The sequence below is a fragment of the Pecten maximus genome, chromosome 6 (assembly GCF_902652985.1).
Source record: "Pecten maximus chromosome 6, xPecMax1.1, whole genome shotgun sequence".
Taxonomy (NCBI): Eukaryota; Metazoa; Mollusca; class Bivalvia; order Pectinida; family Pectinidae; genus Pecten; species Pecten maximus.
Genome location: NC_047020.1, coordinates 25,793,207 through 25,854,154, shown reverse-complemented (window position 1 = coordinate 25,854,154; position 60,948 = coordinate 25,793,207). Strand labels below are relative to the sequence as shown.

General features: G+C 35.2%; 5 protein-coding genes and 1 long non-coding RNA gene across 6 annotated transcripts; 3 read left to right on the top strand and 3 right to left on the bottom strand.

Annotated features, from left to right (window-relative positions):
* Positions 1 to 512: 512 nt before the first annotated feature.
* LOC117329369 (mucin-5AC-like) lies at positions 513 to 8,292 on the top strand. The gene is made up of 3 exons (XM_033887292.1): positions 513 to 626; positions 4,559 to 4,738; positions 6,114 to 8,292. Exons 1-3 carry the CDS (start codon positions 542 to 544, stop codon positions 7,292 to 7,294), a joined length of 1,446 nt encoding a protein of 481 aa, XP_033743183.1. The 5' UTR covers positions 513 to 541; the 3' UTR covers positions 7,295 to 8,292.
* A 4,836-nt stretch (positions 8,293 to 13,128) lies between these two features.
* On the top strand, positions 13,129 to 14,955 carry LOC117330117 (mucin-2-like). The gene is made up of 2 exons (XM_033888334.1): positions 13,129 to 13,150; positions 13,889 to 14,955. Exons 1-2 carry the CDS (start codon positions 13,129 to 13,131, stop codon positions 14,953 to 14,955), a joined length of 1,089 nt encoding a protein of 362 aa, XP_033744225.1.
* A 4,019-nt stretch (positions 14,956 to 18,974) lies between these two features.
* LOC117329368 lies at positions 18,975 to 28,749 on the top strand. The gene is made up of 3 exons (XM_033887291.1): positions 18,975 to 19,077; positions 19,437 to 19,598; positions 26,372 to 28,749. The coding sequence occupies exons 1-3, from the start codon at positions 19,014 to 19,016 to the stop codon at positions 26,761 to 26,763; spliced, it is 618 nt and encodes a 205-aa protein (XP_033743182.1). The 5' UTR covers positions 18,975 to 19,013; the 3' UTR covers positions 26,764 to 28,749.
* Positions 28,750 to 29,057: 308 nt separating this feature from the next.
* LOC117329367 lies at positions 29,058 to 36,963 on the bottom strand. The gene is made up of 9 exons (XM_033887289.1): positions 36,787 to 36,963; positions 35,199 to 35,414; positions 33,920 to 34,103; positions 33,487 to 33,596; positions 32,144 to 32,331; positions 31,676 to 31,791; positions 31,234 to 31,326; positions 30,918 to 30,996; positions 29,058 to 29,513 (listed from the first exon to the last, which is right to left on the bottom strand). Exons 4-9 carry the CDS (start codon positions 33,547 to 33,549, stop codon positions 29,414 to 29,416), a joined length of 639 nt encoding a protein of 212 aa, XP_033743180.1. The 5' UTR covers positions 33,550 to 33,596; positions 33,920 to 34,103; positions 35,199 to 35,414; positions 36,787 to 36,963; the 3' UTR covers positions 29,058 to 29,413.
* Positions 36,964 to 51,139: 14,176 nt separating this feature from the next.
* LOC117330116 lies at positions 51,140 to 52,947 on the bottom strand. Its single transcript, XM_033888333.1, has 4 exons — positions 52,923 to 52,947; positions 52,369 to 52,644; positions 52,006 to 52,173; positions 51,140 to 51,883 (listed from the first exon to the last, which is right to left on the bottom strand). The coding sequence occupies exons 1-4, from the start codon at positions 52,945 to 52,947 to the stop codon at positions 51,603 to 51,605; spliced, it is 750 nt and encodes a 249-aa protein (XP_033744224.1). The 3' UTR covers positions 51,140 to 51,602.
* Positions 52,948 to 54,491: 1,544 nt separating this feature from the next.
* On the bottom strand, positions 54,492 to 56,291 carry LOC117329929. The gene is made up of 3 exons (XR_004533294.1): positions 56,214 to 56,291; positions 55,569 to 55,745; positions 54,492 to 54,670 (listed from the first exon to the last, which is right to left on the bottom strand). It is a non-coding gene; the product is annotated as an uncharacterized LOC117329929 (long non-coding RNA).
* Positions 56,292 to 60,948: the final 4,657 nt, after the last annotated feature.

The window sequence follows — 60,948 nt, the reverse complement described above, 5'->3', positions numbered from 1 at the left end:
GGTACAGGTAACAATAATTTGGGGTTATATACCGCTGTATGACAGCAATATAGCCGTCTTAAAGTTGCACAAAATATTATCCGTGGTTATCGGGTTTTTAGTAACCAGCCAGTGTCTTTCTCAACTTCATGGGGAGCATACAACCGGAACTGCCATTGGGTCATATCATATGCCGTGCCTTACATATATTATGGTGCGTTTTAAATTTATCATTTACTATGTTTCCTCCTTCTAGGAACCAGCAATGATGATATAGGCAAACAAATGTTATCAAGACTAAAGATTTTCAGTTCAGTCTATTGAGGCAGGCGTTTTAATTAATGTTTGTTTTATGTTTCATTATTTCGTGGTCTATAGATTAGTTCTAGTCTTCTGTAGTCCGAGATCAATTATGTAGACTAATTAGGCTCCTTATCATTGGTAGATTGCCTAAAAATCGACATATGAATAATCGTTGTCGTTATCCTCAGCCATATAACGATAACCATATCTTGTGTTGTTTCAGAGACCATGTTTCAAGTTGGTCTATCTATTATAAAAAATGGTTAAATCACAATATTGTCCATTGCAGGCTTACTTCCTGATTAACGGATTGTGTATTGCCATCATATTATTGCATTCGCAAGGTAAGTACTTTTTATACGTTTTCACATGTAATATGCGTTCATGTTATGTGTACAAATATCGAAGAAATGTAGTAAGTACATAAATGTAAAGATTTATAAAAGACAAATAATATATTATCACCTTTATATACAGAATTCGATATAGAAGAGCAAGAAATGAATTAAAATGCATATGTTTCGTCATTATAGGACTCGCCAGTGATGTATGCTTGAAGTGTCGATTCGTTGGAATTAGCGACTAAAATCGGTCGAAAGAAATTTCAAAATCTAGGTGGGGAGGTGCAATATTCTCATAATATTTGATTTCAAGTACACGTGTGACTAGAGAAAGAAAGCATTGAAAATCTCGGTAAAATACAAGGCTATTATTATTACACTACAATCTGGTTCTTAGCAATAAAACCGAGTTGAATATTTCAATACATTGTCAGACTACAGATACGACCTTTTTACACGTGGTAGAGAAGCTAAGGCCTTTCAGGATATGGAACAGAATCTCAAAATAAGTCTTAACTGCCACTTACGACTTTATGACACTATGAAGGCGATATATATAATGTGTGTTAACCAGGATATGATAGTTAATAGTATTGTCCATATAAAGATACACATAAAAGATGTGAATATGTTCCTCTACAAAGATATAACAATATTTCCTTATACAAATTAATTCATTGAAATTTCATTCTATAGTTTAATTGACATTATACATTTTTACTGTAAAATTGCAATCATTTTCCATGATATAGAGTTTAATCGTTTTCAACTACGAAAATGTATTGATTTTCCATTTCATGGTTTTATTGATATCACTTTGTATGATTTTCTTTATATTCCATTGTATTGTTTTCTTGATACCCATTGTATGGTTTTATTGATATTTAATTGAATGGTCTTATTGATATTTCATTGTATGCAATGCTATATACTCAATATCTATATTGCCGACAATGGCAGGTGTAGTCTGCGATGACGCTAGTGAGGTACGTCAATACATCCGTGCACAAGCTTGACCAGGTGTAGACTACGACGATTGTAGTCACGCACGGCCGACCATCACATTCGGGAGGAGGTGACATAAACACGTTCGCTTAGAGAAGTCAGCTCGTAACGTACATTCACAACACACCTCCCCGTCTTAATGGAATACGCTATAAGCACCAACATCTGCAGTTGGATCGTAACAATAAGTTCAACCCCAATGTCATTGCATGAAAAACTTAAAAAATGTATCAACCTCTCTCGTAGTAGGAACTCAACGGCCGCTCACGAACTGAGCAGAGCGTTGACCCATGTCAGCAACGATGGAGCCAACTGAGCATATCGCCGAACCTCGGATGGCGTCCCCGAACAGTCGGCCCATAACCGACATGTAGCCATGTAGCCGCACAGCACGGGAAACCATCCATCGAATAACTAGTCCTCTGAAGGAATGCAGACCATCCGTCAACTTTCCCCAGCAGGAGTGTTTCTCCCCGATTCACCATAGGACCATGACCAGCACTGGCAAAACGATATCAACATTATGGGTGCCTCACAGGGGCGAACGCTCAACTAAAGGCCAAAAGTGAGGCATTGTCAAGGGAGACATTAGGAAGAAGAAAGTTGTTAAGAAAGAAGAGAAAAGATAAGATCCCAAGTTTAGTCGCCTCTTACGATCATGCAATGGGGGCAGCAGGTACAATTCTTACGCCCTACCTGTAGGGCAGGCCCCCTGTGAAGTCGACACCAGTCCCTATCTATACGAGAACGACCGACAGGACACTGACCCTCATTCAGCAGAAGAAACTATGCTCTCCGTCAATCCGATGTTCCATCATCGATCCCTACACCATAGTAAACAGTGGCACCACGCAAAAACATTCGATTCCAGAAGGAGTCAGGTAACTTTCCGACTATCTGACTTGGTGCAACACCAATCATACATCGGAACACCGTCCAAACATCTTGAGGACGGTCTCGAGAAGGCAGAGACCGTTCACTACACCAAAACAGTCATTGGATGATACATTTAGGATACCCAGAATGTCATACACACAGCATCGCCAAAACCAACCAACCATCCAGTCGACACCATGGAATACTCATATTCTATCATACGACAAGGTAACTGTCATAGCAACAACTGCTGTGATATTGCCTCCTCCCTCCGCCACGTCTTCAGGCAACTTGATCTCCTCAGATGCTCTACGCTGACAGTAAGCAATTAATCATCTTCCAAACAAACCGTTTCCTGATCACCTCACCAGCACTGAAATAGTCGTCAACAATGTCTCACTGACCCATAGGATTTTTGAGCCCGGTAAACACACGGGCACACTTGTCACTGTGAGAAAGCATGGACACTTTATTGTCCTTTGGGCAATCTACTGACTCAGCCACTGCCAATCTAGAGGTTCCAGTATGTTTAAGCATAGCCGTATAATATTCTCTTGGTCCCGGATATGACGCGACAGGTGGCGTTACTGGTCAAGATGAAGTATGTGATTGGTCAATGTAGCGCTAAATGCAAAATGCAGATATGCAATTAAAAACGAAAAAAGGTTAAGATTGAATGCAAGCTGAATCAATAAAATTATGTTCCTGATTCAAATGCAGTCTTATTATCACTAAAAATGATTCAAACTGATATAATTTTGTTATCCGTGCTGAAACGCATTTAATTTAGTTCGTTAATTTATTTCACCAGCAGTCTAACATTATAACCGCCAGCATTAAAACTATGCCGTTTATCTTTTTAAAGATATTTCTTGTTTGTATTTCATTGCGTGGTTTCATTTATATTCCATTGCTTGTTTATTTTTCCAAATTCCATTGTATGGTTTCATTTATATTTCATTGTATGGTTTTATTGATATTCTATTGTATGGTTTCATTTATAGGGAACAACCAACCAATTGAAAAAAAAATATTTTTGAAACAGCCCCTGTGTATAGAAAGTTGAGCCAAGGATAAAATGTCTGGCAGCCACTGATTGGCCAGTATGTTATGAAGTGAGAAAATAGATATGTAGCCTGATAGGTAACTATCAATAAGAAATGTCGATATAAATATCGTAAGTCCGATTGAATTTTCCCAAAAGTTCAGGTAATAATAATTAACAGGTAAACAATTAAGATTTTTGAGAATTTTTAGTGCGAAATTCACCCCTTTTCAAAATGGCTACCCTGGAGAAAATTTGAGCTGAAGGACCCAACTTTTTTTTTGATTATGTGTTATATCAGACCCTAAACTTTTGTTATAAACAGTAATTGTCATATTGAATTCAAGAATTTGAATGAAATACAAAAAAAAAGATAATGTACTCCAAAACGTTAACACTAAAGTCTATGGGAAAACAATTGGTTGGTTGGTCCCTCCCATTTCATGGTCTTATTGATGTTTCATTGTAAGGTTTTATTGACATTACATTGTAAGGTCTTATCGATATTTCATTGTTTCAGTAATATTTAATTATATGGTTTTATTGATATCCAAATGTATGGGGTTTTTTTTATATTCTATTGTATTTCTTTTTATTGAATGTTTTTATTAATATCCCAATGTATGGTTTTATTGATATTTCATTGTGTGGTTTCATTAATATTCTATTTTATGTTTTTTTTTTTAATATATTCCATTGTATGGTTTCTTTGATATTTCATTGCATGGTTTTATTGATATCCCAATGTATAGTTTTATTGATATTTCATTGTATGGTTTTATTCACATCCCAATGTATGGTTTTATTGAATTGTTTTATTGATATCCCATTGTATGATTTTATTGATATCTCATTGTCTGGTTTTGTTGATATTTCATTGTTTGGTTTTATCGCTATTATATCTAATCTGTAATCAAACTCATATTCCATAAAACCGTTGTATTGATATTTCAGCATAACTGAGTTAACATTCTATTGAGATGTATTTTGTCTGTATATTTTGTTTTAGCCAATGGTTGTAGTGGAATCGATTTCCGGTGTGATGTGGATGATCCTCAGAAATATTTCGTGTGCCTCAATGGTGCTTGGTTTAGTAGATCGTGCGCGGGAGGCTTGGTATGGGATACCTCAATTTCTGCATGCAACCGGGAAGATTTCCCTTCCTACGTAGCTTGCCAATCTGATTCAAGTAAGAAAAAAAAGGTTTTCCTTCCTGAAATGTTTATTTTTCTTTTTCTTCTGTATTCTATGAAGTCGGGAGCGAAAACATATGCCTAGATTCTCTCTCGCTTGTTTTACAACTGATAAGGCACGTGATAAAATTCGTGAAAGAGTGTTATTGCCAACACGTCGCGGTAGGTAACCACTTTTAAAGGCTCCGATTGGTAATTTCTGACCTCCAATAATTCTGATTGGTTGACCTCTAGCCTTTGACCACGGACTTCTCTTACTACGTTCGCTCAAGTTCATCAACCTGAGCACGTTTTGTGAATTTACCGGGAAACAACTTTGGCATGACTGGATTGGGGAAGGGTGTCATCATGGAAAGGTCGATTAATCTTGGGTTGGAGTCGAACGAAATAAAATTTGATGATAAAATAGACTAAACGGAAGGAAGATTTGCATTGATCATGGCGAACCAAAACGGACCACGTCCCGCTCTCGTGATTCTCGATATGTATTACATATATATTTATGTATATGCAGTATATGCAGTGGTATCGGTAGTCTTGTATGTATCATCAAAACAAAACATAACAAATGTACAACGAATGGTTCGTAATCGTAATCATTTTAATGAAACGGTAGCAACATCTTATTTCAACAACGTAGGGCTAAGACTCACGCGTTTAATTTCACTGATACAGGATATGTTGGTGTCACTCGGAACGTCAACAACACGGGTGTATCCATTTCCATACAATTCCATTTTGAAAAACCTACGTCGTGACAGTAAAAAAATGTTATAGCAAATTTATCCTATAAATTATACAATTTTGCCGATAAATGTATTTGAAATAGTCATATTTTATGGCACAGGCGAAGAAGAATGTACTGAAGGCACCTATGAATGCCATGACAGTGATCCACATAAATTCTACAGGTGCAACAATGGCGTGAGATATGAAAGAACATGCAGTACTCCTGGTTTTATTTTTAACCTCTCACTAGTCGCTTGTGTCCCTCCAGATTCACATGTAATTTGTGACGTGGATGGATCCAACGGTGAGATTTCAAACACGCCTATAATTTACCTTTTGTAATATGACTATATTATTCTATACCGATCAGACTGGCGCTTTACATTTTGATGAATAACTCGTAAATTTGTAATCTCTACAACGCAATATTAGAAGAATATATCATACAAATTTGGATACAAGTTCATTTACATATATACATATGTATATCTGTTGTATATTGGGCAATAGTTAAATGGAACACTGAACCGGACACACTCATACCATAAATACACATTGTGTAAAAGAAAAACTTGAGTAAATGAAATAATTGCAATCACTTCAAAATATTAAATAGCATATGATCGGTATCATATATTACAGAAGCAACAACGATGTCTGGGACAGGAAAAATAGCATCATCTGACACTGAGTCAACAAAGACATCGAACACGGGATCAACAGTGACATCTGACACTGAGTCAACAAAGACATCGAACACGGGATCAACAGTGACATCTGACACTGAGTCAACAAAGACATCGGACACGGAATCAACAGTGACATCTGACCCTGGAACAAGAATGCCATCTGACCCTACAACAAGAATGACATCTGAACCTGGAACAACAATGACATCTGAACCTGAAACAACAATGCCATCTTACCCTGGATCAATATTGACATCTGACCCTGGATCAACCGTGACATATGACCCTGGATCAACAGTGACATCTGACCCTGGATCAACCGTGACATATGACCCTGGATCAACCGTGACATATGACCCTGGATCAACCGTGACATTTGACACTGGATCAACAGTGACATCTGACCCTGGAACAACAGTGACATCTGACACTGGATCAACAGTGACATCTGACACTGGATCAACAGTGACCTCTGACCCTAGATCAACAGTGACATCTGAAACTAAATCAACAATGCAATCTGACCCTGGAACAACAGCGACCTTTGACACTGAAGCAACAGTGACATCTGATCATGGATCAACAGTGACATCTGACCCTAGATCAACAATGACATTTGACACTGAAACAACAGTCACATCTCTCCCTGGAACAACAGCGACCATTGACACTGAAGCAACAGTGACATCTGACCCTAGATCAACAATGACATTTGACACTGAAACAACAGTCACATCTCTCCCTGGAACAACAGCGACCTTTGACACTGAAGCAACAGTCGCGTCTGATCATGGAACAACAGTAACGGCGATATCTGATAACAGGTCATCTACAGTTACCGTTTCCACACCGAACAATACTGACATAGTTTACATTAGAAATATGTGTTCATGTAACTGCATAGGAACGGGGTATTTCAACGCCAACCATGTGTCATTTCAAATGTTACTGCGTCATATGAGAAACCGATTGATTTTGAATGCGAAATTACTGTCTTCAACACGTCGGAGGCAAGCATGTGCTGACGACTCACGCATGTCTTCACAGACCATTGGTTATGCATTTGTATTGGTTGTCATTTTACCCTTACTTCTTGCTTTGGTCGCTGACCTGACCAGAATACTGACATTTTAAACGAAATACTTTATCAAATCAGATAAAACGGTGACAGAAATGCTAAGAATATAAATTGTATTGGACCGTGTGTTTCGGAAGAATAAGCGTCTTTTGTTTCATCGACGAACTTCATATCAACGATCATCAACTGTGTCTTACTTCATATCTATAATCATCGAACGCATCTTACTTCATATCAAGGAACATCATTGCTTTTGCATGGACTATGTTACCTCTTCTGATAAGTTCTTCAATAAAGTCGTAAGAGAGGGGTACATGTTGTTCACGTATCTATGTCAATAGTCTGTTGGGCGATCTTGTCGAATCAAAATAAGGATGATAATCAAGAAAGTGAATAATTTTTGATAGGAGAGAAGTCTTAAGGAGCACATGTTCATAATTCGTTCAAAAGCTTCGTAAATTCATAAAAAGACATACATTCATTTCATTATACAGTATCACAATAAAGTAAAGATGGTACTTGAAAGTTTTGACAAAGACTTATCTGGATAACGGGCCGAGTCTGCATTGAAACAAGGATCATAAGAATTCTTTAATTTAGAAATCCACTGTAAACGAGGAAGTTAAAAATCCATAATTTATCATTCATCGGTAATTTTAGAAATGTAAAAGGGATTAATAAACAGTCATGTTAATGATATCAACACAATGTCCATGTATGTCACCGAGGAGATGATATGTGCATTTCTCATATTTCAGCCTTGAACATATCCATTAAAAACAATTTCAAATATCTGTGAATATTGTTTTGCGCAGTACCAAAGCTTTGACTCATATTATGATAGAAGTCTTCTTAGGTGACACAAAACAAAAGGTGATGTGCAGTTTTTTTTAACGTATCACATCTCGCTCAATATATTGTCAGAGCTGCACCGTGTTTATTTCGCTATTTACTTCATGTGCTTAATATACATGGACAGAAAAATGAGCTTTATATATTTTGTGATGTGTAAATATTTATATTTTACTGCTGTTGATATTTTTAGATTTTTAGTGACAGAAAATTGGTTGGTTAATTAAAAATGATATTACACTCGAAGCTTTGCTAATACTTTAATTGATTGAAATTATATCGGATTCATTGATCGATTGGCGTGGTGCAATGATTCATGTTTTACATTGGATCAAACAATGTTGTCCTACAACATCAAGCAAATTTCGTGGGGTATAAAAGCACTAGTAATGGTAATTTGAACGGAAGCCTATGATTGGTCAACATTTAGCATTACTTCGAACAATGTTTGTTTAGACGGGAGTTTCAATCGGATGTGAGAAAACTGCTCTATTTAAGATAACTTGTGCTTGCTAAATTGTACCTCTGATCGTTTGAAAGGTTAATAGTTAACATTTGCAGTGCTAATTTTAAACCAATACTTAACAAATACAGTCGCTGTATTATCATCATTACTATAACATCGGAGTATTCGTATCGAATGAAGAAAATCCAAAAGATTTTTCAACCAGACATAACTTCGATATATTGATGAATTGGTTTTTAAAAACCCTATTTAATAGTATTAAGTGGATATTATTAACATTATTAGTTTTACATTCCTATCATGCAATAAGAATGATATGAACACATGTATATATATATCACAAACTATTGCTGAAAAGCTTATGTCTGAATTAAATGCGAATTGCAAAGCTGATTTCAATTAATTAAACTCCGATTTGTAGGGTAAAAATAACTGATACAGATAGGACGCAATGAAAGGTTTCTCATGCATATCAACGTTTCTAGTGGAACTGAGGTAATAACATTGAATTTATGAGTAAAACTAATAAACTGGACGTACGGAATCAACCTTACTTGAATAAGAAGATTACGATGATAATCCCAGCACACAAAGGGCGACTCTCTTTAGAAAACAAGTTTTCCCATCATGATTCCGTCTTTAATCGATAAGATGTAAACTACAAAAGGATGAGCCAGGAAACCTTGGAAGAATAAATTGCTAGAAATTGATTTCCAGATTTGTACATCAATCATAAAGACGAGAAATCCGAAGCTAATTACTTTTATACAGAGGAATTCATGGAGTTGACAACATCTTCGAAAATAATAAGAAGCATTATATGAAAATTATTTCCAAGTGTTTTCCTTTTAACGTATACGGAGATTATATATGACATCAGGAATGAAAATTTCGTCATTATTTGGTTTATGTCAAGCAAAACTTCCATTTTTTTGGTGGAACATGCGCCTATTCTTAATTATTAATTGACTAAACAAAAACAGTGAACGAGTGGGGGCAAAAACGAATACATATAATGGAATTTCAGAAAAAATGACGAATAAGCGAAGAACATATGGAAGGCTTTCCAAAATACAATCGCTTCATATTGATCTGCTTAGCTGGTTGTGCCATCTTTTTGATTGCATCACTTCGAGATTGAGCTGAGCACGAATATATGTTACTCCATTACATTTTATCGTTTTATGTGCCAAAGTATCGGAAAATATCGAAAAGTTTATGCATTTTGTTTTTAGAAACTGAATAAGAGGGTCAACCTATGTATACCCCAACGTTGTACTGTGACATGATCTAAATGTAGGTTGATTAAATCATCTTGGGTAGTAGGAGTATAAGGCTGATTCTTGGACTTTCTAATACACATCACATCTAGGAAGGGACAGATGCAATGGTGAGTACAGCATTCTAATGAGGTGATGCTTTAAATAGACAATTTACTTAAGATACAATTGTTTGACAAATAATTCGCATTTATTTCTTAATCTGCACTACATGACGCGTTTTGGAAGGTCACCTCCAAATTAAATAGAATTGAATTCAGTTAAATATCTTATTTTATTGGCGTTAATAATATATATCTAAAGGTTCCATGAATATGTTGTGGTAATGAACTATGTATGTATTTGAAAGTAAAAAAGCAAAAACGTTAAATTTCCTTCATTCCTTATATCCCAATATTGAGAATTATGAAATGTTATCAATTATGTGACCATTTCACCTCCATATCTAGACTTTTACATTTAGTTCTGTATTTTTAAGTTGTCTCCTAGGTAACAACACTTTAGGCCTTTGGTGTCACTGACGAATCCTAGAAGGACGAATCAGCTGTATGATACAGTCTAATTCATGTTTGCTATAATGTTTCGTTTCTAGCTGTCAATCTGTACTTAAAGATGCCTTGTGTTTCTTTGGTACAACCATTTGAGGCGTATTCATAGCGTTTTTTTTTGTTTTTTTTTCCGTCACAAAAAATAGAGGATATCTAACAGTGTCTTCAGTAGTACCAAATATATTTCACTAGTGGGGCTAATATTTTGATATTTTTCACGAGTGCACAGCACGAGTGAAAAATATCAAAATATTAGCCACACGAGTGAAATATATTTGGTATTACTGAAGACACTGTTAAATTATTCTGTTTATTAAATTTTTTATCAACGAAAAACCTACCCCGTATGCTAACTAGGCCTACAGCGATAATTTGTAAACAAAAAAAGTAGTTTCCCCTGTCCAGGTGCTGACATATGTCGGGCTTTCTGATTGGTCAATTATTTTGGTATTTTCTAATCATTAATTTGATTGGTCAAATCAGCAAAAGTGATATTTTTTCACTAGTGAAAAATATCACTTTTATAGAATGAATAATAATAAATTAATAAGCAGAAAGTGCCATCGAGACAGAAACACATAATTTCAAGATTGCACATGCCGATTAAATTTTTTTAACAGCATTTGCAGTGATTATATAATTTGTTAGCATGAACAATTTGGATATTTTAGTGGTAAGTAGTCGGTACCCCTAGAAGTTTGTTAAATAATTTTCAAACTGACTTTCATTGATAATCTGTTTCCTCTTGTCTGGGAGATTAATTCGACTGCCTCTTTACGACAAAAAAAATTTGATTGAGACGGCAATTTTTAAACCGCTTTGAGCCGGTTACGTTGCTGTGATATAAAGGCATATACAACTCAATCTCAGTAAGAATGTACATTTATTTGTATATACACAACCGTGTGGTTTTCTGTGCTCAGGTAATAATAAAAGAATGAATAATTATCAGTCATCAAAATATTGTTTAAAAGTATTGAAACTTAAATATATATTGCAATCGTTTGAAAGTTCAATGCAGTGCATGCTCTCTCTTTTCATTTAATAAATAGCATTCAACAATTACGGTATGCATCTTAACCGTATGTTTCAGGACTTGTTTTGGATTCTTACCCTGTGCACAAGCATTTGGATGACACAAGGCAAAGTCTCGAGTAAGTTTGATCCCTATACCATGTCTCAAAATCATGTGGCGTGGCTTGTGTATACGGTTTAGTATGTGTATTGAACACAACGTATTTATCACTGCCAGAAACACTCTCTATCTACACGTGGTACTATAATTGATATTTACAGGATGTTACTATAAAAAAAATAACAAGATGCTTACGGCCACGTAACCTTGGTGTCGAAGATCCGAGGTTCGTAGTTCGACGCTCTTAATCTGAAGTGGTTAGTGTTTCTCAAGTTGAGAAACAGGCCGGTTCGTGCTGTCCTGGTTGTATCATTGGGCAAGACACTTCACTTTACCTAAGTGGCATGCGACGGGCCTCCTGTATGTTGTTAAATGAGGTAGTCACCAACTACTACAAAGTTGACCCCGTTTCAAAATGATCCTGGCTGTTGACGGGGCGATACTCCAAGCAAACAAACAAACAATACAAATATACAAAGTAGGTGGTTTAATTAGCTAAATGTCACTGTTCCGTCAATTGCCTTGATGTGCACAAATCCATACGTAACATGTTTTAAAGACAGCATGGATTGTGTGACGTCATCAAAGTTTGTGTATGTTATCATCGGTTGTCTTGTTAGGCTGCCCGTGTCATCTTATATTGTACATTGCAGCATTCGTTATATTAGCTTTGATCCGACATTTTAAAATCTTATTTGTCAAATATGGTCATATGGGGATTAATATTTTAAGACATGGACTTGTTATTTCTTTTTTTAGAAACATCGATTTAATATTGCGTTTATGGCCTAATACGCATTGAGACGTCATAATGCCCCAGTGTGAATTTCATGTCATCAAGATAAATATAGTGCGATTCCACCCTTTCGCAAATAACATCGGGCGACTTCGACCCGGTCGGTATAACGCCATTTTAACTCCACCATAGGTCCATAATTTATAAGTGTCATAGGCTTGGTATGTTATAGTTTATGTATGTCGTCAATCAATGAAAGTGGATCGTGGCTCAATCTCTTATTCGATGAAACGGGGAAAAAAATATCAAAAGAATAAATTATGCAGAGAAACTAAAGACCACAAGGGGATTAAGACTAGTTGTTCCGGAAGGTTGCACGTTTCTGCTTCACCGACGACACCCAACGGATACATTGGATGGAAATCTCTAGCAAGTCACCTTCTAAGATATGAATCAATTTTGAGCTTGCATTTTCAAATAATAAAACGAGGACGGGCAGAAAACATCAATACTTGAGCTCTTCCTCGCCTAAACTCATTGGGTTTAAGTTAGAAAAGTGCATTTTCAAATAATAAAACGAAAGTGAATTCCTAAAGACTTACGAGACGAAAATAAGTTTATTGTAATAACTATCGGAATAATAATCCGAGTCATGTTTTACAGGTGGTACTTCATATATTTCCAATTACATTAGAGAAAATACTATCTTTATGATATTGCGATCATTAATGTTAAATTGGACGTTGATTATTCTAACTACCCAATCAGTAGTTTTTGTTTTTGTTTTTTGTTTTTAGGCGTTTGCGATGCTGGTGATTTTAAATGTAACCCGAGCAATCTTTCGACTTTTTTCCTATGTAACAGTGCTGGCAAATGGTTGACCAAGCCATGTCCTGTAGGTACTAAGTGGAGTCAAAGCATATTATCGTGTGTTATTCCTGGATCTTCATTCAATACGGCGTGTCCTTATGGTAATTAACAGTCGTGTAGGGTAATGTATATCTTAGGTGTGGGAGAAGGAATGTTATACTGAATATGAGCGAGTTGTTAAATTATGAAGAGATACATTTTCATTTCGAAGTACTCGCTCCTTTTTACTTTTCAATTAATCTTCGAATATAGATAAAGGACATTGATATTGACTTGTAAGTGATCCAATTCACGAAGACGAAATGGCAAAAAAAAATGTGAAAACATGATATAATGCCTGTAATGCAATACCTATCAATTAGCAGTATACTTCTCCAATACGGGTAACAGTTCTTAGAATAATACAGAGCTTTTTGTTTGTAGTGACGAAGATAGCTATAACTTCAGGTTAGGGACTGGACTCATTCAAAAATATATTTCTAATTTGTATTTTATATCTATAACTATGTAATAGTTTTGTGGAAAATATATTTGTAACTACACTTAAACATAAATAAATGTCATAAACTGACATTGCTATTTCTTAGCTGCACTGATTATACATATACATATATTGTTAAAATTATTAAAATATTATCAAAACTTCATCAATTTATATAAATCTCAATGTTATATATTCTATGTATTTCTGATTTCCTTGTAAATACATGAAGCTTTTATTTATTTATTTTTCATTAAAACAATCCCTATAATTTTCATCCAGGTTCTGCATCGAGTACTACACCTGGAGCTGCGCCACCAACGTCGGCTGTTAAAAGACATACTACTCTAGATGCTTATCCAGACACTTCACCAGCCACTGCTCCATACACTTATCAATACAATATTTTACGAACTACTAAATTCCCTACTTTAGACACTCCTCTAGATGTTGCTCCTAGTACTTCTCCGGGCACTACTTCAGACACATCTCCAGATACTACTATAGACACTTCCTCGGACACTACTTCAGACACATCTCCAGATACTACTATAGACACTTCCCCGGGCACTACTTCAGACACATCTCCAGATACTACTATAGACACTTCCCCGGACACTACTTCAGACATATCTCCAGATACTACTATTGACACTTCCCCGGACACTTCTTCAGACACATCTCCAGATACTACTATATACACTACACCGAACACTATTCTAGAGACTTCTACAGACAATAATCTAGACACTTCTTCCTACAATACTCTAGATAATTCTCCAGACAGTACTCTTGGCATCACCCTAGACGCTACTCTAGACACTTCTTTAGACACTACAATGAACACCTCCGGCACTGCACTAGACACTTCCCCAGACACTTATCGAACCATTTCTGCAGACACTACACAAGACACTACTCCTGACATATTACGCGACACTACACCAGACATAACCCCAGACACTTCACGAGACATTACACTAGACATTTCTTCGGACGTTACTCTAAACAGTGCCCTAGTGACTACTTCACATTTTTCTATTTTTACCACCAAACCTATGTGTCCATGCCTACCTGTCCATCAGAAGTATGCTAACATCACAAAGGAAGAATTGACCAATATCGTGAAAGCAATTAAAAAAGATCTGTTATTAAACAAGACTTTATTAGCGACACATATTCGTCGGAAACTGTCAGCCAAAGACAATCGTATAACGTCAAAGATAATGGGATACACAGGGGCCACTCTGTTGACCACGCCCATTATCATCATTGTAATGTTTGACTTGGTTGATTTATTCACGTATTTTTTAGCGTTCAGGCGAATTCGAGTTGTTTTCCCATTGTGATATCTGGTGGGTGGTATTTCCTCGAAGCCATTCCTATAGTATGTCATTTCATTCAATTTATATTCTTGTGATGTGTAAAACTGTATTATGTGAATAATTAACGAGAACAGACATAATAATTGCTATCAACATTAGATCGTCAATGTTAAAAAGAAGTGTAAGTGACAACACACGAAAGGTCTCCAGCTAATGGTTGGTGCCCAAACTATTGAGGCAGTGAAAGTGGTGAAGAACCTTGGTGTACATGTACATGTACATTATGATAACGTTTTGAACACGGAGAAAGAGGTAAACGCTATCACAAGTTCCTTTTATTACCAAATCAGAAACATCGGGCGTATCTGGCAGTTCATGACAACTATTGCATGCAAGACATTGGTGCATTCGCGGCTTAATTCTCGATTAGCCTATGGTAATGCTTTGCTTTTTGTTGTATCTGATTCATCGATTAGTTGCTTGTAGAGGGTCCAGAACATTGCAGCACGCCTGGTTTCCCGCACTCGAAAGAGAAAGTACATCATGACAGTGCATTATTTAATGCATTGCCTACCTATGCGCTTCAGGTCACAATACAATATTTTGATGTACACATACAATGCAATAAATGGAACAGCTCCGGTGTATTAACAGGAACTTGTCACTCTCTACCAGCCGTCACGATCACTACTACATGTATTACTACTACTAGCAGAACCCTAGTTACGCGTTCCAAACTCACGTACCATGACTAAAGGTAACCGGTGCTTTGGAAAGGTAGCAGCCACTTTGTGGAACAGCTTAGTATCTGTTATCTTGGACAAAGTCAATAATGAGGCTAAAACTCACTTGTTTATGTGCTTTTTGGAGTCTCTTGATGACGTCATGTACACATGTATTATCTAAATGTTCTAGTCGATATAGGTTATTTATATTCTGTACATTGTTTAACTTATGTATTGTGAATACAAATTAGATAGTGCGCTATATTAATGTTGTATTATTAATATCATTTCTTTACATATAATATTTCGTCTTAAAATAACATATTTAGTAAGATGCGAAGCAAAAAAAAAAAAAAAAAAGAACGAAGGTGTACTTATTTTTGTATTTGAAAATACTTATTGCGCTTTCATTTGTGTGAGGAAAACTAAAAGCATGCCCTTACCTAAAGGGTGATGCGATAAGTCGTTCACTAAAATACTTTCAGCTTGACAAAAATCAAAAATCAAAATAAAGATAAAAAAATAAAAAAATAAAAAATAAAAAATAAACAAACAAACCGAATATCCTTTTTCTAGAGTGACATATGTCAGCACGTGATAGTGATATGCCCACGTAAACCGAAAAATGAAGACAAATGTCACGTTTCACCAGTAAAATCAATATATATCAATTACAATCAATGTACCGACGGTTAATTTACAGAATTTAGCATCGTCGATAAATTATGTATGCATGTTTTACGGCAAAAATCTAGAATACAATAATTGATAATCAGCATATGCTGGTTGTCTGTATGGCTTCCATTTTTTTCATGCATTTTTGTTTTTGATATGCATCCGATCAAGTATATGACTTATCAACCTAGGATATACATATAAAGTCAAATCTAATTCAAATCTAAAATACATTATATACATGTATATTGGAATGATATTTGTACAAATATGCATAAAGGTTTATTTCAAAAGTGGCTAAAGGGTATGATCAACCCCCCCCCCCCCCCCCCCCCCCCCCCCCCCATTTACTTCCCGCTATTTAAAGTTGAAATCATTTTAATTTGCTCTTCTGCCTTTCACCTTTCACACTTATATATTATTTGTTGTCAAAAAGTTATTATTGAAGGATGTATTAATGAAAAATGTCTGCTGTGTATTGATACTGCTTGATGTATATGACTCATCATCATCACCACGGATGTAGAGAATTGTTATGTTCATTTTTAAACACTTCTTCAGCTTAAAATGACACGTTTCGGATGACAATATATATCATTTATATATTGTCATTTTGGCGGACTAATCTATCTTCCGCTCACCTTTGCTGTATAAGGTGTTATTCATACAAAGAATTCAAAGAAATACTATTAATAATCAAAATCTTTTCAATTATCATTATCAACATAAAAGAATGAAAATAAAATAAAATAATTGCGGCCACTCCTAAAAAAGTGAGCCAATTTATCGCCACACATTTGTATTGCTGGTTTTTATTTGGTACACGCGTTTAGAATGAGTCAATGCAGCAAACAGAGCTCTACAACATGGAGGTAACATGTCAAATAACAAATTGATTTGTAAAAGGGAGGGGGATAAGCACTTGCCATAAATTTGAAGAGAGTTTTATTACAGTGGAGGCAAAATGACACGTTTTCGGATTGTATTCATTAAAAATCGCCCGTCGCCATTGTTTTCATTCTAAAGAATAAATGTACAATAAGTCATATCCGTGGGTACTCTCCTTCCTTGTGTTAAGCTACATATGTTTCAACAACACATTGAAGTCCAAATATGTGTGGGTACCTCGTGAACAAATAATATGATAGTATTTCAACATAATTCGCTGTATTTATTTTCATGGTTACTTGTCAACCTAAACACAGCAGATATGTGTATACAACGAACGTGTATCATTCTATGATGATATTCCTATCAATCGGAATACGTTTTAGATAAAGCATTTTATAAAATTTTACGATTTATTACATCCATTGATTGATTAACATCAATACCGTTATATGAAAACGTGAGCAGAACTATCATGTGCTCGATCATAAATATTGCGTAACACAGTATCAGGAAACATAGCACAGCACTATACATAATTTATTGTTACCTGCATTTGAATAATAGGCCAAGCCTGGTGTATAACAATAATTTTTCTCTGTAACATGAGCGAATTGATTAAATTGGTAAGTACCAGGAATATGTATGAGTATAACGCTGACATTCCCGCCACATACTTCACTGGAGGGTAGTGATGGCCATGGTGAGTATTAACATACTTCACTGGAGGGTACTGATGGCCATGGTGAGTATTATAACATTGCTGCTTGTTTTGATGAGTTAAGAGTTGTATTTTGTGTTATCCTTAGTTTGATTGCATTACAAAGTATTTAATCAAACTTATAATGAATAGCTAATTGATTCAACATTATTTTATATTTCACGAGCACTATATTTACGAGTGAACATCAACGGATTAAATGGATATGGTATTTAACTGGAAACAAATGCATTTCGAATTTGTTAATTGTTAATAGAATGCTTAAATGCTATGCTTGACAAACAATCAGAAAACCCAAGTCGTGCTACACCATGCTTCAGGGCCGCGCTAGAGTGCCGGCCCCTTAACCTCAGACGAAGTTCCAGAGTGTGTGGTTCGACATTTCACCTACCCAGGGCGGTTTGTGTTTCTCGGGCAACTTAGAATCGGACCGGTCTGCACTTTCGTGGTTATGTCCTTTGACAAGACATCGTTGTCTGCATATAGGTCCGGGATGACAAAAACATATCGGTCTATCGACCTTAATATTAGCTAAGATATCGAAAGAAATATTGTCTACATTTGCTCTTTCAGGAGTTTGAAAAACGAGGGGATCACTTAGATTAACCTAATATAGATTATGTTTGTGTCAATAATTCGTCAAGATATGACGACACATTATTTTCTGAACGTGTATCGTCCGCCAACTGCTCCACCACAGCCTTCACTCACCACACATTAAGCTGAAGCATGCCTCCAGCGGTCCTATGGTTAGCCTTCCATCTCCCTTAGTTGTGGAAGGTTTATCGTCCGACAGCGTCGAACGCAAATGACAAATATAACCGCTCAGAACGGTCTACGACGCATTAAAAACGAAAATAAAATATAAATAAAGGAACAAAATTAAGTAAAACAAACAAAAAATCGTTTGTAATGTCACAAGTGCTGGAAAAAGCGCGACGGTCCCATTTCGGAAGTGGCTTTTTGTCTGTCACACACCCTTACTCACAAAAAAAACAACGTGTGAATTTGAGTTGTTGTTCTTTATACAAAATTGTAATTATACTTTGAATGTTATTCATTTGTTTCAGGACATGTATTGGATTCTCACACTTGGTACATTCATTTCGGCGGCCTTTAGTTGCATAGATAACAATGGTACGGTTTTCACATTCTGCACTGTGACCTGTATTAGCATATGAAGCGTGAACTATTAAACACGTTTTCATATTGTCTGAAACACACGATTATTAAACAAAAACATAATGTGTATTGCAGTTACACGTTTTAAACAAATGGCCTATTGTTGACTATTGGGTACATCTATTGTCATGACATGTATATTCCTTATAATAAAACATGGTATTGTGTTGTTATCTTACGACATTGTGCTGCGTTGTCATGGTGAATACTATAACGATTGGTAGTAATTATAGTCTTTAATCAAATAAAACTACTTTTTATGTAATTTTCGCCTGGATTGTTTCTAGTCTCAAATCTATTGTCTTTTGTTGCAGATAAATGCATCGGGTATGTTTATAAATACAACCCATGCGACAGTTCAACGTATTACCATTGCGTCCATGGAGGCTGGATTCAGCAGCCTTGTCCTCCAGGTACAGAATGGACTCATCAAGTTAACACATGTGTGACTGGATATAATACATCATGTCCTTTTGGTAAGCTGTATTCAAATTAATGCTAATGAATTCATGATAAAGGAATAAGATGTATCACATATTTGGGAAATATAACTTAACATAGTAGTACACAAGTCAAGCGTTCTGGGCCACCTCCCTTCCTATATAACCCTTACCACCTCCCTGGCACCTCCTTGTGACACCGCCTTCGCATGCATGCATGGTGGAGGGGGATTCTCATCGATGCTCCCCTAAATGAAGTTTTTACCATCTCATTAGTGGCACCCATTTCGAGAGGGGTTAAGGCATCAGTGATATCACCTTTATTAGGGGTATGGTTTCTCATGATCGATGATGTTTTTGGGTTTTAATACAGTCTGATATATTCAGAATACCAAGAAGGGTTTATAGAGTATGCATAATATTATCTATAGAAATAGACGAATCGAGCCAAAAACAAATGGGAGACATTAGATCATTAAAAATAAATATGAATATCCTATAACATGTCTTAGAATATAAATCCTTATGCACGACTTTCAAAAACAAATGAGAGGGCTACCAATATCATTATCAATTCGTAAAACGTTTAAGTGTTGTTGAAATAGAGAAGTTATGTGTAGGTTATCTGGGGATATCACTGTAGAAATAGAGGAGTAATGTGTAGGTTATCTGGGGATATCACTGTAGAAATAGAAGAGTGATATGTAGGTTATCTGGGGATATCACTGTAGAAATAGAGGAGTGATATGTAGGTTATCTGGGGATATCACTGTAGAAATAGAGGAGTAATGTGTAGGTTATCTGGGGATATCATTGTAGAAATAGAGGAGTGATATGTAGGTTATCTGGGGATATCACTGTAGAAATAGAGGAGTAATGTGTAGGTTATCTGGGGATATCATTGTAGAAATAGAGGAGTAATGTGTAGGTTATCTGGGGATATCACTGTAGAAATAGAGGAGTAATGTGAAAGTTATCTGGGGATATCTCTGTAGAAATAGAGGAGTTATGTGAAAGTTATCTGGGGATATCACTGTAGAAATAGAGGAGTGATATGTAGGTTATCTGGGGATATCACTGTAGAAATAGAGGAGTAATGTGTAGGTTATCTGGGGATATCACTGTAGAAATAGAGGAGTAATGTGTAGGTTATCTGGGGATATCACTGTAGAAATAGAGGAGTGATATGTAGGTTATCTGGGGATATCACTGTAGAAATAGAGGAGTAATGTGTAGGTTATCTGGGGATATCACTGTAGAAGTAGAGGGGTAATGTGTAGGTTATCTGGGGATATCACTGTAGAAATAAAGGAGTTATGTGTAGATTATCTGGAATATCACTGTAGAAATAGAGGAGTAATGTGTAGGTTATCTGGGGATATCACTGTAGAAATAGAGGAGTAATGTGTAGGTTATCTGGGGATATCACTGTAGAAATAAAGGAGTTATGTGTAGATTATCTGGGGATATCACTGTAGAAATAGAGGAGTAATGTGTAGGTTATCTGGGGATATCACTGTAGAAATAGAGGAGTAATGTGTAGGTTATCTGGGGATATCACTGTAGAAATAGAGGAGTGATATGTAGGTTATCTGGGGATATCACTGTAGAAATAGAGGAGTGATATGTAGGTTATCTGGGGATATCACTGTAGAAATAGAGGAGTAATGTGTAGGTTATCTGGGGATATCACTGTAGAAATAGAGGAGTTATGTGTAGGTTATCTGGGGATATCACTGTAGAAATAGAGGAGTGATATGTAGGTTATCTGGGGATATCACTGTAGAAATAGAGGAGTGATATGTAGATTATCTTGGGATATCACTGTAGAAATAGAGGAGTTATGTGTAGGTTATCTGGGGATATCACTGTAGAAATAGAGGAGTGATATGTAGGTTATCTGGGGATATCACTGTAGAAATAGAGGAGTGATATGTAGATTATCTGGGGATATCACTGTAGAAATAGAGGAGTAATGTGTAGGTTATCTGGGGATATCACTGTAGAAATAGAGGAGTAATGTGTAGGTTATCTGGGGATATCACTGTAGAAATAGAGGAGTGATATGTAGGTTATCTGGGGATATCACTGTAGAAATAGAGGAGTTATGTGTAGGTTATCTGGGGATATCACTGTAGAAATAGAGGAGTTATGTGTAGGTTATCTGGGGATATCACTGTAGAAATAGAGGAGTTATGTGTAGGTTATCTGGGGATATCACTGTAGAAATAGAGGAGTAATGTGTAGGTTATCTGGGGATATCACTGTAGAAATAGAGGAGTAATGTGTAGGTTATCTGGAATATCACTGTAGAAATAGAGGAGTAATGTGTAGGTTATCTGGGGATATCACTGTAGAAATAGAGGAGTAATGTGTAGGTTATCTGGGGATATCACTGTAGAAATAGAGGAGTGATATGTAGGTTATCTGGGGATATCACTGTAGAAATAGAGGAGTGATATGTAGGTTATCTGGGGATATCACTGTAGAAATAGAGGAGTTATGTGTAGGTTATCTGGGGATATCACTGTAGAAATAGAGGAGTGATATGTAGGTTATCTGGGGATATCACTGTAGAAATAGAGGAGTAATGTGTAGGTTATCTGGGGATATCACTGTAGAAATAGAGGAGTAATGTGTAGGTTATCTGGGGATATCACTGTAGAAATAGAGGAGTTATGTGTAGGTTATCTGGGGATATAACTGTAGAAATAGAGGAGTGATATGTAGGTTATCTGGGGATATCACTGTAGAAATAGAGGAGTGATATGTAGGCTATCTGGGGATATCACTGTAGAAATAGAGGAGTAATGTGTAGGTTATCTGGGAATATCACTGTAGAAATAGAGGAGTAATGTGTAGGTTATCTGGGGATATCACTGTAGAAATAGAGGAGTAATGTGTAGGCTATCTGGGAATATCACTGTAGAAATAGAGGAGTAATGTGTAGGCTATCTGGGGATATCACTGTAGAAGTAGAGGGGTAATGTGTAGGTTATCTGGGGATATCACTGTAGAAATAGAGGAGTAATGTGTAGCTTATCTGGGGATATCACTGTAGAAATAAAGGAGTTATGTGTAGATTATCTGGAATATCACTGTAGAAATAGAGGAGTAATGTGTAGGTTATCTGGGGATATCACTGTAGAAATAGAGGAGTAATGTGTAGGTTATCTGGGGATATCACTGTAGAAATAAAGGAGTTATGTGTAGATTATCTGGAATATCACTGTAGAAATAGAGGAGTAATGTGTAGGTTATCTGGGGATATCACTGTAGAAATAGAGGAGTAATGTGTAGGTTATCTGGGGATATCACTGTAGAAATAGAGGAGTAATGTGTAGGTTATCTGGGGATATCACTGTAGAAATAGAGGAGTAATGTGTAGGTTATCTGGGGATATCACTGTAGAAATAGAGGAGTAATGTGTAGGTTATCTGGGGATATCACTGTAGAAATAGAGGAGTGATATGTAGGTTATCTGGGGATATCACTGTAGAAATAGAGGAGTAATGTGTAGGTTATCTGGGGATATCACTGTAGAAATAGAGGAGTAATGTGTAGGTTATCTGGGGATATCACTGTAGAAATAGAGGAGTGATATGTAGGTTATCTGGGGATATCTCTGTAGAAATAGAGGAGTGATATGTAGGTTATCTGGGGATATCACTGTAGAAATAGAGGAGTGATATGTAGGTTATCTGGGGATATCACTGTAGAAATAGAGGAGTGATATGTAGGTTATCTGGGGATATCACTGTAGAAATAGAGGAGTTATGTGTAGGTTATCTGGGGATATAACTGTAGAAATAGAGGAGTGATATGTAGGTTATCTGGGGATATCACTGTAGAAATAGAGGAGTAATGTGTAGGTTATCTGGGGATATCACTGTAGAAATAGAGGAGTGATATGTAGGCTATCTGGGGATATCACTGTAGAAATAGAGGAGTAATGTGTAGGTTATCTGGGAATATCACTGTAGAAATAGAGGAGTAATGTGTAGGTTATCTGGGGATATCACTGTAGAAATAGAGGAGTAATGTGTAGGTTATCTGGGGATATCACTGTAGAAATAGAGGAGTAATGTGTAGGCTATCTGGGAATATCACTGTAGAAATAGAGGAGTAATGTGTAGGCTATCTGGGGATATCACTGTAGAAATAGAGGAGTAATGTGAAAGTTACCTGGGGATATCACTGTAGAAATAGAGGAGTGATATGTAGGTTATCTGGGGATATCACTGTAAAAATAGAGGAGTGATATGTAGGCTATCTGGGGATATCACTGTAGAAGTAGAGGGGTAATGTGTAGGTTATCTGGGGATATCACTGTAGAAATAGAGGAGTAATGTGTAGATTATCTGGGGATATCACTGTAGAAATAGAGGAGTAATGTGTAGATTATCTGGGGATATCACTGTAGAAATAGAGGAGTGATATGTAGGTTATCTGGGGATATCACTGTAGAAATAGAGGAGTAATGTGTAGGTTATCTGGGGATATCACTGTAGAAATAGAGGAGTTATGTGTCGGTTATCTGGGGATATCACTGTAGAAATAGAGGAGTAATGTGTAGGTTATCTGGGGATATCACTGTAGAAATAGAGGAGTAATGTGAAAGTTACCTGGGGCTATCACTGTAGAAATAGAGGAGTTATGTGTAGGTTATCTGGGGATATCACTGTAGAAATAAAGGAGTTATGTGTAGATTATCTGGAATATCACTGTAGAAATAGAGGAGTAATGTGTAGATTATCTGGGGATATCATTGTAGAAATAGAGGAGTTAGATGGAGGTTATCTGGGGAATCACTGTATAAATAGAGGAGTTATGTGGAGGTAACCAACGAAAATCACCCATATGAATTAAAAGAGGACTAGTTAGGTGTAGATTCCCTCGGGGAATTACTGTTTCGAAAAGTAAGGTGTAGGTTTTTTGAGGAAATCACTGTATTATTGGAGGAGTTAAGTGTAAGTTTCCTGAGGAACTCACTGTATAAATAGAGAAGTTAGGTATAAGTAACCTGAGATAATAATTGTATAAATAAATAGAGGAGTTACAATGTAGATATAGGTGCACTCAGGGAATCAATTTACAGGTGTATATTCCCTTAGGGAATCACCGTAAAAGGGAATTATGTGTAGGGATTCCATTGTAAAACTGTATATAGAATGTTGGTGTTTAGGTTCCCGTAGGGAAGCATTGTATATGTATACAAAATGTATGATATTGGTGTTAATTTCCCGAGAGAATCATCTAATGTATGTATGTGGTATGTATCATTTCTCTTAAAGTATATTACTTTGCAAAAACTGAAAGCTCATAACGTAGGAAATCCAGAAAAAATAGGAAGCATTCAATATAATCTATACGCGACATTTCAATTACATTTAAATAAGCGAGAACACATCTTTATAAAGCGTATCAGCGGCTGTCCTGTTTAATGAACTCATATTTAGATGTAATATAGCCATGTTATGTAATGTATGGTACAAAAACAATCAAACATTGCCCAATACAACTGGTTCAACATGATCGGATATTATTTGTATGCTTTTTATTTTAGCATCATTTTCTTAAGGTCAGCTTGCCAGGTAGACCTACATACCATGTGTATCGTCGATAGTCGTCCGCAGCGCCTTCTCTAAAGTTTTCATAATTCGAATTTCTTCATGTATCATTGGATTCAGCTGTTACTTAGCTGAAATTCTCCTGAAATAGTACTGTTATTTTTCGGGCTAGTCAAAAGCAAAGTTGGTCGCCATGGACAACATACAGTATTGCACAATTGTTGTCAGTACAGCTACTGCTACTGAGTATATACAAATGTACCTTACAAGGGTAATTGAAGGAAGTAAGATGACGGTTAAGGCCCATTGGCCACGAATTTCAACAAAAGTTTTAGGACGTAATTAACACACGTGTGTATATTGTGGTGATATCGATGACTATGCTAAGAAACGATCTTTAACACCTTACAACAATTTTTGAAATCTCTCATTAGAAACATTACACTACTTGTATCTAACTTGTGTCTAATTAAACAATAGAAAATGTAATCAAATATGTCTTTATTTTATCTTTTGTGTGCGCACATATTAGGTGTGTTCACATGCAAGTCGATGACAGTTTCCGGACGCTGACCCAGAAGTCACGTTCTGTCACTGTAATGTGTCCGTATTTTAAAAGTTTAAATATGTACATTCACACGGCATATTTGTTTACTATTACCAATCATGAGAGAGATTGCCCATGGGAAACACAAAACACACACCTACAGCATAATCAATATCAAATATGGCCACTCAAAGTTTGTTATTCAATAAAACGTTACACGCTGATCTGTTGCAACGTCGTCTATAAAACATGTTTGTATTAGTATAATGATACATTATGGCATGTTTATAACCTGATAACAATACATATCTGATATGAATTGCTTTATAATGGTGACAGATGGGAGTTTTACGTATCTACCACCACGCAGCAGTTTACTTAAATCAGTGATCGGAATTATACATGTTTAGTTTAATAAAACATACTAGCTATATCTATAGTATTTTGCCACAAATAATTGTGATATTTTTAAAAGATAAAGATGACATTATGTAGTTGATAATGTTGCATATTCGTGTTTATATTAATAGTTTCATTGACTCATTTCTATTTACTTAATGTAGGTTTCGTCTTTTCGTCATTATTTCTTATCTTTATGCAAATTCAAATTCCAGTATAACATAATTCCTGTCAATGACTTAAGTGTTTTTCTACATGCATCTCTCTGTATATTGTTTTTAATCTTCATCCAGATCCTGCTTCGACAGCTTCATGTATAACTCTGCCTCCGACGACAGCTGTTACCATAAACAATTCGGAACAGTGTCCTAATGTTCCCCCCGGAATATGTATGTGTCCAAAATCTCCCAATCCAAAATATATCAACATCACAAGGGAAGAACTGCAAGAGATATTGGAAGAACTTAAAAGAGAACTGGTACTAAAGAAAAGTTCACTGGCTATGCATATCCGTAAGAAAATATCAGCCAAGGACAACCGTACATCGTCACAGATAATGGGATACACAGGTGCTTTAATGCTTGGCACGCCCATTCTCATCATCGTAATGTCTGACGTGGTCGATTTGTTCAGGTTTCTGTTATCTTATAGACGAAAGAGAACTGTTTCCGTTCTCATAGTTTGATGTCTAGCACACCGGAATATCTTTGTTATGAAATGCAGATAAAAAGTCCATCTGTACGGCTACAAGACATGTATACAAAATACACATCTCAGCACTACAACTTAACCACACGTCATCAGAACATATAGGGACAATTTAAGGCACCTATCGTCATAATATTATACAGATTGTATGGCACAGTGACTCTGATGATTAGGGATGCTGGAACTTGGACTTAAAATATTTGCATTTGCATAATTTCTTGTAAAGTAACAGTGTTATACCAACAAAATGACGTCACACAGTCGTATGGCTATTTCAAACCAGCATAGAATTAACGAAAATTTAATAATATTATTCTGGTTTATTTTGATTTGGGTATACTCAGATCATAGGTTAAATCCATACACTCAATAGCAGTGGAATTCATTACCAGTGAGACAATCACAGTGAGTTTCCCATTGCTATTTAAACCGAATATCCTGGTTACCTCGAACTGCTTATGGTATATGGCAACGCGTGACGCATTGAATACGGCCCACATTACTTGAACAATGGAGGTCTGAAACTTACACCGCCATGGTACGTTCGACTAGTGCAAGTTAAATTACAATCAATAAATCAGCGATTAATTTACCAGATCTTATAATTATTGTACTCTGATATGAATATCAATAATTCAGCAATAAATGCATATTGATTTTAATCTATAAGTATAGCTTGATTGGTGTGTTTTATCAAGTGCTTTTACTATTATTGTTGTTGTAATTTTTTTTAATTATCTTATTTAGTTATTTTTATGAATATGATATCAATATATATGTATATCTCCGTTTCTGTCTCCAGTAATTCTTTCTTGTTAAAGAAAAGGTCTAAGCATGTCCACGCCAAATCGCTTTTCTAACCTATCTATACTGTCACACAACCCACATGTTATGCGGTGAATTTGACCAGGTATTATTTTTTCTGTCCCTAATGTGATATACCTTTTAACCTTTTTTATTGACTGTGCAAGTCAAAAATCCACTGTGACGTCATACATATGACTCGTTTCATAGTATTTTATATGAAATGATAGCTCATTTAAAAGTTTATGCATATAGCGATGACAAATCGTTTATGTGAAACTGGGATTCCTAATGACCCCGACACTAGAAATTGCTACTATTGTTAAGCATGCTCACATCTCAGAAATACAATACACGATTTACAATACATCCAGTCGTGGAAACGTTAGATAATTCGAATAAGATACAAATGTGCTAACCCAAACAGGAACCTCGTTATATATTAATGATTAACAGGAAAAGCAATACCTGTATGCCTGAAAACTAAGTAGATCTGAAGCTTACAGAAATATTATGATGATTGGCATTACATTATTTACACACGTTTTCCTACACTGTTAACACTATAGCAATTGACTGTATATGGATGTTATGTTTCACATATATAATTTGCATAAAGGTATGTACTTGTTGTGAGGACGTGTCATAAGGACAGTGTTTGTAAGCAGATTAATTATTATTTTTAAGGAGATATGATTATTTGAACGGAAGGATATGATTATTTGTATGGGGAGATATAATTATCTGTATTGGGAGATTTAATCAAATTTGTATGGAAAGATGTGATTATTTGTATAGATATATACTGTATGAATACTTGTATAGAGAGATTATTGTATGGGGAGATATGGTAGGTTGTATCGAGATATATACTTATTGGTATAGAGAGATATCATTGTTATGATGCAATATCATTATCTGCCCAGAGATGAAGTTTGCATGGATATCTGTTTGATGGGGAATTGTGCATTGCATGTAGAGATATGGTTTGCATTTGGATGAATTAAGATTTGCATAGAGAGATATCTTGAGAGAAGTTATGTTGATATCGATATGGTTTCAATGTGGTGATTGTACAAGGAACAGCCAGGATCCTGCTTAATTGTAATCATATGTTACTCTAAAAAATAAAAATTAAAAAATTAAGTCGCCGCAAAAATGAGTTGGTTTACTGTATCTCTATTCGACAGGAATATCTATTAATTGCACAAGAGGATTTATATTGATGTCTCGTTTCATTTGAATATGACTAGTCAATCATATTTAAATTTTCCTAATTCTGCTTTCTACATAATAGATAGATATTTTAAGATAGCTCAAATGATGTAAGCACCAAATACCGATTCCTTATTGTCAAATAATGGAATATTATATATTTACTCCATTTAATGGAAACATTCATGTAATTCCTGATGGAATCAATGTGATATATACTTCTGATAGTAAAGTATGTGACAAAAACGGACACATTTATAAATAGGTTTATTTGATCTTAATCTCCGATAGCTTGTTCAATGTAAACAATCCCCCCCCTCTCTCTCTCTCTCTCTCTCTCTCTCTCTCTCTCTCTCTCTCTCTCTCTCTCTCTCCGTTAAGATTATCACAGTTTAGCTTACGAACTACGTTAATAATCCTCCTGTTTAATAACAAAAACAAAAATATGATCTGTCGTCTATTAAGAAATATGTCGTCTACACCACTGAAATCCTCTTTCTTCCACACACGCCGGTCTAGAATTTTTTTTTTATCCATACCGTTAAAACAATTGTTCTTTCTAAGGTTTGTAGACAAGACACATTAATTACAAGTCGTGATCCACTCTATCAAAACTTCTCATCTTCCCTCAGCTCAAGGTACTGCCCACTGTGTAGAGTCTCATTTACTGCATCATCGCCTTCGCTACACAGCTGGGGCTTTGCCATCCTAGTCATGATAAAAAGGGATGTTTACTTATTATTTAAAAACAAATAATCGGGTAAAGTTTCCAAATATTTGTATCATAAAAATCACCCGCAGTTTACAACTTTGAATAGTTTTGTATGTTGGAAGCCTGATTCATGTACCACGGTTGCATAGTAACTCAACATATTATGAATTTTTAGATTAAGCAGATCTCTAAAATATGCCATAACTACCTTCGCTATTTTAGAATATTATGCTTATGCATAAAATCTAACACATAGCAGGCATATATTCATTTGAAATTTTGTGAAATAGAAAAATAAAATGCTTAAGTACGTTATTATACAGAACAGATTAATCGTTTGCGTGTGATAGTTGTCAATTTGGAATTTCGGATGACGCGAACTAACTCTAAAACTTGATAGTACACCACAAAAGGCAACCAGTCGATCTCGGCAATAAGTCATGACATCTTAACTAAATGATAACATGTCCATGGCTTATTCTTTAAACTATGGTTTACACATTCTGTAAAAAAAAACTAGTACTCATTCATCTGTTATGCTGTAATTACATAAACCTATATTTTCAATCGTAAATTCATGTATTTTTCAAAGATGGATTCTTGGTTTTTTACATTCAGTTTTTGTTCCCCGTAAAAATCTTTAATTGTTTTGTATATTTCCTTTATTGTCTAAGTTATGAGCTTTGCGTTAATAGCAAATTTGTACGATAATTCGCTGTATGAGTTGTAAAATATCTCCCAGTAAATAGACAACCACTCCATGTTTCTTTTTAAATCGACTGAGCAGAATGTTTAACAATTTCATATTTCCTCTGCTCTATTTTCATGTATATATCGTGATGGTATTACTGTACCCAGGGTCTTAACTTGGGTTTACATGTTCGTTTACGGCACATCAAACAAAAGGGGGAAATCGGAGTTCGCGAACCCTTATGAATGTCTTACACGTGCCCGATTTTACAACAGTACAAAGTACAAAAGAAAACACAATCTTTCATTGTATCATTCCTAACATTTCATTATTAAGCCTCAGGAATTGCTCTTTGATAATAATAATCTTTGGAGGCAGATTTATGAAAACTTGTGGAGGTTGGAAACACATGACATAGTTTAACTCATTTGACGACTGTTGGATCAGGAAAATGTCTTATGCATTATCCATCCTTTAGACATCCCTTTGTCATGTTATTTTCTATTTAATTCAAAATATAGTGTTTTCTCGACCTGATCAATCGAGTAGGCCAATGAAACCGCTAGTAACAAATTTAATATGAACACAAAAGCTTACAGCTTAGACAATGCAGGAAAAATTGAAATTAATAAATATTTTCAAAAATTGACAGTGAATAAGCGGGAGCCAATCTTAAAATGAAAAACCTACAGTTATTCGATCGACTTACTTTTTCCAGCAGAAAAATAATACTATAGCAGACAGAAACAAAGCCATTGGTATTAGGATAAGACACAGCGCCAATGTATCTGAAAAAAATACACGTATGTCGTCAAACATTGTCTTAAGCTTAAACTGAATGTGTATTATAAAATTATAAAAATCTACAGAAAGGTATTTCTAAAATATAAAATCAAAATCTTGACTTTATTCTGTGGTTGGGTGATTCTTTTAAAAGATTAAGACCACCATAAGTCATTTTATAAGATAACGTTACTCGTTGCAGTTATGTCCCTTTACTAAGTTTTTATTCAAATTGAACATACTGTTGGAAGCTGAAGAGTCGTTTCTGAAATTATCGTCGACAACATGGATACAGGTGCCACTATTATCTTCTGGACATGGTGTAGTGGTTGATTCTGTAGATTTAACAATAACATATTAGTAATACACGAGCTGGTATTATTATGGTTCATACTACCAGCGATTTTAACATGTTTCAATATATTATTTATTTATTAACAGTTTTATCTAAAATCAAACTGTATGATAAACCGGTTTATACTATCAGAAACTCAGTTGATAATAATTCGCGGACACGAAATGAATTATTCAGTATGTGTTTCTTTTATTTGTATGATTCAATGTATGTTTGGTCACAAAATGAAGTTTTATGGTAGTTGTCCGTTAAGCACAATTACAAAAAAAAAGAAATTTTCGACATTTTTCAATATCTAGGTCCTAGTGGGTACTGTGTCTAATACTTACCGTTTCGCTGTAAGGGTTTAACGTACAGAAGTTTCAGCATGGCGCAGTAAGGCGTCCTGATCAACGCACTAAACACTTCATACTGAGTACCGTCCGTCAGCATTCGATAGATATACCTGCATGTAGTTTTGATATATGACTAATGGGAATAAGTCAAACTAAGTAAGTAAATTCAAAGAATACACAACAGTATGAATGCCTTAAGACATGTTTTTACATTAAAAAGCAAGATACACGTGTCAAAATCCATAGTACATGTGCAAATTATTAACTAAAATGAATGCTACATGGAGACATTTTGACAGCCTGTCTCTTGTCATACGAATCAACATCAAAGATGATGCAATGGGAGAAGCCATTCGCTTTCAGATCATAGAAAAGCTGGACATATGTTAGATGATAACATCTATAGTACATTGAGGTTATAATGAGGAATAATACACGTGCATGACTAATCACCGTACTTACGTATCACAATATTGTGATGCTTGACCTTGCTCACAGTAGTTAAGGGCGAAGAAAAGGTGACCATCGACTGCGGCCAGACCCTGGACCGTTTGATTAGGTTTGGTAGATATGGTAAATAGTTGTTCCACTTCATTGTTAGACCTCTTTATCCTCCAAATGACATTTCCTCGTATTGCATATATAGGTGTCTGTAAATATAGCACACGATTAAAAAAATGTCTGATATTTATTTTGAGATTGCTAAATCGTATTTATATCTGGATGTTTGTCGCGACCATAAATGTATATCCTTACTCTATATTTTTATTTTACATTTACCTTTGTTTATGCCAATTTATTTTTTCTAACTACTCTGTTGGATTTCCACACATTTGCCCCCAAGTATCACTGAACCATCTAAAAAGGACTAAATAGCTGTTGTTTTTACTCGTATTTAGGTATTAATAATTTCAGGTCTAAAACTATCCAAAGTTGTTTCCGTTATCGAATCGAATCGTAAAAAGATGTAGGAGTAGGAAGATGGACTGATACCTGTAGTTAATATGCTGTGTCTTGATAATACATACCTAGTGATCCGCTACCAGAGTTGTCATTTTGAGGACATTGCCTATAATATGTTTCCTTTTCCTTTTCATGGGTCTATTATAAACCGATATTTCATAATTTCTTTCTTTATTTCATCGATTTGGATATACAATTGTAAGTTGTTTTACATGTCGGATATTTCGTAATATTTTCCTCATGAATGGTTTTATGTAAGGATTTTCGTAACACAACCAATGGATGTTTTTGCATGACGTTTCGATGACTAGGACGGTATGTTCGCTGTCACCTTCATCAGACAAATGATCAGGGAAGCATGTGTACAGTATAATTTGACATATCAGCGTTCTATCATAGTTTGCCGCTATGCTGAATGCATATCTAAAATTGGCTGTTAAAACACCATTTAAAAAGAAGAAGAAAAAATCATAATGATTTAAGGTTTGATATAAACATTTATAAAGACATAAGGTAGGATAAAATCAATGCCGTTCAGACACTACTTGGGAATTGTTACAATAGCGATAGGCCGTTACTTTATCAATACACCAACGATTCCCATATTTTAGATATTTCATGTATAACCTTTTAATATATTTTAAAATGGAAAGTTAATGAGAGGCTTTTCAACAGAAATCAACATTGGTATATATATTTTACTGTGACACATAAATCACGATGTTCTCGTGAGTAATTCAATGACTGGTGCATCATATATAATTATTTTGCCGATACATTCTAGTCTCTTTAATTGACTGTGAAGTACATGTATCATCCTATTGAACAACAATATGACATACCATCAAATGTGATTCCGTTACTGCTCGCTGTACTGTTGAGAATCCGTACTGATTCTGTCCCATTGTAGTTGCACGTACACACGCCTATGTCTGATCCCATAAATAATGTCCTGTGACGAGGAGATAAAATACAAAAATCACTTATTTGTGAAAAATCCCATTATTCTTTCTTCCTAAAACCGCCTCACGGTTAATATAGATTGCAAGAATGCACTCCGTGTATATAGCGCCATAACGATTAAGATTAAAAAATGGCTGCAATTAACCAAAAACAAAAAGAAGAACGCGCTAATTATGAGATGTTTTAATGTTGTTATTGTTATATTGAAATTCCTTAAAGAGAAATGTGACAAATACATGTGACAAACTATATATTGATCGAGTGACTTTATCTAATCCATTGACCATTAACCTGAATATGTTAAAGTATTACCTCGTTGCCGGGTCAGCAGTCATATGTGTTATATTTTGGTTGGGGTTGTCGAGTACCAGAGTGTACCACTTGGACGGATCAGTCGCATCTAGTTGTACCCGCTTAATACTGGACGACTGACCACTAGAGTATACGAACAGAAACCGCATGATGTCGTCCATTGCCATCGCTTGTGCATACACATCTGGAATTCAGATATTTGAATTTGCAACATTTACAGACACAAAAATATAAATGACTGCCATTTTATTTTATCACAAGATATTTGCCGTGAATGAGTATCAATATTTTCCCTGACTAGCCAAAGAGTCAATCCGTCATATTTACTGTTTCATTAGCCCCATTTCCACATTCATGTATAGATTTAAGCGATACTAAGCATCAGTGATGTAACATAATAATCTGCTGTCTCCTGAAATCATTATCACAATATCAGTTATACATTCAAGATTTCGTATAATTGCATAATAAATGTACATATGTCACAGACAGTTTCTGTATCCCTTTCGAAAATACCACCTATATATGTATAGCAATAAGGTATATATGTGACAGAGCCATAACCGTGACACTTGGCTACATATTGAATCTGATTTGCCCATCATATTACATCGGAACTCTATTCAATTAGTGTCTGACTTGTTTATTCATGATTTGTTCTCCCATCATACTATTTTGTTTACGCAGGGACAAGTGTTATTCAAATATTCAAATTAAAAATGTTTTGCAATACAGTTTTTCCAGCACATGCCATATGTCTTACTCGCCATACAATAGGGGTTGACAGAGAAATCACAACCCTAGTGAGATATCACACACTAAAGGTTCACAGAGAAAATCATACCCAGGGAGTGACAGAGAGATCACACCCTATGAAGTGCAGAGAAATCACAACCTAGGAAGTTGACAGAGAAATCACATCCTAGCGAGTGACCGAGAAATCACGCCCTAAGGCGTGACAGAGAAATCATACTCTTGGTAATGACAGAGAAATCACACCCTAGTGGTTGACAGAGAAATCACACCCTTGGGAGTGACAGAGAAATCACACCCTTGGGAGTGACAGAGAAATTACACCCTTGGGAGTGACAGATAAATCTTGTCAAGTAAGACAGGGGACAAATCTGTGAATGATCGGAGAAAGCATTATCTTGCCCTACGATATTGTCCATTTCACACTGTAGACATACATAATGTATGACTAAGTATGACAGTATATTTCCGTTTATATATTTTAAAACCAGACCGCCTACTTTAAACTGTAGTTATCCTAACTCACCTGAAACAGCTTCCTCTTTTGAATCTGAGCCGTCCATTTTGACACTGTAGACATATTTCTCGTCGACGGTACCAAAGAATATCCGTCCAGTGGTTCTGTCATACTTTACTGATGAAGGTTGCCGGTGTACAATGGGGATGTCGGTGTAAGTCTTTGTCCTTTTGTCCAGTTTGTATATAACATTACTAGGGGGGCCCGACAGCAGGAAAAATGGATCTAGATAAATATAGACATACAAACATATTCAGCAAATCTAAAAGCAAGGCCCAATCAAACTTTTCTTTTTTATATATAAAATAAAGTAAATTACTGTTTTAATAGATAAGTGACAGTAGGGCAAAAAAGGAACTATTCGAGCAACTGGAATAAAATAGTGATATGGATCGATTATAAGTTAACTTAAATGGGTATTTTAAACATAAAGGCAATGACTACTAGGTTTATAGTGTCTCGGAGATCGTAGTGAGGCATTTAACACAAAGAATACGAAATACAGTCTTACAGTTTTAGCTGGTCGATAAAATCTTCTAAATGATCCATACATATATTACAATTAGAATGTTATTAAGAAGATGTGTAATAACAACATTCTTTATAAATAAAAACCGTTTTAAACGGTCAAAGACACCGACAGTACATATAGTCTATACCACAATCTCTGTTGATATCTATTTTACTAGATATTCTTGATAATGTTATATCATATATTCATCTTAAAATATTACTTGCATTTATTTTATAAAATATCAGTAACTATTTGGTCTTTTATATACAACCAATGTAACTTATAGTCATAGAAATAGGGACTCAACGTTAACATTACCAGTGACGTGTAGGTAGGAAGTTAAAATGGAAGCTCAATACATGTATGATTTAAAAAGAGGTATAAACATATAGAACTACTTTTTGGTACCATATAACTGTGTTCATGTGGCCTAACATATTGCTGTAACGTAAGACAGTTAACAAACGAAATTGAAGATATATATATATATTACACATCCAAATAGGTACTACTTTTTACATATACAACTAAAAAGAAGAGAGTATTGGTCGCCTTACAAGCTCAGACTAGGCTTAGTGGTAGGATGATTGCCTTGAGAGCGAAAGGTCGCTATTTCGAAGCGGGGCACGGGCTGGCTATTTTTCTCTACTCATTACATAGATGATAATTGAGATAATAAGGTAGGCTTTGTATTAGCATTAACACAGGTATAAAAGCACTACCACTTACATAGACGTGGGTTTAAACGTTTTTAGGTAATGTGAATAGTGTACACGTTATTGGTAAACATTGTGTCGTCCGTCGAATCCATTACACAAACTATATGCGAACTAATCAATAGTAGGTAGCTACTTCTAAACATTCACGTCTATTTATAGAATTACACTCTGACAACATGGCACACACATGACAAAACAATATACATCGTAACTTCTTATATGTATATAAAAACAATGTCCTTTATATATATGCTGATACACATTCTTTTATATCAACAGTGAGTTTATGAACGGATTTCCAATTTAGAGCGATTTACCTATGTACAACATAAGTACTAGCAGAATATAAGAGCTAATTACGTACCATGACTTAGTGACACACTAAATATTGAGAAATACACCACAAGAATCTTCACCATCTTTAAAATGACCTGTCTGGTTACACATACGTAGCAGCTATACGCTCTCCGTTGGTTTTACTTCCATAATCCCACACTACCCGTTTGTCACGCCAGCAATGTACTGCTTTACGAAAGAGTTATACAAATTATACATGTATACACACATAGAGTGTCATGGACAGGTAGCGGGGACTGTTAGCTATGGGTCTTAACTATACTAATACATACCAATACACATACCGTCACGGCCTGGTGCCAATATACATGTAGTCTTTAAGGTATTGTTAGTTTTTTTTATCAACATTATGGTTTCTTTTCAATCACAGTTAGATATACTCATTATGTTGGATAAAGAGAATGTTCTCTGGGACAAACACAATGTACTACTATTACTTTGATATGTAACAATACGTATCCATGTATTGTTCCATGGTTCTTATCATTTGTACACTGTCACTGTTTAAACAACAGTTCACAAGTATTTACTATTTATATGTGCAGGGGTTTATTAGATGGGTATGTAATAAGAGAAAAACGTATATCCTGACATTAAAATTTACCTGTTGTAAATATGACTTGTTATAACCATTTTTCCGTCATGCTGTGGGTTCAATCAATGCTTTTAATGTTTATCTCTGTAGGTATTGTAAATATAATCCTCAGTCACTTTCAGAGTATAATTTCTATAGCTATTTGCATAATTTCATGATTTAAATGTCATGTAACATATTGAAATATTTGATTTCTTATTTGTATGGTTGCGCTTATTCCTTTTTACTAATAAGGAAGTTGAAAAATCAAGTGTTATGTTCCTTATCAAATCATCAAGTTGTCGATATGAAAGTTTGGTACAAAGACACACAAGATATAAGCACCTTATAAAACAATTTCAGAGTAAGATACAGGAGAGCCGAAACTAATGATAATTTAAGGATGATTAAAACTGAGCAACGTCATCATTTAATGATTGTACCTCATTTTGACTGCGTATACGTAGTATGCCCGCAGTTGGTAACAAACATTTCCTATGGTTAGCGCGTTAGCGCTCCACAGGATATGTCCGTTTCCAACTGCGGACATACTACCGTATACGCAGTCAAAATGAGGTACAGTCCTTATATTTACTTGAAATAAATCGTTTAAATACAGTACGATGAAAACAAAATTACGGTGTGTTTCGACGCTGGTAACTACAATTGTACGACATTCGTGGTTGCTAAGATAATGTAGTTCCAGTGAATCCACGTAAAGACACCAGTAACGTTCACAAAATTAAAAGAAACAACTCAACATTTTTGTTGAATACCCATTACATTTTTAATAAATTGTTATATATTCACAATCCATCTTTCAGTCTAAGATTAAATATGGCTGTCAAGCACAGCGTGTATTGACACAGATTTAGAAGTGACGTGGTCGAATGTTCTCTAGGAACTGTTCGCTTTAGCCATTTGTTGTTAGCTTACCTCGTTGAGAAGTTAAATATGCACGTTTCTCGCAATATTCAGTTAAGTTTTTGACAAAATACTCACTTGACGTTAGCTTTTTATGCAAAGATCATCGGGTAACAGGAGAAAACGCTAAATTGTGTTGATCAGTCCTTTCAAAACGACGTCATAATTATGTTACCGATTCCCGCGCTAATTAATTACATATAATCCGCTAAGCCTTTTTTCACTGCGTATATGCTTATTTATTCGCAGTTAGAGTTTACTAAGCTGAAGAAGGGAGATATAGAGGATATTGAATGGTTTCCCGTGTAATATAACATATATTTCACGAGTATGACAGACTATCGATATTTTCACGAGTGCGAAGCATACGAGTGAAATATATGTTATATTAAACGGGAAACCATTCAATTTTCTTTTTATTGCATTTCTTATAGATTCTACTCAAACACAAAATTAAAAACATCGAAAAAATTAAAAGTGTCAAAAAGTGCGGGAATCAGTAATAACGTCATCTCTTTGTTACTCCACGTCACCTTGACGGCGCCATGCTGAAAGGACTGATCAACGTAATTTAAGCATTTTCTGCTATTTTCGGAGAATCTGTGCATGCATTGAAAACGCCAAGCGAGTATTTTGACAAACACTAGTCTGAATATTTCAGAAATACAGCAAAATAACCAATTTATCTATCTTCGCTTCGATTGGGAAAATCTGCAAGTTTCAATGAGGTGAATGCAAAGGCTTACTCTGATTAATCAAAAAGGGAAAATTATGTTTTCACTGCAAAATCTTATATTTTATTAGTTTTATTAGTTTTAAAAAATTCTATATTTCACTGGCGAAATGCAATTTAACACTTGTATGATTTTGTTGTTTCTTAACAATCTAACATTACATTTCTACATAGGTATGTTCACGATCCAATATCGCTTGATGTATTATGTATACTATTAATTATAATTTTATTACATAAAAAATATATTCAATTTTACACATTCCCCCCAAATATCGTGTCGATTATTCAGAATTTTATGTTAGACAATATTACATATATACCCAAATATGATATGCACGTATGATGCAATTTTGCTGATATATTATTACATGTAACCTTCAGTTTAACATATTTACCATTTAATATTTACCATTGTATGGCACTGCCACTATATAACTCTACCAATTCAGTTGAGAGTTCACCAGCTTATGAACTGCCAACTGAAAATTTCAAAAAAAAAAATCGCACGACAAATAAAAAATCGCAGATGGTAAATATAAGCATTGAACGGCTTTCAGTTGGCATTCATAGTCAATATGAATGCCAACTGAAAGCCGTTCAATGGTTAAATGTTCCATTATTCGGAGTAACATGTGTTCTTTAGTATACATGTATGTTGTAATTATGAGCATAATTGTAATTCAATGCCTATTGCGCCACAGCCTCTAGTTGCCTCAATGTTAATCTGGGCTGCATATATGAGCGGATACATGCAGTCAAGATCACGTGACATGATTGTAGTGGAAATGCTTCGCTTTATGATACGGATAAATCAAACGCAGCGAGGATTCTTATTGAAAACAATTGCGTTACCATGACGTCATGTTGACCATCGTCAACACAAGATTTTATTTTGTAAAATGGGCTGAGAATCAATCACGGAAACGAAATTTGATTTAAAGATCCTTTTGTTTCACACGAACAAACAGGGAAATGGGTAAAAATGAATGGCGTATTCATTTGAATGTAAATATTACAATTAAACGCTTGTTAGATTGTATTTATTGTCACTTTAAATGCAACCCACTGTAGGTGACAGATAAATAGAAGGACATCCTCTATTGAATGTCGCAATAAATACAATCTAACAAGTGTTTCAGATGGGTGATCCAGCCTGTGCGTGATTTATGTCGCTATTTGTTTATATAATGAATTTATGAACATAACTAAATAACAGCACGTGCTTAATCTAAAGTGTACATTTCAATTTAGCTTAAAATAAAATATGTGTCTGATTCGCTGTAGTGTAGGAATATAAGTATGTTATATATCACTTAATCAAATATGTACAGTTAATAACGTGTATATGATTCGTTACCTGTGGTCCAATAGAGCGTATGGTGTGCTTTTTTTAGCTTGCGGGTATTGGCGAGCTAGATTTCAAACTTCGAGACAAGTTAATAAAATATCATTTGGAATGAAAACAAATCAAAATGCCTTTTTATCAATCAGCTCATTTTAACAGGTTTTAAAGTCGAAATACACAGGGCAATAATCAAACGACGGCAACCATTTTGTTTGCTATTTCTCATCATGTTACATATATTTACATATATGTGTATATATAGACCATATGTTGTGGATATTTCAATACAAAATGTAAAACATAGCAAATGTACATATTTCTGTGTCAATTATATGCCACATACAATGATATATCTCGGATTCACTGTAACAATCGATCACGATCACCTTGCTACACACTAGTGACATAATATTACATATTGCATTTTTGAGTTGTCTCTCTTGCCACGCTTGAGTTTGAGGTAGCATTCATTTAAGCATTGAACGGCTTTCAGTTGGCATTCATATTGACTATGAATGCCAACTGAAAGCCGTTCAATGCTTATACACTTTTTGTATTTACCATCTGCGATTTTTTATTTGTCGTGCGATTTTTTTTAAATTTTCAAATTCAAATTTCAGTTGGCAGTTCATAAGCTGGTGAACTCGCAACTGAATTGGTAGGGTTATATAGTGGCAGTGCCATACCATGGTAAATATACCCTTGTTAAATCTGATGGCTACCTCACTCCCCAAGGACACAACAACGACACAAACTGTCCTGTTAGGGGTCGAATCACACGCCTCAGGCTTACAAATGAAGTTATATTTGTTTCATGGTATATTGTCTGAGTTATCATGACCCCTGATTAACTGTGCATACATTGATAACCAAATATTGGTATCGACATCTAATGATATGACAACTAAAGCTCACACTCATACAGGAAGTATGACTCCCGATCCTCGACACCAAATTCTATTCAATAAATCATTACACCACTTGACAATTCTTGAAATGAAAAGTTCCATATGTTGTAATAGTCATCAAGTAACATCCTAGCCTGTAGCAGGTGTACACATTTAACAATTAAACGCTTGGTAGATTGTATTTATTGGCAAGATTAATGCAATCTGGGTGACAGATAAATAGAATGACGCCCGTTAGGGCGTCATGAATATTTATCTGTCACCCAGATTGCATTGATATTGACAATAAATATAAGCTAACAAGCGTTTAATTGTTATATTTACATTAGATACGTTAAACTTCACTTTCTCTTTGCTAAATCTGGGATTTAAGTTCATATATTCCCCTGTTTGTTCAATTGAAAGAACGGCACATGTGAAATCGATTTCATTGTAGTGCTTGGTTTGCATTCAAATTGATGTGTAATACAAAGCCTTGGCGTGACTATGATCAACATAGCACCAAAATGACGTCATAATTACGCGATTGTTCTAAGTCGAAATCCTTGCTAGGTTTGATTCACCCGCAACGCATTGCCAAACAGTTTTTTGACGCTGACGGAAGTGACGTCATGTGATCTGGGCTGCATTTATACGGTGATCAATACCATCTGGTTTAACACAGGAGTAATGGGAGACCGTCACACAGAATGTAAATATTTATCAATATGATACATTAAAATGAATGGTAATGTAATAACCTAATATGTTTGCTATATATCATTTTACTTCGTAAGTAAGACGATGCAAAGAATAGGAAAGCTGTAAGCTAGTTGTTGCTGTCACCCAATACAATATGATCAATTTAAAATGATGGCTACTTGTCTATGCCAATTTATATTGTCAATTTAATAAGATATCATTAATCAGATTCATACCCAGCCAATTATACTGAAGAGATAAACCAGTCATATAACCTTATATTATTTCAGTAAATTATATAAAATACAGCATCCTGATGAAAGGCCCATACATTTCCTCTCAAATAGCGATGAACGCTCAATTAGGAATCAAAAGTAAGGGAAGGGTCAATGGAGACATTGGCAAGATCAACATGTTTTTAAAAAAGAGCAAAAGAAAGGATCGCAAATTTTGCTTTCTGTTATAAATCACTAATACTGACAGGATGTACAAATCCGTACGCTCTACCTTTGAACATGTATTTTACATTTGTTTGTTTGTTTGTTTGTCTTGGTTTAACGACCCGTCGACGGCTGTGGTTCATGATAATTCATTTACTACCGTCTTATGACCAAACATGTGAGTGGCGACGACATCCGTAAAAATGAATTCGTATAGTATATTTAGATATTTTAAATGAAATAACATAATAAAAGAGATAAGGAATAGATGATGTGAACTTTGTGATAATTATATATAACTTCAAATGGAGTAACGTATCTTACCTAGAATGATTGTGAATTACTTTGGCTTTTACGTTTCTCAAAATTATCAGAAAACTCATTTGTACGTTTAATTATTCACAACGGACAGCAACAAATATTTACATGAGTTTATGATCGACATTTTCGACACATAAAAGACCAATGCATTCATACGAACACGTTCGAGTGACGGTTACTATTTTCCCAGACAGAACAGATATGACGACTGTGTCATATGTGCAATGATTTGTATAAACAAATCCATAAACTAATTGAAATATTCATTCGAATCCAGACTTGTTATCCTAATTATTGACATAAACTAGTCCAACATTTTGTTTTGATAGGCTGTTTTCTGTATACGCTCTAAAAATCCATATGTACGTGTAACGTCTAGATCCAGGTTACACCCCAGCAGATTGGTATCTGTCTCGTTTGTTATATTTTATAGTAGTACGGAGCAGCATTTATCTTGTAGTTGTGAGTAAATCTAAATTTCTACTTATTAATCCGAAATGTCGTCATGAATTAGTTAAAATCTTTATTCGAGGTACAGTGACGACATATCAATCAGTTTCCTGTAGTTATTGGTGCGTTTCAGACTTGCGTAACATATCTCAGTTTTACTGAAAATGTAGTTACAGACATCTTAGTTGTAAAGAACAAAGCAATATAAACAAATGTTTATCTTGAAAACCCTGTAGAAAATGATACTAAATAATGGGCAATATGGAGGCTTCATAAATACATGTACCGGGTAGTAAAACAGTTGATAAACTCAAGTTGCCAATTTTTGTTCGGAGGCCAGTCACGATCAGCAAGGTGTACTTTCTCAAAAATAATTTTACATCTTCTGTCCGTGGATATTTGACGAATTTATTAAGATTTCTCGTTGCCGCATTGAAAACCGATGCACTCCAGAAATATGCCGACAGCATAACAACAATGAAACAACATGCACAGCTTGCCTTCTCATCCTTCTCAACCTTGCCCTACCTTTCCTCCGGTATTGGTGCGCTACCTCCCTCGACAAAAGGGGGTATTTCAAGGTGATTACTCCCGCGTAAATCGCAAGTCAGAACTCGGAAAATCCGTATCAAAATTCCTCCTTATTTTGACTGTGTTTTTTTTTATAATTCAAATGGTCCTCCGTCCGGACGTCCGTCAGAGAATTAGTTTATACTAGAGACCCTTTTCAGGTTCCCCAGTCTTTCATGTAAGAGTTAGAGCTTGTTAACGTTGCTTATCGGAAAATTTAAAGAATCTTTCTCAAATTTCACTTGGATATTCCCCTAGAATTTTTCCATATGCTTATTTAATTTTTTAACTAGATGGAAAATGTATTGCATATGTTGAACATCTGTCAGTTTTGGCTGGACAGGGGTACAGGCCGGGACATAGACTTGATAAACTGGACTTGACCTCACTAGACATATAGCAGTTTGGGTACAAGTGCGGACCTAGAAGGGCGCTTAACAGATAACCGACATTCAGGCCTAAGAAGGAATTCTTAACACTATAAGAAGAAACTATTGGCAGTCTAAGACGTGATGTAAGCTAAGATTAGAAGTTATCACTATAGGATAAAGAACGTGTAGATCAATGCCAGGTCAGGTTGGAGAAAGATGTTTGGTGTGTAACGCCTTATCATACCATTAACAGATCGCAAGAGCTGAAAAAGTCTTCTTATATTTGTGACCGTTGTCAACAACCCCCAGTGAGGTCACAGCAGACGAGAATATTTTGTCCATAAGAGCGTCAGTATATAATTACTTAGTATTTATGTATAACACTATTCCTTGTCAACCGTTCAGGAGTATTACCCCACTCATTTGTCACGACAGAGTCGCGTGTTTAATGATCAGCTAGTTTTCTGTGAAGATAACTTTGTGGCAATAATATTTGAATAACTATTTTAGAATACTGTATTGACATATCCATTGGAACAAACTGTGCCAGATGGTCTTGTTTTATCGATTTTGAGTAAGAATCACGATTTCGTTTATATGACTATATGTTTTATTTTATTCCGATCTCGTATTACTACAGAACCAATATTTGTGATTTCATGTCAAACTGTTTCAGTGTAATGCTTGTTTGTTTGCTGGGTATATCCCTCCTTCAACAGCAGGGTCATTTTGAAGCGGTGTCTTCTGGCAGGAGTTGGTGACTGCCTCACTGAACACCATACGGGAGGACCGCCGCATACCATCCAGGGAAGTAGGGACCGTCGACCCACGCACCTCGGATCGTGACCCGGCACTCTAACCAACTGAGCTATTGCGTCTCCCATACAGCTTAATGGGTATAAACAGCTTATTATGGAATGTCTTTAATAAGATCCATCAGTTTGGATATACATACAGCTGTCTATACAAGAGTGTCGTTGCAACGTTTCAAGACCGATTGGTCTCTTTGTCAACCTCTGAGTGACTGTGTGAGCGAAAATCAGGTTTAGCTGTACGTCTATGTGACAAAATGTTAACTATATATATTTCGCTCGACAATGCGACATTTCCTCTATCGACACAGAGTGTATATATGCATAGACGTACAGGTAAACATGATTTTCACTCAAGCAGCTTGACAAAGAGACCAGTTGGTCTTGAAACGATCCAACGATACTCGTACGCATTGTTACCTATAGTGTTTGTGTAAATATAACCCCTGTATATATAAACTTATTGTTGAGCTATTATTTCTTGATAGTAACATTTCTTCTTGTGTCAAAGAATGACGATATTTGTGAGATGAAGGTTTATGACGATAAAGGATACAGTCTGTTTCTTTGTTTTGATCGGTTCTGTTGATGTTCGTTGAAATTCATATTATTGTATTGTTGCCAGTGAAATATAGAAATGTATCAAACTAGTAAAACTTATATCTTCAATGCAGCGATGAGCAGAAAAAATATAACATTTTGCAGTGAAAAATCAGAGCAAAACTTTGTATACAACTCATTGAAAATTGACGATTTTTCCAATCGAAGCGAAGAGAGATAGATAGGTTATTTTGCTGTTTTTCTGAAATATTCAGGCTAGCTTTTGACATAATACTCAATTGACGTTAGCTTTTATTGCACAGTCTCTTAAACTGCGCTATTCAGTCCTTTCAAAATGGCGCCGTCAACTTGACGTGGAATAACGCACTTTTTGACACTATTAGTTTTGCTATGTTTTAAATTACTCGGTTAACCAATGTTGAGTTTAGATTATGGTCTGTTTAATGTGCCGGTATGTTTGTTCATTCCTATTTCTACTGTAGAGTATGATGAATCATACTAGTACTATGATTCCATATTACGTGAATTTAAGCTAGACGTGTTCACGTATATGTAATCAATATGATATGTATACAACGGAGACACAAGTTCCTTCTACAAATATGTCCAAGGGTAAACCAAGGGAATCAATGCTCGAAAGCTGCATTGTACTTCTCCCATGTATACCAAGGGAACCCAGGCTCGGAGCTATATCGTTCTTCTCTGAATCCCGTTTGGAAATAAAATAATTTTATTGTCTTACGTGACATTAGCAAAGTTGTGTTTTGCTGGTTTTCAACGAGGGTGTTCGTTATATTGTTTAAGTAAGTAAGTCAACCCAAAATTCCAAAGGTCTGCCAGTGGTAATGCTGAATATTGATATAACCACATAGGAAGTCGTATGACCACTTGTGTTGCATGTCATTAAAACATCGGTTGCTATCTACAGTGAAGAAATAGGATAGTATTTAATATTTAGGTTAGGTTGTTTCAAATTATAGTATATGATGTTTTAGACATTATGTAAATAACCTATATGGCATTATAATTGTTTTTGTACTATTGTAAAGGATGCCGGTAGCTATAGCAGAAAATGTACATGTACATTGAACGATGCTCGAGGCTATATTTGTAAACCAGTGGGAAGTATTAACAACATATATGTATGTAAATCAATCATTCTATAGTCACGTGACATAGACAGAAGTGTTCTCTGTTGTTTTGACATGTATGTTGACATTGACCTGGACTCGGGACACCCGTAATGCGACAAGTACGATGATGACCAACTTGCAGTATTTCCAGCCATTTAAAAATTCTAACGTCCAATCCACTGATCACTGCATACCCAAGTCAGTATGTCTAGCTCGCATGGGTAATATATCTTCCCTCCGATTATCAGAGCAATAACTGTAAAGCCTTTCATAGAATAGCGGAAGGGCTGGCTAAATTAGTAAGTATTGCATACCGGGTTTATGAGTGGGTGCTTTCTGCTCTACTTTCGGTTTGTGGGTATATTGCTTTGTTATATGTAGTCTGTTTGTTGTTCAGTGTGTAAGAATGACCTTGTAACCAGTACACAAGAAATGAATAGCTTGAATTCATTAGTGACTATTATCACGCTTGTGTAAATATTACATTATTATTTTTGCGGGACCAGGCACATTACTTACACAACGAACAATCCGTTGCCATATGTCCTAAATACTGTTTTGGGAATTAAACGATACGATGCATGTTGGACACAAGACCAATGTACATGAAAATGGTTTATATTTTTCATGGAAATTGGACTTGTGGTTCATTGATAACTGACAACGCTCGTGAAAATAAACATTTATTAATAAAATTTCAGACCTTTCCCATCGGTATTCATAAATCTTCCCAACACTTTCCAAATATTTTCTTCGTCTTTTTGTTGCATTAGCAATGTCGCTTTCGAATTTATTCGAAATGTTGCGATGAGGAATAAAGTTAATAATCATGTAGGTTTATATATCAGGAGGAACTGTACTGTCATATAGATTGATTCCATATCCCCGTACCATACCCTTAGTTCGCTACCATTGTCCCATGAAAGGTTAATTAGTTTTAGGATACGCACATCGATACATGACAGCTTCTATTTAGTGTCAATCTATTGTTAATAAAAAACATATAAGCATAATACATAGCAAACAATTGGAGTCAATTAAGGGCGTGATAGAAATTAATTCCCTTTCCTACTGACATTGACGTATACACTAACCATACATAAAGTATTAATGTGTGACGTTCACAACGTTATGAACGCAGATTGGTATATCAATACATCAGGCATGAAACATACTTAAAACATGACCAATAATAGCTGTGTTGACACCCCTGTACATCATACTAATACTTTAAATCTCGATTGCTTATACAACCACGTAGTTCTTAGGAGTGTTCGTTATCATATCATCACATAGAATGGGTTAATTGGAATAGGTGTTGATATTATATAATTAACATTATCACTGTATACCATATTTACAAATGGGTTAATTGAATATAAAGCATAAACGTCTTTTGTACATGTATATCCCACAACCTAAAGTTACAAGACACTGTTTATAAAGCTCTTCAAAATGCCATTTTACAAGTAGGGAAATGTTAATACAAAGTCTTATTACGATCAGGTCATCAGCAGTAGAGATTTTAACATTTGATTTTCAGATATTTAAATGATTAAAGTGAATTTTTCTAGCAATTTTATTCTACATATTTGGCAAGGATGTCCTAAAATAAGCGAGGGCTCTTTATTCGATAAAACTATACATAAGCACGTTTCTATGCAAATAGTGTGTTAGATCATAAACAATTTATCTTTATAGAACATAAATCTACCAATCAACAGGTGATCTTTATAGAATATAAATCTACCAATCAACAGGTGATCTTTATAGAATATAAATCTACCCTTCAACAAGTTATCTTTATAGAATATAAATCTACCAATCAACAAGTTATCTTTATAGAACATTAATCTGCCCACCAACGAGTCATCTTTATAGAATATTAATCTACCCATCAACAAGTTATCCTTATAGAATATAAATCTACCCTTCAACAAGTTATCCTTATAGAATATAAATCTACCAATCAACAAGTTATCTTTATAGAATATAAATCTAACCATCAACGAGTCATCTTTATAGAATATTAATCTGTCCACCAACAAGTGATCTTTATAGAATATAAATCTACCCTTCAACAAGTGATCTTTATAGAATATAAATCTACCAATCAACAGGTGATATTTATAGAATATTAATCTACCAATCAACAGGTCATCTTTATAGAATATTAATCTGCCCATCAACAAGTTATCCTTATAGAATATAAATCTACCAATCAACAAGTTATCTTTATAGAATATAAATCTACCAATCAACAAGTTATCTTTATAGAATATAAATCTACCCTTCAACAAGTTATCTTTATAGAATATTAATCTGCCCTTCAACAAGTTATCTTTATAGAATATAAATCTACCAATCAACAGTTGATCTTTATAGAATATAAATCTGCCCATCAACAGGTGATTTTTTATAGAATATAAATCTACCCTTCAACAAGTTATCTTTATAGAATATAAATCTACCATTCAACAAGTTATCTTTATAGAATATAAATCTACCGACCAACAAGTGATCTTTATAGAATATTAATCTGCCCACCAACAAGCGATTTTCATGAAATATAAATCTACCCATCAACGAGTTATCTTGATGAAATACAAATCTACCCTTCAACAATTTATCTTTATAGAACATAAATCTACCCATCAACAAGTGATTTTTAAAGATTATAAATCTTCCCACCAACGAGTTATCTTTAAAGTATATAAATCCCCCATCAACATGTGATTTTTTAAGAAAATTAATCTACTCATCAACGAGATATCTTTGAATTATGTAGATCGATATCTTAGCTTGAACTACTCACTCCGAGTATAGATGTTTGGGATGCTTACATAATTACTACCTTCTGGAACTGAGATAATTACAAAGTTATATTCATGCGTTTACTTTATGTTACAAATAACAAATGGTATATTCTTCATCTCATAGTGTTTGACAACAGGGGTGTCTCATCCAACTTCTTATTGAGGGTAGCTCACTTCAATTTCCAAAAACATTAATCTTGCATAAAATTTAAAGCTTTCATTTTTCGGCGGTGTGGAGGTATTATATTTAACGAACTATGCTTCTTATATCTTTTATAGAATGAATGAAGAATTGTTAAGGGAAATAGATCATCAATATAATTTCTGTGGCATGTATGGACGAAGGCGTGGACTTTCATAATACAAAGCCAGGAGCCAGTCACCGGTTTCAAAATAAATAAATAAATAAATGAAAGGATTCCTTAGGAACGCACGTGTGTTAATTCTGAATCATATTACTATTCAAAGGATTTGAAACATGATATACGGGCTACAGCAATCCTCCAAGACTGAAGCAACATAATTGTTAACTCATCATTTACATACGCTGAAATGCCAATATTATTATTCAAAAGCCTTTAATAAAGAGGTATGCAGTGTTTGACGATTTCAAAACATTTGCGAGGGAAAAATAAAAATATATACTGAGCGAATTACACTATAGATTCTAAAATGAATTGTACATGTAACATAAAAAATCATCCATAACAGAAACTCAATATAGCCTTCACTTTTGACATGAAAGTTCATTTATCCGTAGTGGACTAATTAGTGTTTGTATATAGTTCCGATTGGTGACAAAATGAAAAGTGTCACTCAATAATTTAAAATACAATTATTTCCGATGATTATCTCTTTAAAATGTCGCAAATGCTTGACCATTGCCCTCTGATGCGATACCTAAGGTATTGTTATATTGTTATAGATTAAGATATTGTTATATTGCTTTGTATCACCCGTGGATAAACTAATTAAGGTAACTTAGCAAACGTGTTTATACGAATAATACCCATGTACGATTGACAACGCTGTAAAAACGGATCTATCACCAGGACATCAAATGATTAGGTGGCCTCTTCAAAGGCAGCCAACCTGTTCATGTATGCATCGCTAGCTAACAAAAAAATCGTCACATATTGTCACTGTGTTATTGAACAAAATTACGAAAGTTTATCTTTCTCTAAAAGCTTAAGCAGATTTTATGAATCAATTACATCAACCAGCATCTAAATGTCACGTTTTCGATGATCAAATATAGCATATCTTTAAAAATCAATATTAACGTATCAATAAAAAGACGGACCCAACAATGTTTTCATCATATCGTCGTCAATATCATGGCATTGCTTATGTTGGAAACGTTTAAGTCTGCCGAGTTGAAGATGTTCACAGCTAAAGATTACCCTGTCATCAAAAACATGTCTACACTATATAATAACCCTTGCTGGTCTGAGTTTACTTCGATAACACGTCGAGTCGTTTCACAGTCGAATAAAACAAAATACCAATATAGGCACTTATATCAAATCGAAATATTAAATAACGGTATAGAATGTCACGGAACAATACTAACATCACATTAACAGTGTTAACATAATATTTTTGATGAACACCTATATAAATAGAAAATTAACAACATTATAAATATAATGATAACAAAATATGGTTGACTAGAGTACAAATAAACACATCCAATGGAGAATAAGGCACATGTTAAAAACGCTATTTTAAGATGTATATAAATTTACAACAATACTATTTACAGAATTAAGTACCTTTATTTGAAATTACAGTTTCTACAGATATGCAATTTGTGCATGTAATTATTGTATAAAAAGGACTTAACAATTACCAGGTGTGTTGAACCTTAAGATGAATACTTCACTCGGAAGAATAAAATGCCAAAATATTCACCGTAATTGTGATATGCCTTGTACAGCTTTGATATAATTATGATTCCAAGATGATTTTGAATAATAACCTAACCTTATCATAATTCTGTAATCTAGACAGAAATCTGAACTAAATTTTTAAAAAAAAAACAAGGTACAGCACAGCTGTTGAACTTATTATCTCGATTAAGTTTGAATATTTAATGAAAGAAAATAAAATGCAATATGAAAGACTTCTCGTTTTAAATCCGGTATAAGAACAGGGTTCTTCTTGGGCTAGACCAATATTTTATCCACAATCTCGAATGTACTCGTCGTAAGTCGAGTCGGTGTTGTCGTACTGTTGGTGGTTGGTGTTATCGTGTACTCGCATGGGTCGTAGAATACAGTACCCACCAGTACTCTTTCTATAGTAGTACGCCACACACACAAAGTCCGACCGAGTGTTACACGCGTTTGCGCAGTAGGACGCAGTGACACTTCCGCCGCCAATAGAAGGTGTAAACGAGACGGGGGGATTGAAGAACCAATCCGTCCGCTGTGTGTATGTGCTTCCATACGAACTACATTCTGAAAAAGGAGTTAAACAAGACATTTCACATCGAGAAGTAATTGTCACAAGATACGTCCTATGTTGAATTTTCAAAGGTAAGGGGAACTATGTAGTTTGTGAACTATAAACTTATACGTACTTGTGCATTGGATGTTAACACTTGACCAGGAACCACTCGAGCAGGTCGATGTGGCTGGATTGTCCCCCGATACATGGTTAGCACCGGCATCACACGTATATGATCTAGTTGATCCTGTTCCAGACACGGATGTGTAGGCTACATATGGAGGGTCAGGGCAGGGTATATCTGTAATCAAACACCAACATTAGATTAAGTAATGATTTATTTCTTGGGTCTGACATACTCGCAGTTTACTGCAGGCAGGGCACTATTATAACCTATCATTACTTAGAAAAACAAAATTATATTGACAAGACCAGTTGGTAAATGACATCTACTTCAAACATAAATTTCAATTCAAATGTGATCTCGATTCCTTACCACAATCCCGAATGTACTCGTCGTAAGTCGAGTCGGTGTTGTCGTACTGTTGGTGGTTGGTGTTATCGTGTACTCGCATGGGTCGTAGAATACAGTACCCACCAGTACTCTTTCTATAGTAGTACGCCACACATACAAAGTCCGACCGGGTGTTACACGCGTTTGCGCAGTAGGACGCAGTGACACTTCCGCCGCCAACAGAAGGTGTAAAAGAGACGGGTGGATTGAAGAACCAGTCTGTCCGCTTTGTGTATGTGTTGGCATATGAGTTGCATTCTGAAATAGCATTGAAATAAAAAAAAAAAATCTCAAGATTCAATGAAAATTGCTCAGACCGCTCATAAAATAAACGGTTATGTTGCTGAGGAGCATTTGTATCTCCGGGTTACTATCTTGATATGAAAGGATGTTTTGTTTCAGTTTGTTTAAGTTAAGAAATAATTTGCCATTCTATATATTTTTTGGTGAAGAAATATATTCTGTAAGACTTATTCCAAGTGAACAAATTACGGAAGGTGCGTCTAGAAAAAAAACAATATAAAAATAAATACTACCCCTGTGATAAAGCCACGAAGACATGCCTGATTGTGACGATATGAACGATTTGGAATAACTGAGATACAATTATGGGGAAGATGTTTCTAATAAATTCAAGTGATGATGGCCCGAAAAGACTTGATGAAATGTCACAGAACTATTTTGTAAATTTATTTTTATTTTCTGAAGCATAGTCCTTCCAAGTTCCTACATAATGACTTCAAGTTATTATATCAGTTTGCATATAAGTATAATTGATTCGGCGATATTTTCAAAGATCACCTGTGCAAACAATGTCTGGCCTTGAACAGTATTTGTATTGGTAAGTTTCATCCCTATTATGACACGGGAACTGAAACACTCTCTCTCTCTCTCTCTCTCTCTCTCTCTCTCTCTCTCTCTCTCTCTCTCTCTCTCTCTCTCTCTCTCTCAAAAATACTTATATCTTCCCACTTGCAAGTGATAGCTAGAATTACTGACTTGCGCAATTGATGTTCGGGGTTGACCACGATCCTGGAGAATTACACGTCGATGTGGCAGGACTGTTCCCTGATACTAAGATAGCCCCGACATCGCACGTGTATGTAATCGTTGTCCCTTCTGATGTCCCTGTCCCGGATATCACCGTGTAGGCCTTTATTGGGTGTGACGGGCATGTCACGGCAGCTGTCAAAGATATTATTGACACTTTGTCACTACAATATCGATAATATGTCTACAGGATTTAATACAATTACTGATATATTTCAATACACATACACGCAAATTTTATAATGACAAAAAAATCTTTAAAAATAATTTATGAAATAGGAATGCCTCTTTTCAGATCGCCAATGCGGTACTGCATTCATGATGGCAGTGCAATTTCCTAGGTACATCACAATAATAGCAGAACCTTCAACTCTTAACATGACGTAAGCAACTCGTCAGAGTACTTGGTGCTCACCTGGTGTGCAGGAGTACGAACTACCTGTCCACGATCCTGTAGCCTGACACGTGACACTAAAAACACTGCCACCGATGTTATAACCGCTGGCACAGGAGAACATCCTTGAACATTGGTACGTCGTACAGCCGGAGTTAACCACGCCGTTAGGTTCAGAAACAGTAGGTTCACCACAGTCTGTAATATATTAATAAATACATTAAGCAATTAAGCAATTAATTAAATGGTAGATATTTTTCAATCAGGAATTATTAAAGAAAGAAATGGTTCATGACAATTTTTATATATCGAGGCTTGAATTAATGAAAAACCGTTGGTATTTGAAGATGATACACATCATCGAGGAATATGTGAATACCAAGATGTGGCTGCAATTCGCATTGGCAATGAATTAAAGACTACATTAAAACAAATTGTTGTAATTTCATTAACATTCGTGTTTCATCCGCATATCTTTCAGATTCAGAAAAAAATGACGTTAACCGATAATTTAAAAAAGACGTCTTTTCAGACTTGATCAGGTTTAAAAAAAAAAGGCGATTAATTATGTTACACTGTTTCATCTCCATGTCACACTATTGAGAAAATGAGCGTTGATGGCATGTATAATACCTGTATTATAACACTACTGACCTACGAGTGTACAGGTGAGGGCTGGGGATGACCAGGTTCCGGAAGTCTGACAGGAAATAGTACCACTGCCGCTGTTTGTAGTATACCCTGTGTCACATGTGTATGTCCGGGATACCGGGTAGGTAGTGGTGGTTGAGTCGGTATCAATACTTCCTCCAGATAAGGATGGTGGGGGTCCACAATCAACTGGTAACAACACAAACAAACTCTTCATTGAGGATGGGAGAAAATATAATGTTTGTATAAAATAGGAACGAATTTGTGAAATATCATCTTCAAATTATTTATTTCCAAGATATGTTTACAGTTTGAATGTACGCTGATCATTTTTCGAAGATGTTTACTGTTTTAAAAGACAGGAATTAAATTAGATTTTAATTTCCAAATATATTTTGTTTTGTTTCCAGAGCTTATGTTTTATTACATTGATATTTTTTTCAGGTTTCACAGCGAATATTCCTCAGGTAACATCAACGTTTATTATATTTCTGATTAGTAAAAATAATAAGTGTTCTTGTATGTAGTGAAAAGGCATCACAATGCTTGAAACATGCATTCATCACTTATTGATATACTTTGATTTTAAGAAACTACAATAAACGTTCGCACAAAATTGTTGCTTTGTGATTCGAGTCGTAGATATAATATTAACCCCAATATACCATTGATAGTAATAACGATGTGATACTCATTGTTTTATGACAAAGGGTTTTCGGTGTTTGTCATTTTGCTTGTATTGTTAATGATGCTGAATTTTGTAAGTAGAGGAGTTTTAGCATTGTAGGGCGTTATGATTTGTGTTATTAGGGGTTGGCTGTACTACATATTGATTATGTATTGTGTTTCAAGGGGCTAGCAGTTCTACATATCAAATATGTATTGTGTTACCAGGGGTTGGCTGTACTACATATTAAGAATTGTGTTACTAGGGGTTGGCTGTACTACATACATAATAATTGTGTTACTAGGGGTTGGCTGTACTACATATTAATAATTGTGTTACTATGAGTAAACAGTACGACATATTAATTACGTATTGTGTTACTAGGGGTTAACACTACTGAATTGTGTAATTGGTGCTCACCTGGTGTACAGGAGTACGAACTACCTTGCCACGATCCTGTAGCCTCACACACGATCATAAAAACGCTGCCACCGATGTTATATCCACTGACACAGGAGAACGCCCTTGGACAAAGGTAAGTCGTACAGCCGGAGTTGACCACGCTGTTAGGTTCAGAAACAGTAGGTTCACCACAGTCTACAATATATATCAATAAATACATTGATAAAATAAGCAGTTAATTAAATGGTAGATATTTTTCAATCAGGCATTATTACAGAAAGAAATGGTTCATGACAATTTGTATATATCGAGGCTTAATTTAATGAAAAAACGTTGATATTTGAAGATTCTACACATCACAGAAGAATACCAAGATGTGGTCACAATTTGCATTGGCATTAATTCAATAGCTACTTTTTAAGAAATCGTTGTTATTTCAAGAACACTCGTGTTTCACCCGCACACTTTTCAGATTCAGAAAAAATGACGGTAACCGGTAATTCAAAGAGACGTTTTGGTCATGTTGATCTTTTCAGACTTGATCAGGTTTTAAAATAAATAGGCGAGATGCATTTTACACTGTTTAATCCCCATGAAGTGTCACACTATTGAGCAAACGAACGTTGATGGCATGTATAATACCTGTATTATAACACGACTGACCTACGAGTGTACAGGTGAGGGCTGGGGATGACCAGGTTCCGGAAGTCTGACAGGAAATAGTACCACTGCCGCTGTTTGTAGTATACCCTTCGTCACATGTGTAGGTCCGGGATACCGGGTAGGTAGTGGTGGTTGAGTTGGTGTCAATAATTCCTCCGGATAAGGATGGTGGGGGTCCGCAATCAACTAGTAACACAAAAAGGTATCGCTCTACATTGGGAATTAGTGCTTTCATACATGTACATGTTTTATAGTAGATGTGAAAGAATTCGTTGGTGGATGCTCTTTAAATGTTATTCGTGTGCTGTTATATTGTGACTGACCATAAGCTATTTTTGCTTTAGCAAGATATGTAAGCATGCGGTGTTTTTTCCGGCCTCACTGCCACAATAGGTTAAGTAATTTAACACTTTGATAACATAATAGCCGGTTTGGGTGAGTTTAAACTTATTAATCTGTTATTTTAATATTGGCGTGAACATTTGATTCATTTTTAAGATAAAAGTACGTCACCTGGTGTGCACGTGGCAACCAAAGCGGTCCAAGTGATATCAGTACCACATGTGGTTTTGATGTCACCTCCGCTTGAAGTGTATCCGCTGTTACATGTGTAGGTACGTACTGTTCCGATGGAATTGCCTCCCGCCGTTACCACGCCATTGTCTAGGCTTGGAGTTTCCGATGGACATCCTGTATAAATATTGATGAGATGAAATATAATGCTATTTAACTTTTGACAGAAGAATAAGGTATCGTGTTGCCATCCTATTATTGATGCCTGGAATTTTCGATGGACATCCTGCATTAATATTGATTTAATGAAAATAAATGTAATGCCATTTTACTTTTAACAGTGGATTAAGATAATTTAATACTTATTACTGACCAAATATCTAGAAATAGTTGATCGCATTACAAACTTCGAACGTAGTAGTCTCTAAATGACACGTCTCGTGTATAAAGAAGTTGATATACTCGTAAATCGTAATAATGTATATGATAGAGCGTGTCCGTTACTTAAACACATATACCACATGCAGTTTTTTGCGGCTTTCCAATAGCTTTGAAGAAAAAGAACATATTGCTAGTTGAAATTGAAAAATACTCCATATTTCTTATTATTTTTAATGTGAACTGTATTTCGTTTCCTTTGATAGAGCATATGACAACATTTTTGTACCAACAAACAGAAGCAGGATATGGAAACAAGATTGAAAGCTTATACTAGTCCACTTCCTTCAATTGGAATTAACGAAATCTGAGAGAGAGAGAGAGAGAGAGAGAGAGAGAGAGAGAGAGAGAGAGAGAGAGAGAGAGAGAGAGAGAGAGAGAGAGAGAGAGAGAGAGAGAGAGAGAGAAAATGTGATCATATATAAACCTTAATATTATCTACTAGGAGAGGGTGTGCAGGGAAGAGGAGATAGGTTAAAGTACAGTGAACTTACCAGCTTAGTTATTAACAACATCAAATCTTTCATGATAATAATTATCTCCATTTAGAGAAAAAATACAGGGTACCAAATGATTCGCTAACTGAGGTAGTAATTTCCTAAGTGATGAAAGTAACGAACATATTATGTATGAAATCAAAAACTCTTTTTATATTAAGATGCAGACTGTACAGGTTTTTTCGCGGGGATAATGTCATTGAAAACCCTTAAACAGTAGGCTGACGTCTCACAAATTATATAAATATGCTATGCATTGACCTTATGATGCATGTACACTTTCTGTCACTTACCATCACAAGAGAAAACAGGCTGTGACCATGTACCTGCCGGCATACACGTGGCATTCGGGTTTCCTGACAGAGACAGCCCTGAACTACACTCGAACGTAATAGTATCATGCAAGCTGTAAACTGCTTTGACCGCCGTAAACGTGGCGTCCACGATAGCGTCAGGAAGTGTTGAACAGCCTGTTCAAAGTAAATTAATTTCTATTTCTGACCACATACTATAGATACATATTTCTTTTTCACACTAAGTATATACTTTCCTTTAATTGTTTTAAGATATTAATTTATATATGGTATATATGTATAGGCTACAATTAATCAAATGCATGCTTACACCAACAAAATTAGTACTTTGTATTAGCTACAATTAATTGAACGTATGTATGATATAATGTTTTGAAAATGTTAATATTATGCATCCAAAGAAAGGATTTATATTAACATCCACATTGATGTGATAGTTATGAGTCATAGCTATATCAAAATGTATGTAAAACATGTTACCAAACCGTTGGACCGAACACGTTGGTCTCAAAAGAAACGTAACACTCATGGAAAATGGTTACTTGTGATTGATATATGTGTGGCTGGTCGAAAATAATCAGTGTCTTAACATTCTAGTATATAAATTCAATGTTTTATATTTCACTTGTACAGCAAAACAATTATATGATACCAAATATTCAGTTAAAATTATTGGCCTATGAATGTCATGTTCCACTGTTCAACGGTTTACCTAAGCTTTATCATGTCGTCAGAATTTTGATGTTTTTTAACGGTTGCCAATCATGGATGATTTTTGTCACATTAATGAAGCAAGCTTGCGTGTATATCATTTGTTTTTCAAATCCAATAGACATTTCTATCTGAACGTATACACATAGAAGTATATTCAATATTATCACAAATTACTTTGATAAGGTTATACGAGGAAGCAAAACTACACTGGAATGTTACATTTTGACAAACGAAAGTGTTCGACCGAATATGAATTGTTTTGGCACATGTATGTAAAGTATGAAGGTATTACCGCTGATGACACAAACAGGCGACAAATTTGGCAATTCCACACATTCCGAATTAGCAGGGCAGCTGACAGTTGCACAAGGTCCCATCACGTTCTGTATATTAAAATTAACAATGTCGATTAACATTCTGTGTGGTACACAGGCAATATTCTGTCACGTGATTTTCCCATGAAATCCATGTGAATTTCACGTGAAAAGGGCAAAAAAGTGAAATTCACATGAAAAAGATTCACGTGAAATTCACATGTGAACTTCACGTGAAATTCACGTGAAGGAATTTTGTCTGTGTAACTCATATAAACTGCTTTCATACATGTATCTATGAACAGAAAAACGTACCTAGAAGCTGGGAAATATTAACAATGTGAGAATGGTACATTTAGGCAGGGTAATGATAAGAATATTGGAATTGACATAAATTGCTCGTGTTACATGCTTGTCATTCATTGAACCTTGGTCATATATGGACAAGCTTGTAACCGCAAATCGCAAGGTCACCGACCGGTCAAGCATCTAAATCAGTAAAGGAACCAATCGATTGTGAATGAATGAATGCATTCTATTATTGGGTTGATAATCAACTTATAATGGTCAATATACATGTACTTGAATTATTTACAAAACTGTGAAAATGTCAATAATTCTTGTAAAACCAACTCAAAAACGTAACCAACTCTTACAGATACTCTGAACATATATATGTCAATTGTCATGATACTTCGTCTGTGTATCTCAATGTATAATTACAATCATGAAATGACTCGTGTCACACACAGATGGAAGTGTATAAGCATATGAATGCCATAACCATCGTCGTTATAAGTTGTTTCAGCGTAATACTACACCAGCGTGTGTAAATCGACCTACACACCAAGTAAGGTTTATCGGGATGACAAGCTGGACTGGTATATAAGCTAAAGCATCTACAGTTATATCCTTAATTTGATTTCAAACTATTTAATAGGTCTGTCTTTTTAAAATCAGTCATTAAGATTATATTACCTAAAAGGTATCATATTTATCATACATCATAAGAATTTTCCATAACTCAGAGAACATTTTACCTATTTGGGCTATTTCGAATGTGTCACATAGTCTTCGTCAGCAATTCAGAGAATGAGAACAACATTTACAGTTGTATTTCGGAGCATGTTAATTCAAATCACGCTTTACTAATATTTGTATGAATGAATTCAGAATGCGCATCATCAAAATGAAAAATGAGTATCTTGACAGGAGCGATAACCTTGGCAAGAAAAATGTATATATTTGTTCTACTTTATTACATCAATGTTCTAAGACTAGGTCCTTCATGTCGAGTACGCGGTTTGATGACGGTGACAGTTTAGGCACGGAGACGGCACGCTCAAATCCTGCACTGGTTATGATACACAAAACCTAATCATATAACGTAGAAGATTTACTTCCTCATTACGGCTTTTATCTGTGACCATTCCTAATCGTATTAACGTTAAAATGAAGGATGTTTGTCAAAACGATTGACATTTCTCACATTGTTTTCAGCATGTTCAAGAAAATTGATAGTTTCCCGCATGAATAAAACATTTAGTTCATTCGTATGACAGAAAATTTCGATACTTTTCGCTCGTGCTTCGCACTTGTGAAAATATCGATATTCTGTCATATTCGTGAAATGTACATTGTATGTTATTATTCAAAGGAGGGAAACCCTTCAATATCCCCTATGCATACATTACTAAGCTTCCACAATATCAAACTTCCTACACACATTTTCAATCCAAGGAAATGTATATTACTAAGTAAATAAAATGTTATGAAAATGCTACATATCTATTTGGCCTCTTCAAGAGTGTGCGTTCGAAGTTTGTGTTGCTCTGGAATAATCAATGGTTACACTTAGATCCATTTTAGCAAATGCTTTTAAAAAAAGAACTTATAAATTCGAAAAACAGATGGATGGATGGATGACATTTGAAAAGGAAGTTTG

What these genes read in the sequence shown, in the direction of transcription:
- LOC117330117 (XM_033888334.1), top strand. Translation starts at nt 13,129, where the DNA reads ATGGTTGACCAAGCCATGTCCT. An exon ending in GGTTGACCAAGCCATGTCCT is followed by an intron (nt 13,151 to 13,888) that starts GTAGGTACTAAG and finishes ATTTTCATCCAG; the next exon opens with GTTCTGCATCGAGTACTACA.
- LOC117329368 (XM_033887291.1), top strand. Translation starts at nt 19,014, where the DNA reads ATGTATTGGATTCTCACACTTGGTACATTCATTTCGGCGGCCTTTAGT. An exon ending in TAGTTGCATAGATAACAATG is followed by an intron (nt 19,078 to 19,436) that starts GTACGGTTTTCA and finishes CTTTTGTTGCAG; the next exon opens with ATAAATGCATCGGGTATGTT. An exon ending in TAATACATCATGTCCTTTTG is followed by an intron (nt 19,599 to 26,371) that starts GTAAGCTGTATT and finishes ATCTTCATCCAG; the next exon opens with ATCCTGCTTCGACAGCTTCA.
- LOC117329369 (XM_033887292.1), top strand. Translation starts at nt 542, where the DNA reads ATGGTTAAATCACAATATTGTCCATTGCAGGCTTACTTCCTGATTAAC. An exon ending in CATATTATTGCATTCGCAAG is followed by an intron (nt 627 to 4,558) that starts GTAAGTACTTTT and finishes ATTTTGTTTTAG; the next exon opens with CCAATGGTTGTAGTGGAATC. An exon ending in AGCTTGCCAATCTGATTCAA is followed by an intron (nt 4,739 to 6,113) that starts GTAAGAAAAAAA and finishes CATATATTACAG; the next exon opens with AAGCAACAACGATGTCTGGG.
- LOC117329367 (XM_033887289.1), bottom strand. Translation starts at nt 33,549, where the DNA reads ATGGGACAGAATCAGTACGGATTCTCAACAGTACAGCGAGCAGTAACG. An exon ending in TAACGGAATCACATTTGATG is followed by an intron (nt 32,332 to 33,486) that starts GTATGTCATATT and finishes CTATATTTACAG; the next exon opens with ACACCTATATATGCAATACG. An exon ending in GCATCACAATATTGTGATAC is followed by an intron (nt 31,792 to 32,143) that starts GTAAGTACGGTG and finishes AACTACATGCAG; the next exon opens with GTATATCTATCGAATGCTGA.
- LOC117330116 (XM_033888333.1), bottom strand. Translation starts at nt 52,947, where the DNA reads ATGTCTTCGTGGCTTTATCACAGGG. An exon ending in TTCGTGGCTTTATCACAGGG is followed by an intron (nt 52,645 to 52,922) that starts GTAGTATTTATT and finishes ATGCTATTTCAG; the next exon opens with AATGCAACTCATATGCCAAC. An exon ending in CGAGTACATTCGGGATTGTG is followed by an intron (nt 52,174 to 52,368) that starts GTAAGGAATCGA and finishes GTTTGATTACAG; the next exon opens with ATATACCCTGCCCTGACCCT.